Consider the following 60243-nt stretch of genomic DNA (forward strand, 5'->3'; position numbering starts at 1 on the left):
CAAAAGAAAAAATGTGGATGGGTGGAATATGGTTATATTCTGATGGGACATTCTGGATGTGGCTGGAATAGGAGAAGTTACGGTCCATTCTTACAAAGAAAAGAAGGGGGGAAAGTACACAAGAACAGTTTCAAATGATTAGTTTTTCTCTTATTACAGTGCAAAGAACCAGAGATACTGTTTCCTGTCTGTTTTATTTTCCTGACGGAACCAAAAGGAAGGTGCCTGATTGACACACTTGATTCCAAGGGGTAGACCACTTATGACCATTAATAGTGTAAGCAGTGCTGAGAGATGATATAATATCCTCTGCACTTCTGCACCAAAATATTCTGTACTTGGTACTTTTTTCGTGTGCAAGGACTGGTATCTGGATTAATATGAGAAGCAAGGACTTTGCAAATTGAGGGTGTTGAGGATGTAACAAATGTAACAAATCACTAAGACAAAATGTATAGATGCACAGCCATACTGATGTAAAGAAACAGATATAAAAGCCATGCACATGATAATAGACTATATCCCAAATGCCTTCAGTATTTTTCACTTAATACAAATTTTCACATGAATTCAAATTCAAAAAGTCACCTATCAAACCAACAGGTGTTCCTCACTAAAGCATTTGATAAACCCTTGTAGATAAATAGCATCAAACCTTAAGCCAAGACAGGTACAGACATTGAACAAGCAGCGACCAAGTTAAGACCCCAAACATTTCTTATTAAAGCATCGTGAATCCCTTTGTCCTTAGATCATAGTGGAACATACGGCAAACATGAGAACTTGAGGTTTTGACCTGTTCTTGTATACAAGGATGACATTCAAGAGAGACGGAGCAGAGATGTTAAAATAAAGAGGTTGGAGGGAAAGGCTAATCTTGGACCTCGCTCTCGCAGGTCAGGGATGATGAGCAAAGTTTACCCTTTACCCTGAGAAATATGCAGAGGGTCCTACCCCATCTTCTGAGAATTACATTTCAACCCAGAGAAGCAGACGAAGAATGCAAAGAAAAGGAAGTTTAGGGAAGCAGTAGGCATGAGGAAAGAGAAGGAAGAGGAAAGAAACAGTAGGTTGGATGGAAAAGAAGAAGAAGAGAATGATGGAAAGAATGATAAAAAAAATCTCTGCCGCTCACTACGTTTAGGGTGAGAATGGAGACTGTAAAAGTCCCTCCAATGTGACAAAAGTATTTTCTTCAGCATCTTTAAGAACACTGGCAAGCTGGCTAATCAGAGGTGCTCTGGCCGTTGGTAAGAAGATACCTAACTTCTCTTTCAGGACTGTCCATTCTCTGCTGCCTCCCTTGGTGTCTGTTTTTTCAGCCTACTTTCAGAAAAGTTTCTTCCTAACTTGAATTTTTCTACTGCCATGAAATGCTATTATATTCACAGTCCTGCATTTTTCAGAAAGAATAGGAATTTTTAAATACTAAATCAATCTCCACATTTCCTATCACTGACTAACAGGTAGTGACTATGTCAGAAATAGCCGTTGAAGACCCCACTCTTGGTTGGTGGTCTGTAGAGCAGCATCATGGGGGCTGCACTGTACTCCTGTAAGAAAATCATTTCAACTTCTCCCTTACCTCTGCGCAGAGATTCTGCCTAAGGCTCCCCTAGATTCCTTGGTCAGTATATAACCTGTCTCCAGCAGGGATGGGAACGAGAGCGTCTCTGTTACACCTACCCCTGCGAATAGAGTCTGTACCTTCTGGCCCACAGTCTCCGAAGGGACCATTCTGAAGATAGTTCCATGTTCCCATGGGCCGTAAGTTTTAAGACTATGATCTCAAAGTCTTTTTGGAGCGGGTTGGAGTTCTGCTGCAGAAAACAGGAAGTGGAAGAGAAGCAGACATATGGGAAGCAAAAGGCAGGAGAGATAGACATTACTACCAAATATAAATACAGAATACGCACACAAAATGTATGCAGGGCAGTCAAATGAGTGCAATTCTTTAGGGTGGTCTTCTTAGATATTATTCTATACAACCAGGCTAAGGTATTTCTGATGCATATGTTTCCCTTTCATATACTCATGCCCAGAGGTGAAAAATATAAATAAATCAAGATACTCTCCTTCATAGATCCAAGGACAGTTAATCATAAAAGTACCCTGAAAGTTCTTGAGACAGCATCTCATTTGGTGGAATATAGACTATTACGTACTTTTTTTAAAATCATCTTTGTGTAGTAAAAGAAACCTGGTTTCCCAACTTATTAAATCCTTGTTATTTTTCTTAAAAAATTCTCTTGCCTTGTTTGCCCACTACTTCTATTTGCACTTCCAAGGTCTTGGATGGTTTAATGTACTTTCTGGGTCGTGATATTTTCAAAACATCCTGTCCCTTCCCTGTGATCCCCATCCACGTCAACGCACTTCTTGGATTTCCCGCATCTACTTGCTGCTTCACAGAATGTTTCTGTGAATGATATTTCTTTTTTTCTTTTTTGTAGTTATTTCTCAATTTTAACTTTTGTGTTTTCCTATTGGCATCTTCTCCTTTCTTTTTTTGTATTTTTATTTTTTAGGTATTTTTTAATAGTTATTTCCCCAATACAATTTTTTTTTCTGTTGTACGGCATGGTGACCCAGTTACAGACACATGTACACATTCTATTTTCACACATTATCAGGCTCCATCATAAGTGACTGGACATGGTTCCCAGTGCTAGATCTCACTGCTGATCCATTCCAAAGACAATAGTTTGTATCTATTAACCCCAAGCTCCCCCACCATCCCACTCCCTCCCTCTTCCCTTGACAACCACAAGTCTATTCTGTAAGTCCATGATTTTATTTTCTGTGGAAAGGTTCATTTGTGCCTTATATTAGATTCCAGATAGAAGTGATATCATATGGTATTTGTCTTTCTCTTTCTGACTTACTTCACTCAGCATGAGAGTCTCTAGTTCCATCCATGTTGCTGCAAATGGCATTATTTCATTCTTCTTTATAGCTGAGTAGTATTGCATTGTGTATACATACCACCAGCTTCCTAATCCAATCATCTGTTGATGGACATTTAGGTTGTTTCCATGTCTCAGCTATTGTGAATAGTGCTGCAATGAACATGCGGGTGCATGTGTCTTTTTTAAGGAAAGTTTTGTCTGGATATATGCCCAAGAGTGGGATGGAAGGGTCGTAGTTCTATGTATAGATTTCTAAGGTATCTCCATAGTGGCTGTACCAGCTCACATTCCTACCAACAGTGCAGGAGGGTTCCCTTTTCTCCACATCCTCTCCAGTATTTGTTCTTTGTGGACTTATTAATGATGGCCATTCTGACTGGTGTGAGGTGGTATCTTATGGTAGTTTTGATTTGCGTTTCTCTAATAATTAGGGATGTTGAGCATTTTTTCCTGTGCTTGTTGGCCATCTGTACATCTTCCTTGGAAAAATGTCTGTTCAGGTCTTTCGCTCATTTTTCCATTGGGTGGTTGGCTTTTTTGCTGTTGAGTTGTGTAAGTTGCTTATATGTTCTAGCGATTAAGCCCTTATCAGTTGGCATCATTTGAAACTATTTTCTCCCATTCTGTAAGTTGTCTTTTTGTTTTCTTTTTGGTTTCCTTTGCTGTGCAAATGCTTGTCAGTTTGATTAGGTCCCATCGGGTTTTTTTTGCTCTTATTTCTGTTGCTTTGGGAGAGATATTTCTTCATTCCAGATGTTTCACACCAACTACATACGTTTGTTAAACTCCTAGTCTTTTCAGGCTGTTTAGTTTTCACAGTAAAATAAACATAGCACCAAGCTTAGCATTTTAACCACTTTTAAATGCATAGTTACTGGCTCTAAATATATAACAATTATTGTCCAATCATCACCACCATCCGTCTCGGAGGGTTTTTTTTTTCCCATGGTCCTAAACTGAAATTCTGTATCTATCTTTCTGTCCCTGTAGCCCCCAGCCGCCGTCATTGTATTTACTGTCTCTATGAATTTGACTAAGTTATGCATAGTATGTGGAATCATAAAATATTTGTCCTTTTGTGATGAGCTTATTTCACTTAACATGTTGTAATATGTGTCAGAATTCCTCTTTAAGGTCGAATAATGTTCCACTGAAGGTGGAGAGTCGCATTTTGTTTAACTGCCCATTCATGGATGGGCCCCTGGTGTGCTCCCACCTTTGGGGTTTTGCTATGGAGAAAGATTTACCTGTATTTGTTCTAGACCCTACTTTCAATTGTTTGAGTCTAAACCCAGAAGTGGAATTTCTAGGTCATATGGTAACTCCTTTTTTGTGTGTGTGTGTATTTTTGCCATTTCTTGGGCCACTCCTGCGGCATATGGTGGTTCCCAGGCTAGGGGTCCAATCGGAGCTGTAGCCCCCGGCCTACACCACAGCCACAGCAATGCGGGATCCGAGCCACATCTGCAACCTACACTACAGCTCACAGCAGCGCCGGATCCTTAACCCATTGAGCAAGCCAGGGATCGAACCTGCAACGTCATGGTTCCTAGTCGGATGCAATAACCACGGAGCCATGACGGGAACTCTGGTCATATGGTAATTCTACGTTTAATTTTTGAGCAACTGCCACGCTGTTGCCATAACAGCTGAATAATTTTATTTTGCCATTAGCAGTCCATAGGGTTCCAAATTCTCCAGTTCTTACTCAACATTTGCCCTACCCCCTGTTTTTTCTTTTATTGGCTGCACCCTGGGCCAGGGATCAAACCAGCGCTGCATTTGCAGCCTGCAGCAACACCAGATCCTTAACCTGCTGTGCCACAAGGGAACTTCCTCTTGTGTTTTTCCTGTTGTTCATAAAAATTTGATTTTTCCTTTCTATTCTTTTTAAATTTTCTTTCTCCTCTCCCCCCTTTCTTTTTTTATAATAGCCAATGTAGTGGGTGTGCAGTTGTATCTCACTGTGATTTTGATTTCTGCTTCCCTAATGATTAAGAACGCTGAGCGTTTTTTAATGCGGTCATCCTGTTACATCTTCGGGTTACACCTTCCTGTTCGGCCCAGTTGTCCTCCCGCCAGCCGAGAGGGCTCTTCCCCCTGCCGAGGACACAGAAGGAGCCACCCAATCTGTGACGCTCGCTGCTCAGCCCCTTGGCAGCTGTCTACCTTGCAGCTATTCTCCCCTCTCTGTGTCTCTTCCCAGGGACGTAGGTCCTGGCCTGATGGCTTTTCTTCTCCTGTGCAGTTACTTGCAGCTCTTTCTTACAGCCTTGGTTGTACAGGAGTCCTGCCAGGTTCCAGTTGGTTTTCAGTGAGCACTGTTCCACGTGTTGATGTATTTTTGACGTGTTTGTTCAGAGACGTGAACCCCACGTCCTCTTACTTTGCCGATTGAGTCCATCTCTGGATCCTGTTACTTAAATCCATTCTGCTGCTCATGTGCTTTGACTAAGGAGTTTAAAACAGTACCATTTGTCATGGACTTGGAGAACAGACGGGTGGTTGCCAAGGGGGAGGGGGAGGGAGTGGGATGGACGGGGAGCTTGGGGTTAAGAGATGCAGACTCTTGCCTTTGGAATGGATGAGCAAGAGATCCTGCTGTGTAGCACTGGGAACTCTGTCTAGTCACTTGCGATGGAGCATGATCATGTGAGAAAACAGAGTGTGTCCATGTAGGTGCAACTGAGTCACCATGCTGTACAGTAGAAAAAAAATAATAAAATTAAATGAAACATTAACATTCAAGGTAACCTGTTCATGGAGAAGGACTTACTATGGCCATTTTTGCTTTTTGTGTTTCTTGTCACTGTCTTGTCCCTATTTCCTCCCTTTCTCCCGCCTTTGTGTTTAGTTGATGTTGAAAGTGACACCTTTTGATTCCTCATCATCTCCTTCTCTTTCCTTTTTTTCTTTCTTCTTCTGTTTTGGCCTCCCCCTGACCTACGGAGTTCCTGGGCTAGGGATTCGAGTTGAGTTGCTGTCGCAATCTGAGCCGCAGCTGCAGCAAAGCTGGATTCCTAACCCACCATGTTGGGCCCGGGGTTGAACTTGCATCCCAGTGCTCCCAAGATGCTGCCAATTCTCCCAGGCCACAGTGGGAACTCCCACAAATTACATCTTTATATACTGTGTAGCCTGTAAGGTAGATTTATCATTATGTTTATGCTTTTGGCTTTTAAATCCTTTCAAATCATAAAATTAAAACTATAACCTAGAGTGGTGATGCTACTGGTTTTTATGTTTGTGTATTTATTTATCTTTACTGAAGAATTTTATGCTTTTTATAGGTTTCAGTTATTTGCCAGTTTCCTCTCATTTGAACATAAAGGATGTTTCTAATAGAGCAGGTCCAGTGGTAATGAGCTTCTTCAGCTTTTGTTTTTCCTCATTTTTTGAAAGATAGTTTTGCCAGATATAGAATTCTCTATTTTGTTTTTTCACTCAGCTTTAAATATATTATCCCACTCTGTTCTAGCCTGCAAAATTTATGTTTCAAATTGGCCTTGGAACGAAGCTTCTATATTTAATGAGTGTAGACTATGTTCTGAATTTTTTCCATTTCTCTCAGGACTGATCCTATTAAGTGGTTGATAATTATGTTAAAATACTGAGGGATGGCTACATCTACCCCTATAACCTAAGGGAGTACACAGATAAATTGCTGTCCCTGAAATTAGGAAGATTATCTATCCTCATCAACAATACAAACATTCTGCCTTCTCCCACCGATTCCCCAAGGACCTGTTTGTGTCGGAGGTCGTTTCTGCACATCCGCTGAGATTACTATGCTCAAAGTGCTTCATATAGAAGGTGCGTGTTTAGGTTGCTTCTTGGCCCTGAGTCAGCTTCTTCATGAAGTAGTTAAGGGTATAGAGAGACAGTCCAGTCTCAGTGATCGTCGGAAAACTTTAAAAATCACAGGACTTCATCAAACAGCATCTTGTTATTTTCCAAAGGACCTAGATCCAAGGGAGCAGGTAGCCTTTGAGTCAGAGGGAATGCACGTTTTTCATTCTCTGTGGACGAAATGAATAAGAAAGTAGATTCGAGGAAGCACAGGGTTTTTTAAGGACAGTGTAGAAGGGAGGGATCTCTCTCATTTTCATATTCCTGTGACATGAATCTGTTGAAGGGTCAACACAATGGACACCTCGTGGACTTTGCGCTCAACAACAGGTGGGCGTTTTGGAGGGAAATGATATCACCGAGATAGTACTGTGTGTACAAAAAAAAGCACTTTGAAGACTAGCGTGTGTATTTGGGAGTCTGTGCATTTTCCAGGTCTGCTCTTCAATGCTCTGTATTGTGTGAAACCTGCAGTATTTACTGTTGAGCACCCAGGGGGCGATTGCCATTGGTCTAGAGATCGGATTATAAAATTTCCTCTGTCTTGTGATTACACGTGAATGAATGTGTGGGGACCCTCATTTATTCATAGACTCGCATCTCGCTTGCATCTCTTCTCTAATCTTTGATTCCAGCCACTCTGGTCACTGCGTCATTGTCGTTAACTCCCTACGTCACTGTCCTTCCTGATGGAACTTTTTGCTCCTTTCCTCTGTCCACGTGTGTGCATCTAACGTAGAGAGTTGGATGGATAATCTATGCATTGTCTATGTCTGTACCTACATATTTATATTTCGTTCCTGTGGGTTCAAATCATATATTCTTCCCATTCCAACCTAAGTGTCGTTTACTCGAGAAGACGTTTCTTGTCTCACTAAACGTCATTGGATTCCTTGCTTTCGTTTTTACCTTTCCCCCGGTATACTTTTTGACACATAAATCACCCCTTTAAAGCTAAATAATAAAAGCCATATTTGCATTTTCACATGTTTTTCACTGTAATAAAGCTCAAGACGTGTAAATGTAAAAACCTAGAAAATATTTCTTTAAATAACGATATTGGAAGAACTAAGTGTATTGCATGATCCTGGAAAGCATATGCAAGAGGTAACTCTGTTAGTTCTCCTTGGCACTTAGTATATTCACATGAATTTGTGTGAGGCAGGGCAAGTAGATTCTCCTTAAGAGCTGATGATGGTACCACCAAGTACCAGTTACTCTTTTCTGGGAAATGGGAAAAAAAGAAAGGAACTCCCGGTTTTCTCTGAAACGCTTTGTGGTGACTAAGAGTCCTTTTCTTCTTTCACCCTCTCACCCTCTGCCTGGTGCGCAAGCACTTTATCCCAGGGATTCTCTGTCGAGGATGTTTGACTGTCCATTGGAACCGTGGAAAGGAGTAGGAGGAAACACGCTTTGGTCAGCAGCTGATACTTCAGACGTGATTCGGTCTGTTTACCCGTCCAGTAGGAAAGCCGCTGAGTGCTTTAGCCTGTGGGCTTCTGGATCTCATCACATGGAAGAGCACAGTTGGGGTCCATCTGTAAACTGAAATAATCGAAATCTTAGAGCAAGGGAGGAAGACAAGGGAGTGACTGGGGTTAATGTTAAGAAACACGTTATCCTTAACTATAGATTGTTTCTAAAGAACATAGCATGTGCTTCCTTAAAGGGTACATCCTAGAAGGAAATAAACGATAGGAAAACTTCAAAATGTCTTTGGTTAGGTTAGTCACACGTGCACAGTGGCAAATGAAAGGCTGGAGCTATAAACTGACTTAAACCTATTCCAAAAGCTGTGCCCAAGGCTTCAATATCATGCCAGACAGTGAGGGCAGAGAGCATTTAGTCTATTCTTCAATTAAGAATTGAATTGTAAATAACTCCCTGAATTTTCCATATGGCCTCTGCTTGATCACTTTCAGTTATCAAAAACTCAGGCATATGAGAAGACTACTGAAAGAGCTCGAAGAAACACACAACTGCTCAGCAAATATTTGTTCAATTAAGTACAGATATGACTACATATGAAAATGTTACTGAAAACAAAGGGACAAAGTGATCTATAGGTCCTTGAAATAATATGAAATGATATAAATATTACCTTTCTGTACCTCTAAACACAATAATTTTGTATGTGCTTATTAATTTTATGTATCTAATTCTAGTGAATTTAAACATGCTTGATTATAAATTTCCAACTATTTTTATTTTTAAAAAAATTTTTTATTACTCAAATGAATTTATCACATCTGTAGTTGTATAATGATCATAACAATCTGATTTCACAGGATTTCCATCCCACAGCCCAAGCACATCCCCCACCCCCCCAAACTGTCTCCTCCGGAGACCATAAGTTTTTCAATGTCTGTGAGTCAGCATGTGTTCTGCAAAGAAGTTCAGTCTATCCTTTTTTCAGATTCCACATGTCAGTGAAAGCATTTGATATTGGTGTCTCATTGTATGGCTGACTTCACTTAGCATGATAGTTTCTAGGTCCATCCATGTTGCTAAAAATGCTGGTATTTCGTTCTTTTTGATGGCTGAGTAATATTCCATTGTGTATATGTACCATATCTTCTTGAGCCACTCCTCTGTCAATGGACATTTAGGTTGTTTCCATGTCTTGGCTATCGCAAATAGTGCTGCAATGAACATTGGAGTACATGTGTCTTTATGAGTTGTGGTTTTCTCTGGATAGATGCCCAGGAGTGGGATTGCTGGATCAAATGGTAGTTCTATGTTTAGTTTTCTGAGGAATCTCCATACTGCTTTCCACAGTGGTTGCACCAATTTACAATCCCACTAAGAATGTACTAGGGTTCCTTTTCCTCCACACCCTCTCAAGCACTTATTGTTTGTAGACTTTTGGATGATGGCCATTCTGGCTGGTGTAAGGTGGTACCTCAGAGTGGTTTTGATTTGCGTTTCTCTAATAATGAGTGATGTTGAACGTTTTTTCATGTGTTTCTCAGCCATCCGTATGTCTTCTTTGGAGAACTGTCTGTATAGATCTTCTGCCCATTCTTTGATGGGGGTGTTTGTTTTTTTGGTGTGGAGCTGCAGAAGGTGTTTATAATAAATTTCAACTGTTTTTAACAGCAGATCACTAGGGGTCTTCCTGAACCGAATCTCCGCGTTATCAGCTTCTGGTTGCGGTCATCTTGGCATAACACCCTTATCTTCCGAAGGACTGATGGAGAGCAAAGGAGAAACCATGATGCCTCCTCTCAACACTTCGTGTCCCTCTCCTGTCCCCTTCCTGCTGGTGGGCATCCCGGGACTAGAGCACCTGCACGTCTGGATCGGGATCCCCTTCTGCTCCATGTACGTGGTGGCCGTGGTGGGAAACGTGACCATTCTGGCTGTGGTGCGGGCAGAGCGCAGCCTCCACGAGCCCATGTTCCTCTTTCTGTGCATGCTCTCAGCCACCGACCTGGTCCTCTCCACAGCCACCCTGCCCCGCATGCTCTGTCTCTTCTGGCTTGGAGCCCGCGCCATCGCCTTGGATGCCTGCCTGGCCCAAATGTTCTTCATCCATAGTTTTACTGCTCTGGAATCGGGCTTCTTTCTGGCCATGGCCGTTGACCGTTACGTGGCCATTTGTCACCCACTGCGCCACACGACCATGCTCACCCCCGCTCGCGTCGCTCTCATGGGTGTGGTTGTGGTGGTTCGAGGCGTGGCCTTCTTTTCCCCACACCCCATTCTGCTCAAACAGCTGCCCTACTGTGGGACTCGCATCATCGCCCACACCTACTGTGAGTTCATGGCTGTCGTGAAGCTGGCGTGTGTGGACACAGGGGCCACCAAGCGTTACAGCCTCAGCATGGCTACTATCATTGGCTCATGCGATGCGGTTCTCATTGCTGTGTCCTATGTCTTCATCCTCCGCTCTGTGTTCCACCTGCCATCCCAAGAAGCTCGCTTTAAGGCGTTGGGTACCTGTGGGTCTCATGTCTGTGTTATTCTTGTCTTCTACTCCACAGCTGGCTTTTCCATTTTCACCCACCGTTTTGGGAAAAATATACCTGCACATATCCATATTTTTATTGCAAATATGTACCTTTTGGTGCCTCCTTTTCTCAACCCTATTGTTTATGGAGTAAGGACCAAGAAAATACGGGAGCTTGTTCTGAAGACATTAATGGTCAAAGGTGTCTGATTGTAGTTCAGCCAGTGAAAGAGGTAGTTCAGGAAGAAAGGGAAGTAAAAGAGAGAACGTAAGAAAAGAACTCACAGTCCCTGCTCCCACAACTGAATTACATGTGCTGCTTGAAATTTCCTTTATTTACTACGTGTCTGTAAATTCCAAAAATTCCAATTCAAAAATCATTTTAGCTTTATCACTTATTAAAACTGGAAACCAGATTAATCTCTTCCTGTGTCTTTTGGAGCATAATTACAAATAGTGAACAGTAAAGAAAGGGAACAGAGATAATGTCCAATTTATATATTAAATAAAAGATTCTTCTTGAGAACAAAATGATGGAAAATATATACCTGGTAACCTGAAACAATTTGATCCGTGTATATGACTGAGATTTCATAGAATAGATGTTGAATGCTCTACCTGTTCTTTAACGGAATCCAATGGAAGAAGTACTGTTTATTCAGATTAGAGTAGAACTAATAATATATAAATATTAAAAATTAATATTAAGTGAATTAGTATTCACTTAATTAGTGAATAATTAAATATTATTATTAAAATATCATTAAAAATGAGTATTAAGTGAATCGCTCTGGAAAAAGAAACATGAATTTTTGTTAAAATAAGAATTTTATTATTTTAAATTTTATGGCTTATTTTAATGTTATTTGAATGTTACGGCTACTCCATTTTCTAGAGAGATTTTGACAGAGGTGTAGTGTATTTCAAAAAATGCAGTATTCTTAAGTCTACTGACTGTTAAAAATTGAGGTCATTAATTTCCATTTTCAGTTAGTAGTCAGTGCTGCCACGTTACCAAGCTCCCATGTGCAAGACTCAGCCTCATCCATTTGGGTGATGGAGCCCAGTATCAGGACATAAGATCTGAAATTTCTTATTAGCAATAGTGTTTAAATAATCCTATTTATTGTCTCAGAACCAAGGACTTAACTTTCCTTTTTAGTTCACTGTTATGGCTTTCCAAACTCTGCCATCCATTTCTCATTTTTTAAACATATATACATACATATATGTGCACACGCACGCACACACGCACGCACACACGCACATATATATATAACCTAAGATCTGTGGGACATTTTTATGCTTAGGATCTTGCTCTGAAATTTTTTACCTCTCTTTTTGCTTATTAGCGTTAAGTAAACACACAAAGGCTAACATCTCTGGGTTCACCAGTACAAAGTTTATAATTGAAATATGGGGAAAGTATCAAGTTTAAGTTTTCCACCTAAAATTATTTGGTCTTTTTTTTTTTTTTTTTTTTTGCTTTTTAGGGCTACACCTGCGGCACATGGAAGTTCCCAGGGTAGGGGTTGAGTCAGAGCTGCAGTTCCAGACCTACACCACAGCTCACAGCAACATCGGATCCTTAACCCACTGAGCGAGGCCAGGGATTGAACCTGCATCCTCATGGATACCAGATGGGTTCGTAACCCGCTGAGCCACAACGGGGACTCCCTGGTCCAATCTTTCTCTTGACTTCACAACAGATGCCCAAACTGGACATTTTTCTTACTTTGGTAGAATTTAGACTTAATGACCTTTTTCCGGTGAGTCTGATCACTTACTGGTTAAGGATCAGGCGAGCTCTAGGCTTTGAGGTTAGAAAGCCAAGGTTCGGGTTTAGTATCTTGGGCCTGGCTAATTGTACTGCAGTTTTACTCCTCTTTACCTCAGTTTCCTCAGTTCATCAAAAGGAATAAGATAGACCCTTCCTCATGTAATTGTATGACGATTAACTAGACGTGTACAAGAGATCGTTTCCGTGGCGCGGAGGAAACACACTGAGCGCCATTTATTCTTCCGTGGTTAAAATTTCCTGTGTTCTTCACCTTTTGTTTAAAATGCTTTAGTAAATACATATTATGTCTTACGTAATATCTCTATAACTGCGTAATAGTTGTATTTTTGATATTTATGTAATGAATACATTTGATTCTGTTCCCTTTTAGCTACATATTTGCTGGATCTGCCAACATCTTAAGAAAAAACTTGTTCTTCCTTTTTCTGTAGAGTATGTCAGTTATTATTATATCATACATAGCTGAATTTATGGAAGCTCCTGGAAAGTAATATAATGTTATTGGAAGGCAATAGAATAGTTTTAAGAATGTAGAAGTCAACTTTCATTTCTTCTGTTGGTACAATCATTTAATCATCCATTTATGCATGTGTAATGTGTATTCAATTTTTAAATTGGATTAGATTGATTTGAAGTAATTTTAATAACCCTCAAATGTAGTCTTCCATTATTATTAATTCTTTTTTCTCTCTTGGAAGAAATGTGCATGAAAAACCGATAATTACTTAGCATCCTTTGGTACCAGGTGTATCTGGCAGACTGTACTCCCTTCTGTGGGTCCCTGTGGCTTTCTCTTGTTTAACACGCGAATCCTGGTGACGGGATTCGATGGACTAAATCGTAAAGACAATGGCTGTATCACGTTTGGTGGCTCCCGCCTGTTGTCATGTACGCTATTCTTTCCTCCTCAAGTACCTTTCCTGTCATACATCACTGTTTAACCGGCTCACGCCTATTTATGGAACAGCTCAGTGTACAACTGAAAGAAGCCTGCTGATGTTTTTGTTGTTGTTAATTTATATGTATATGTTAATTATAAGGACATTATGTAAATATTGATCTCTTTATCTACATAGATCACCACTCATGTTTTTAGCCTTTGCATGGAATGAACTAAAGGGCAATCCACTGGTAGCTTGTGTGTGTCTGTGTCTGTTAAAATGCACTTAAAATACAATGCATCATTTTAACTATTTTCAGGTGTAGCGTTCAGTGGAACTGAATGTTCCTATTGGTGTGTATCCACCTCCATCCTCCTAGTCCGGAGCGCTTTTACCTTCCCCCCGTTCAGACTCCACATCCCTGAACCTTAAGCCCCCACTCCCCCTTCCCCACATTCTCTGACAGCTGTCATTCTGCAGCTGTCTCTATGAATTTGGCTCTTCTCCCTGCCTTATAAAGTGGAGCCATTCAGTGTTTGTTTGTCCTTTTGTGCCTGGCTCTTGCACTTATTAACATGCTGTCTTCAAGGTTTGCCTAGTCGTAGCATGTGTTTGAATTTCCTTCCTTTTTAATGTGAGATATAGTTTATCCATTCCTTCCTCTGTGAGTGGACACTTGGGTTCACTATTGAATTTGGCTATTTTGAATAATGCTGCTATGAACACGTGTGTGTAGATGTATGAGTCCTTGTTTTCACTTCCTTGGGGTATAGACTCGGAAGTGGGAATGTGGAGTCACTGGATCATATGGCAGTTCTGCTGCCACACCTCTTCCCATAGCAGATGCATCACTTTCCGTCTCTTCGAGATGGTACAGGATTTCCACTTTTCTACATCCACACCAGTGGTTATGTCCTTTCCTTTCTTCTTTCTTTCCTCCCTCCCTTCCTCCCTTCTCACTTTGCAGTCTTCCTTCCTTCCTTATTTTGTGTTTTACTCTTTCTTTTTTATAAGAGCCCTCTTAATGGATGTGAAGTAGTATCTCATTATGGTTCTCATTTGCATTTCCCTAATAATTAGTGATTTTTTGCATATATTTTTATGTGCTTATTGACCACTTGAAAATATTCTTTGGATGATGTCTATTCAAGTCTTTGTCCATTTTTTTTTTTTTTTTTTTTTTTTTTGTCTTTTGCCATTTGTTGGGCCGCTCCCGCGGCATATGGAGGTTCCCAGGCTAGGGGTCTAATCGGAGCTGTTGACACCAGCCTACGCCAGAGCCACAGCAACGCGGGATCCGAGCCGCGTCTATGACCTACACCACAGCTCACGGCAATGCCGGAACCTTGACCCACTGAGCAAGGGCAGGGATCGAACCCGCAACCTCATGGTTCCTAGTCGGATTCGTTAACCACTGCACCACGACGGGAACTCCGTCTTTGTCCATTTTTCACATAGTTATTTTTTGTGGTTGAGTTTTAAGAGTTCTCTCTCTGTTTTGGAAATTAATTGTTTATCAGAGAGATGGTTTGTAGGTATTTTCTCTGATTTTCTGGTTGCCTATTTCCTCCGGTGATAATTTCCTCTGATGCATAATTTTTAAAAAATTTTTGGTGAGGACAAGTTTCTTTATTTTCACTTCTGTTGCTTTTGTTTTGGTGCCGTATCCAAGAAATCGTTGTCAGGTCCAGAGATACGAATCTCCTGGTGGAAGCTAAGATCATGGACATTCCCTTCTGGTAGAATCTGCAGCCATAGAGTAGACGCAGTTGAGGAAGGTGAGAAATAGGTAGAAATATTTTGTCTTTCCCTTCCTGTTCCCTAATATTTTCCTGCTGGTGAACCCACTGAACAAACTTAGAATAAATATGGACGATCTGTGATCCTGGGAAACGTAGCTGGTAAAGTCCACCCCTCGTGAAATACAGAGCAGAAAGCAAGGATGCAGAGGGGCATATCCGGGAAACATTTGTGTAACATCCCAAACAAAACAGAAATGATGATGTCCTCATACATGGAGATAATGGACCCTTTACTTGATCAAACAGGTAAGTTCGGGAAGATACAGGAGTAGAGTCACGACTAAGTAATGTCCTGGCGCTTTCACTGTTTTTCAGAGGTACATCTGATTCAGGTGAATTACTGAAGAATATCTGGAGTCATGTGGGGATATAAGTGGGATGACTCAAATTCATTCATAAAATTGCTCCTCCGTGATATCCTGCACTTTTCCTAGCTCTCATTGCATACAGATTGTAGGAAAGCATTTAGTTCACCGCACTTGCATGTGCTTCAGGAACAATAAGTTAGGTATCTCACTTGACCGGTAGCAGAGACCGTCTTCCACTGATTTCAGAGTTCAGAGTTTGGGCGCCATGGAAACCACAAGCCCGAGTCCCTCTTAGAGACCAAATTGTGCTTGGAAATACTGGGAGAGATGAGTGAAACTGCCCGCTACCCGACAGCATTCTCATGAGAGGCTCTACGTTGGGTATTCCTTGTAAGCCTCTGCTCCCCCAGGATAGGAAGTACCATGGTGCCTGCTGTAAACATAGTCAATATTATGCTGAGACTCGGACTGAGAAGTGAGACTGTCTCTGTCGCAGAGGTGAGATACTCAGGTTATAGGCTGGAGAGCTGTAGCTGAGATGGGAAGTGTGAGTTTAGTGCTTCTACCTGCACAGAGTGCTGGAACCTAGGATGAAGGTTCTAGGTCCAGTCCTAAGCAGTGAATTCACGACTTCACCCATGTGATTGTCTGAAAGATGGCCCAACCTCTTACTGACAAAAAATAGTGGAGAAGGAGATTAACTTAAATATTTAACCTGAGATAATTTTTGTTAACCTAGCCCTAGAATTTAGTCCTGAACTCTGTTGGTCAAAACCTTATTTTTTTTTAAGTGAAACTTCCTTTTTTTTCCCCTTTTTTTGGGGGGGCCACGCCTACAGCACATGCAAGTTCCCAGGCTAGGGTCTAATTGGAGCTGCAGCTGCCAACCTACAGCACAGCCACAGGAACGCCAGATCTGAGACACGTCTGTGACCTACACCACAGCTCATGGCCATGCCGGATTCTTAACCTACTGAGCAAGGCCAGGGAATGAATCCACATCCTCATGGATACTAGTTGGGTTCATAATGGGAACTCTCTTAATGAAATTTTCTTTTATTCAGACTAAGCAGGTGTACCATATTATATGAGTTTACCATAAACTGCTATTTGAACAGAAATAATGACTTAGTTTAAAATTCAATCTTGTTAGAATACTCTTCCAAGATAATTGTTTAAGCTTCCAAGAGGCATGCTTTCTGGTAAGCTGGTATCTGGGAACCCAAATTTGCATCTGAAAGTTTATTTATTCAGGAAGCCAAATTAGCGTCAGATGTATTGTATGACGGAAGAATATATTATCCACCTTCTGGAAGAGTTTGATTTGATCACTTACAGTAGAGCACAGCTAGCTAGTAATCCGAACACCCATGTTTTCCGGACTGAGTCATCTTGCCTTTTGGCTTATCTTTGCAAAGTGATTTCTCATCATTCAGTTTGGAAGATTTCATGAAGACGAGAGTCCTTTCTTTATTAACTCAGTGACACACCTTTCATATAAGACGAGTTTTATTCACACTTCTTCATTGCTCCAGTTGTTCTTTAGTATTTCTGGAGTCTCCTTTTCTTTATATCTGTAAGCCTCCTCACTGGCAATGGGGCAAGAGGAGTTAAATATACAAATGGCTGATCTCGTCCATGATGGTTGGACTTTTTTGACTGTTTCAGAAGATATAAAATGATATACTCATATTTAGCAGTTTATCAACTACTGTCTCTGTAATGCTACATTACTAAAATATATCTAGCCAACTGGACAGTGCTTCCTAGAAAAAAAGGCAAGGTGAGAGGGAAAAGGTAAAGAGAGAGAATACTTTTGTTCATTTTTTCCTCACCCAGTAAAGCATCGTCCCATGTATCTGACAAATTGAAAGGCTGTCTTACTGAAGAAGTCATTCGATAGCCAGTTGTGTGTTACTGGATGTCAGCATCTTTCCCATGCGCACATGTGTTTGTAACCTCTGTGATGTTTAATTTGGATAGGACCATGGAACATCCATTGTTTGGATAATGCTGGGCTACAACAGGACCCATTTCCAGCTTACCACCTTCCTACTGCTTGGCATTCCAGGATTGGAGGCTGCCCACATATGGATTTCCATTCCTTTCTGTCTGGTCTACCTGCTGTCACTGATGGGAAATGTTGCCCTTTTATTGATTGTCAAGACAGATCACAAACTGCATGAACCCATGTACCTCTTTCTATGCATGCTTTCAGTTGCCGATTTGATGCTTACTTCTGCCACACTTCCCAAGATACTCAGTCTCTTCTGGTTCAATGACAGAGAGATCTACTTTGAAGCCTGCCTTACTCAAATGTATTTTATCCATTCTCTATCTACTATGGAGTCTGGATTTATCTTGGCCATGGCTTTTGACCGCTATGTAGCCATCTGCCACCCACTGAGACATTCCGCTATCTTAACACCTGCTGTCCTTATAGGCTTGGGGTTGTTCATCGTCTTCAGAGGCGCTGTTCTTCTCAGTCCACATCCCTTCCTACTGAGGTGGCTTTCCTACTGCAAAACTAATGTCATCTCCCACACTTACTGCGAGTTTATGGCCCTGATAAAGCTGGTTTGCACTGAGACCAAGGTTCGTAGAGCCTACAGCCTCATTGTGGCATTCTTGACCGGGGGACTGGACTTCATACTGATCATCTGTTCCTATGTCCTTATTCTTCTCACTGTTTTCAATCTCCCATCCAAAGCTGCCCGTCTCAAGACCTTAAGTACCTGTGTCTCCCATGTATGGGTCATCTTGGTGTTTTATACCCCAGCTTTTTTCTCTTTTCTCACGCATAGGTTTGGTCACCACATCGCTCCGCATATCCACATTTTTATAGCCAATATATACCTTCTCATTCCACCGATGATGAACCCTATTATTTATGGTGTCAAAACCAAAAGAATCAGGGAGAGAGTCTTTAAATTTATAACAATGAAAGGTGCTTGACTTTGCAAGGCTTGTGAGGCCCCAGATCATCAACAAAGGTAAGGGTTTATTTAACAGGGAATGTTGAAGATGAATTAGAATTACCTTGAAGTGGAAAACTTTTCAGCTCAGTCGTGGAATCCTGTAGGTTAGACGTGGTAAAGTAAATTGGTTTCAGTGAATGGTGACACATACAGGAGATACATAGGAAGTAGGAAAAAACACAGCAAAACTTTTAATTCTTATTGTCTATCTTTCTAAGCTAGGATTCAGTATAGTCTTTGGGACGTTCTAAGCCATAAGTAATTTATATCAAAATAATTTTAATGTTAGTGAATCTGATTTATCTTGTGTGCTTGTGTGTATGAGGTATGAGTTTTAAGTTGGGGTTCATCTGTGATACAGGGATAATAATCCGTAATTCATGATTGTGACTTTCGGTTTCACATCAAGTAATGTACATCACTACATTAATAATTTTGAACATAATTGAATCTAATTTTCCTTTTATGTAACAGAGTTTTCTAATGTCTACTTTACCGTTCTGAATCAAATATAGTAAGGTTTTTTAAAAACAACATAATACCCAAATAGTAATACATACATAAAATAGCAACATATGTACTTGTGCATAAAAATACTAGATGACACAATAGTTAGATCCTGTACCTATGCATAGAGTAACTTTGAATATGCAAGTTATAAATAACAATGCATCCTGGTATATTCTTTAATTTCTTAAATTGCATGAGAAATATCATTGTTGCTGTTGATAAAGTAATTTTCAAAAATGTTGAATAATTTCAGGTAAGAGTCTTAACACGATGTAAATATTCTCTTGAACAGTTCCATTTCCAAAATATCCAGTGCACGCTTGCACGTTAAAACCAGACATAAATAATTTCTGATTATTAGTAATGCAGATTGAAAAGTCTATATTCAGAACAGCATATATAAAGGAAGGTGAAATTTTACATTCAAAACATCGTAGTTGGTTTTCTTTTTAATTACACAATGTCCAGTTTCATATCTGAAATTCCTCTTATACACAGAGCATTTTGTGAGAGGTTTCTTTCTGTTTATCGTCAGTAAACCCACAACGAAAACACAACAAGAAACTTCCAAAATGCCCCTTAAAGGTCCGCATGACCCCCGCTGAGCATCGCTGATTGAATTATAGCGCGAATCATGTCTTACTCATAGTAAACACATCGTGAGTGCTGACTGCTCGCATTGTTTTCACGATGATTAAAAATACAGGGGGCAGAATGCAATAAGAGAATGCCAAATGCCACGCGTTTCTGCTATCTTGTTTACTATTAGCCTTGCAATAAAACATTCTCTCTTTTTAAATAACGGGGGAAAAATCCACATCCTCTAACACGTCGTCCTCATGTAGGGAGCTTATGATGTGACGGAAAACGTGATGGATTAAATTTCACATGTGAATCGGAATCATTCAGCCCCCAACTGAAGAATAGACTCGCGGGACTGACTGACTCGGTTGAAATGCCATGTTCTCTGTGCTGCCAGACACTTGGCTTCTCTCTGCTCCTGCCTGTGTTTTCATGCTGCTGCGGTGAGCGGTCTTCAGGGCTTGAGAAGAGCTGGGGTTTGGGGGTGTAATTATTCATAAAGCACATTAGACTGAGACGAAAAGGGATCTTATACACCACATCCCCCTGTTTGCATAGGCGAGAGTTAAATTTCCTAACTGCCCCATTCCTGTGTGTAATCAAAAACCTTTGAGACTCAGGCACCAAAGGTCAGAACTACTAGACCGGTCCATATGCCATTCTAGTCAGAGATCCAGTTTTCCGTTATTAAAAGTAAAACAAAACCAAGAGTTCCCATTGTGGCTCAGTGGAAATGAACCCAACTTGTATCCATGAGGATGCAGGTCCGATCCCTGGCCTCGCTCAGAGGGTTGACGATCCAGTGTTGCCCTGAGCTGTGGTGTAGGTCACAGACACAGCTCGGATCCCGTGTTGCTGTGGCTGTGGTATAGGCCAGTAGCTGCAGGTTCAGTTCAACCTGGAAACTTCCATATGCTGTACTTGCAGTGCCCCCCCCCCCACCCCCGCAAAAAAAGGAAAACAAAACCAAAAATGGAAGCTAAAAACAAAAAAGTAACAAGCAGAAATCCCCGTTGTATTGAATTTTCATTCTTCTGGCTAAACATGTCAGTTAACTGTCATCCTTCCCTAAAAGCTAAGAGTGTTAGGACCACCACTAGCCATCATCATTAACCCCCACTACCACTTACCAGCACAGTTAGTAAGTTACTCATTTGATTTAATTGATAACCATATGAATTTGTTGCCTATAGACATTGTAATATATGTACTCTTAGTATCCCTGTTTTAGAGTTTGGAGTTTAGGAACTGCCAGATTTTAAAGATTAAATTATATTTTAAAAGTGGCGCTATCAGTAAGTAACAGAGCCAAGCCTGAAACCTCCACAGTATGAGTTTCTTCATATACCTAAGGATTCTCTTGCCACAGTTCACAGCAAAAGGAAAAAAAAATTTCTATCCATGTAGAAATTTTAGCCATTGGGTTTCCCCCTCAGGGCAACAGAAGAAGATGCAGCGTTTTTTGTGGTTTTGTTTTTTAGATTTTTTAAAACTTTTTACTTTTTTATTTTTTATAATGATTGATTTACCGTGTTTATCAGTTTCTGTTGTACAGCAAAGCGACCCAGCTGTATATATATATATACATTCTATATACGCCTTCTTTTTCTCATATTCTCCTCCATCATTTCTGTCAGGAGCGGTTAGATGGATAGTTCACGGTGCTGCACAGCAGGATCTCACTGCCCATCTGCGCCAGATGCAAGAGTTTGCATCTATAAAACATTCCAGGTTGTTGTAGTGATCTCAAAAATTTATCAATATTTGTGTGCCTATCTATCTACCTATCAACGTATCTATTTATTTAGATATTTAGAACAGAAGAAAAGTAATAGGATATGGAATTTCCGATACTTAATATATTTGTCTTAGAATTTGCCTTCTATGGATCCAACTCCTGACATCAATAAGACTACACTTTACACATCACATAAGGGCCATTTAAATTATAACTGAAGAGAAGCAAACGAGGGCATTTGTCTTTGAGAAGGAAAGTCAGATCCTGGGATAAAATATATTATGTAGCTTTGTTGATTTTTCTTTTCTGCCATTCAGCTAGACATGCTAAACCCCTCGATTCCTAAATGTTGTATTTGGAGACGGCCTCAATTACCCTTTGTTTGATTTGGGCAAATCACTTAGCTGTCAGCATTAGTGAAGATACATTGATGGGTTCATGTTACCAGCACGTGCTAAACACGGGATACGTTGAAGGTCCGGGAAAGTCTGTCGCTGGAGATTGGTCAGAAAACACTAGGGATAGGGTGTGTGCAGAAAGGAGAAGAAAGGCTTCCTTATACTTCCTGTCCTTCCTGCTGTGACTCACGTCCCTTAGAGCATCTCCTTCGTTGCTCAGCAGTGATTGTCGGTGCTAATTTCACAGATTCTTTCCAAGGCCCTCAATTAATTAAAGAGGAATAGGGGATTTAATTACTCTGCCTGGCTTTGCATTTTAATCCTTTGTGTCTGTTTGGAAATGGAAATCCCAGGCATGCATTTGAAAGGCAATAGTTACATAATAAACATAATGCTAAATATAAAATCACTTTTAAAACTTGACCCATAGAGTGTGGGAGATTTCATTCTACATTTTATTAATTTTAATATTGTAAAATTCCTGAAGAGGATATGATTACACTCCTTTTCAAGATAAGGAAGTAACATCAGATAAACTGGTGCAGCTTAGGCAATACCTGGAAATGCAAGATTTTAGGGACTATCTGGGGAAATGGGATTCAGGTGATTCTGAGGCAAGGATTGCATGGGTAGTATTTTCTTAGAATTGCTGTAAACCTTACTAGCACATAATTCTAGTGTTGAAGAATGGGGAGCTAGGAAAATGTAATCCGCTTCAACTAGGAAGACACGTGTTTTCCCTGTATAATCTGTGGGTTTAGCCCCACAGACATGCAACTAAACAATAACCGTTACGATCCCATCAGCCACAGGCTCTGTAATTATTCGTTCCTAGGGTTAGTCCTCTAGTGACGGCAAAACTTTCTGGGTGACGTCATCTGCTGCTGAGAATCCTCTAGAGGAGAGAGAGGCTCTCCTTCACAATCCCTGACAGCCCTTCGCAGGAGGCATCACTTTGTATGACCCTCCTGAAGCACCTGCGGCAGCAGCACAGGAAGTAGGAGGCACCTAGTTGGGCTTCGAGCCTTCTCGATGAAGGGTGCAGCACAGGCAAAAAAAGACCAGGCTGATGAGGAAGTAGGATGGTGGGGGTAGGGGCATTTCCACTGGAGAGGAAAGCAGGAGAGGAATTAAAAATGTGAACAGGAGTTCCCGTCGTGGCGCAGTGGTTAACGAATCCAACTAGGAACCATGAGGTTGCGGGTTCGGTCCCTGCCCTTGCTCAGTGGGTTAACGATCTGGCGTTGCCGTGAGCTGTGGTGTAGGTTGCAGACGCGGCTCGGATCCCACGTTGCTGTGGCTCTGGCGTAGGCCAGTGGCTACAGCTCCGATTAGACCCCTAGCCTGGGAACCTCCATATGCCGTGGGAGCGGCCCAAAGAAATAGCAAAAAGACAAAAAAAATAAATAAATAAAAATGCGAACAATCTGTGTAGCACACAGAGAATGAGCAGCAAAAGGACTCGAGCATTTCGGCTGCAGCAGAGCCAGGAAAGAAATTTAAATTTAAAAAATTTGAACAATATGCATAAGGTAAAAGGAAAAAATAAGTGTAAATCTGGTGTACTGACAAAACACAAACACAAACAAAACACAGTAAGCATTTCGTAGGTCTTCCTTTCATGAAACGCTGTGAATTACCTAATTTCCCATAATGGGAGCATTCCATGCTTACTTTGAAGGTAGACCTTTGCATCCTTTTCACTCTCTTCCACCATTCCATGTGTGTTCTTAAATTTTCACTCAGGTCACCCAGTGTGACCAAATTGTCTATCCTCCTGTACTTTGCATCACTTTCTAAACTGTAGTTGAAAGAAAATATTAGGATAAAGAGGATATAGGTGGTTTTAAAAATTGCGGGAAACGGAATATGCGTTTAAATGACTTGACGTATTCTAACTTACTTTTCAAACTTGACTTTTTGACTTTGAATAAATGTTGAGGAAATGCCAGTGTAAACATCCAACCTTCATGATTTCCACAAAATACCCCTTGATATGGAAATACCAGAACTTACTCAACTCATTGTCTGTTCTTAGGCATTAAACTTATGTATCATTTTGTTTCCATTTATCATCTATCTGTAAACCTACCTAAACCCTATTGTTTAGGACAGTTTTAGGTATTAGCACAATTGATAGGAAGGTACAGAGAATTCCAGTTTCCCATATGGCCCCACATATGCACAGCCTCCCCTGATATCGGCGTCCCACAGGAAGGCGGTGTGTTTGTTACAGTAAATTAACCTACGTATCACTATCACTCAAAGTCCATCATTTACATTAGGGTCAATAACTCTTGATATTTTTTACATTCTGTAGTTTTGAAAAAATATATATGTATCCATCATTATAATATCACAGAAAATCATTCATTGCTGTAAAAAAGGATTCCATTTATTCATCTTCCTCTTCCCCCAGCTCCTGAAACTGCTTCTATTTCTCCAGTCTCTGTAGTTTTGCCTTTGCAAAAATATCAGTGATTTGGAAGCATAGAGCATGTGGCCTTTTCAGATTGGCTTCTTTCACTTGCTGATGTGCATTTAAGATTCCTCTATGTCTTTTCAAGGCTGGATAGCTCACTCATTTTTAGAGCTGAGTACAGTTTTATTATCTGGATGTAGCACAGTCTATTTATCTAGTAACCTACTGAAGGACATCTTGGTTGCCTCAATATTTTGGCAATTAGGAATAAAATTTCTAAAAACACCCATGTGCAGGTTTTTGTGGGAGCATAAATTTTCAAACCTTTTGGGCAAATACCAAGGAATTCAATTACTAGATCGTATGATAAGAGTAAGGTACAAATTGAGGTGCACGTTTTTACATGTGATTACCCAGTTGTTCCAAATGTATCCATTCTTCATTGAATCACCTCAGCATTTTCTTGAAAACCAATGAATCATATTTATTTGTGTGGAGTATATTTGTGCTTCTTCTCCTGGGATCTTGATTAATTCGAGTATTTTATGCCCTAGCACAGTGTGATATAAATCCTCCAAATGTGTTAGGTTTGTTCTGAAGTTATTTTGCTTATTCTAGTTTCTTTACATTTCATATAAATTTAGCGTTAGCTCTTCAGTTTCTACAATAAAAAGGTCACAAGAATTTTGATTGTAGTATGGCATGTATATGTGTTCCTAAATATTTTATATATACTTAAGCAATTTAAAACATTTTACTTTAATTTCTAATAGGATGCCACTAGTTTAAGAATGCCAGCTATTCGCATAGTGACCCTGTATCTTCTAAACTTGCTAAATTCATATATTAGTTCTAATAGCTTTTTCTAGGGTTACACAAGATTTTTCTGCAGCGATAATCCATGTCATCAGTAAGTATAGTATAATTTTGTCTTTCACATATCAGTGATTTTTATTTGCCTTTGCTTACCTGGTGCATTGGGTCGAATCACCAGTACTGAAGTGAATATGTGATAAGAGCAGAGACCCTTTCATTTTTCTGGCAATAGAGACATATATTCAGCCTTTCTTCATGCTGTGGAAGAGTTCCTTTGTCTTCCTAGTTTTCTGAAGTTCTTAACAGGAGTTCATGGTGGATTTTCAGAACTATGTTTCTATATTTAGTAACATGCGCATATGTTATTTCTGTTGTTTGTTGAAAGCATGGTGAAATATGTTGATGGATTTTCAGATGCAGAAAATATCCTTGTGTTTTTGAGATGAGGTCAATACAGTCATTTTAAAATATATACATGTAAATACATTATATAATTGAGTTCAAATTTTATAATATTTGTTAACTTTTACAACTGAGTTTGTGAAATAATTTGTTAACTAATTTTATTTTCATAAATGCCTTTCTTTGGTTTTAGTGTCATTGTAGAGCTGCTGAAAAAGAGTGAGTTGGATACTTTTGGAGACAGAATTGAATGATAGATAACACACAGATTACCCTTTGAGTGGAATTAAGATGTGTCATCTAGATGCAGGTAATCCTGGCAAACAAGGAGGTTGTTGAAGGACAGATTCAAAAATATTGATGCTAGAGCCAAATTTTGAAACATTACCTGTCATCAGAATGTTCATTTTTATCAAATCTGTACATAAATTTTCCTGTTGGCCTGGAGAACAACATTGTCCTCACATATTCGAGAGTTTAATTACATTCTTTTCTTGGTCCCACAATTGTCTCTCACCTTCACTGAAAAAAGGATACTCTATGGAAAGTCAAAGTGAACATTACATAAAGGGACCCCACTGAGTGTGAGCTTAGGAGACTAATTACGGCCCAGCACATGCCTTGGCGGCCTCTACATCATCACAATTTGGGGCCCAATGAAAGACGTACAAGCTGAAGGGTAGCCTGCAAGAGTTTCTCAACTTCTGAATGTACCGGGTCCCTCTTTCTTGACAAATACTCTCACAACGCGGTCACGGATTTGCTTTGTCCTGACCCCGTAAATGACTGGGTTTAAACCGGGAGGAACAACCACGTAGAGATTGGCCAGGAGGATGTGAACATAGCGAGGAATGTTTCCACCAAACCGGTGGGTCATAAAGGAGAAAAATGCTGGGGTGTAAAAGGCTAAGAGGACACAGACATGGGAACCACATGTGCTAAGGGCTTTGTGCCTGGCGTCTTTGGAAGGAAGGTGGAAGACAGCTCGTAGGATGCGAGCATAGGAGAGGGCGATAAGGATCAAATCAAAGACCAGGGTCGCGATGGTGAATAAGCCGTAGATGATGTTGACTCTTATGTTCGCACAGGCCAGCCGGGCAATGCCCATATGCTCACAGTACGTGTGCGGAATAATGTAGTGTCCACAGAAGGGCAGTCTTTTGAGAAGAGGGCAGAACAGGATGGCGAGGAAGACTGGCTTCCCTACTGAAACAGAGGCCATGATGGCTACCGCTCTGTTGGTGAGAACAGTGGTATATCTCAGTGGATAACAGATGGCAACGAAGCGGTCAATCGCCATGGCCGTGAGTACATCAGATTCCATACCGGTGCAGGAGTGAATAAAGAACATTTGGGTGAGGCAGCCTTCAAAGCTTATCTCCCGAATGTTGAACCAAAAGATGGCCAGCATTTTGGGTATGGTAGAAGTGGAGAGACCTAGATCAATAAAGGAGAGAAGAGCCAGAAAATAGAACATGGGTTGATGAAGACTCTGCTCAGTCCTGATCACAAACAGGATTGTGACGTTCCCCACAAGGGCTACCAGATAAACCACACAGAAAGGGAAGGCCACCCAGCTATGGAGAGCTTGCAGACCAGGAATACCCAGCAGGAGGAAGACAGGAGGATGTGAGGCCGTGTCGTTGACAGAGGACATTCTGCTGAGGACTTTTGGAGGGTGCTCTTCTGTCTTCTTCGGTATTTCTGGGGAGGGAACATGTGGTGGTTGGATGTCACTGTATATATATATGTAGTAGGACAACAATACGATTCTTAGGAACGTCGCAGAAGGGGATTTGTGCCCAGGTGACTCTCAGAGACCCTCAAAGTACTGCCTATCCTATTTAATGTTCCACATGGATTTTGGGCGTTAGACTTTTCTGGTGGTCGTGTGGTGTGGTGGTCCATGGTCATCGTTGAGCTCATTCTTTTGAGACAGTCTCACCTGTGTGTGCTGGTACCACCTGCAAACCCTTTCAGTAACTGGAACCTGTTCCACATTTTCAAGTAACCTTTGTTACCTAGGTGAGCATATACTTACATGAAAATTTGCAAAATATTAAAAAATGGTTCAGATTGAAATAGGGAAACTTTGAATGTGATCTTCAAGAATATATACACTTATGAGGCTCATCACCCTGTCTTAGTTCCCTCTGTCTAGGTGTCACCTTTTCGTCTATTTGCTTTAATGAAACTGTGCTTTTTAATCTGTGTTTGATCAATTGAATATTAGCACTTTTCTACATTTCAGACAGTAAGTTGTTCTTTATCATATAGAAGTAATACAAAAGTGTAGTTGTGGAGGTAGAAAAATTAGTCATTAAATTCAGCTTTCATGTATGATAATTTTAAAAAATTCTTTCAGCAAACTAGGCGAAACGTAAAACTTGTTGCATTAGCTGAAAGGAATCTGTGCAAACCAACCAGCTGATACCATGCTGAGCGGTGAAACACTGAGAAGTTTGCCCCTAGGATTTATATGTAGGCAAGACTGTCAACTAGCCTAGCAAATACTTCACTGGAGTTTTTCGTTCGTTTGTTTATTTGGGGGGTGCCGCACCCACAGCAGAAGAAGGTTCCCAAGGCTAGGGGTTGAATCAGAGCTGCAGCTGCCAGCCTACACCACAGCAACCCCAGATCCAAGCCACACATGTGACCTACACCCCAGCTCAGGGCAGTGCCAGATCCTTTAACCCACTGATTGGGGCCGGGTATCAAACCCCCATCCTCAGGGATACCAGTTGGGTTCATTACTGCTGAGGCACCATGTGAATTCCCTTTACCGGAGATTTAAATGAGGTCCATATGTCAAGAAAAATAATTTAAGACGTCCAGACAGGAATGAAAGAAGCAAACTTTCCTGTTTATAAATTACATGAACATTGACATAAAAAAAAAATACAACCAGTCATTTGTGCCAACAATTGCTCAGTATAAGAATCACTGCTTTTTAATTTGCTATCAGCAAACAATTGGAAATTAAGAATCTAAATTAATTTTTTAAATTCATAATACCACTTACACTCGAAATCAGGGAGAACTTAGCAATAAGCACAGAAGTATAAATATGACAGGAATATTTTCTCCCATTCAGTGGGTTGTCTTCATTTTGTCAATGTTTTCCTTTGCTGTGCAAAATCTTCAATTTAATTAAATCCATTTGTTTCTTTTTACTTGGATGTCCTTTACCCTAGGAGACAGATCAAAAAAATATTGCTGTGGTTCATGTCAAAGGCTGTTTTGCCTTTGTTTTCATTGAGGGATTTTATTGTTTCGGGTTGTATATTTAGGTCTTTAATCTATTTTGCATTTACTATGTATATGATGTGAGGAAGTACTGTAATCTCATCCTTTCATCAGTAGCTATGCAGTTAGCGAAATGCAGATTGAAATCACAGATATCCCCTCATACCTGTCATAAATGGCTATAATCAAAAAGTCTGCAAACAGCAAATGTTAGCCAAGACGGGGAGAAAACGGAACTCTCATACACTGTGGGGATGGGTGTGAAAGGTGGTGGAGTCGTTCTGAAAAGAGTATGGAAGTTCCTAAAAATTGAACTACCTTATACTCCGGCGATTTCATTTCCATTCCGTTCCAGTGGGGGGAGGGAAGCGGGGAAAGGCAACCTAAGGGTGTGAGGTTAAGAAACATATGTTACTGTAGATAAAGTAGATAAGCAGTTAGGATATAATGTATCGTACAGGGAGATATAGCTCTTGTTTTGTCATGACTTGGAGTATAATCTGAAAATATTGAATCACCGTTTTGTACACCTGAAACCAGTGTAATATTCTAGATCAACTGTAATTTTACAAAATGTCAGAAATTAAGAAGACAAAAATTTAAGCCATATCCATGGTTTAAAAGACCAAACTATGTTAAGATGTCAGTTCTTCCTTTATCGGTCAATAAATTGAAAACGGCTTCAAGGTATACCAATAAATTGAGCTTATTCTAAAATGATTACAGGACTATCCTCAGTTCCTTGGATAAAGAATAGCTCAGCCAGAGACTTATGTTATGGAACTTCAAACTTATGAAACTATTGCAATTAAGGCTTAGTGTATTTGAACAATGATAAACGTATAAATGTGGCCTGATAGAAAGGCAGGAACAGGCACAGATCAAAGCACTATTAAATTTTACCAACTGACTAATGGAGAAATTCGACAAAAGAGGAGGGCTGTTCACTATGCATGTGAACACAGTTATATATTAAAAAAAACCCTGTGATATGTAGTTATATATATTTGAAAAAAACCTTGATGTCAACTTCACAACATCTACAAATACTAATTACACTTCTAAAAACACCTTGATGTGTTTTTAAAGCTGAAATCATAACATCTATAGAATTAAGGGAAAAAGGAATATCTTTGTAACCCAGTGGAAAGTCATGATTTTTAAGACAAGACATAAAAAGCAAAAATCAAGTCATCTGATACCTCTTATTGAATTGTTAAGCTGACTGTTAAGAAAGTGAATTTAGACAGCAAAGATGGGGAACATATATCCACAATCCCTTAGTTTTCAAAATTAATTAGTGTCAGGAACATATAGAAATGCTTACAGCTGAAAAATAATAAGAAAAACAGTAATAGAAAAAGAAGGAAAGAGACCTAACACTAACACGTGGCAATGGAGAACATACAAGTGACTTTAAATTTTTGAAAATCATTAAGCAATAGTAATTTGACATTAAAGCCAAAAAGACATATTAATGTACATCCATTAAAATGGCCAAAATTTTAGAAAAAAACACAACACAAAAAACATGACAATACCAAGTTTTGGCCATGATGTAGAACAGCAGATTCAGGTCCACTTCAATTACCCACAACAATGGACTCCTGCCTGCTTATTTAAGACAGATGAAATCATGCGTTTACCAAAAAACTTGCTTCATCACCGCTTTATTCGTAATTACCCCCATGAGGAAAGATCACAGCTACTCATCACCAAGTGAATAGACAAGTCTATTTTGGAATGCTTCACAATGGTGTTTTGAATATTCAGCAGCAAAGATGAATTGCTATGTATGTGTCTAACAGCAGAGACAAACCTAAAATCATCCTAGTTACTGCTTATTACTATGCATCGATAATGCATTATGATATGGTTTTTATTTTCTATTAGGCCTGGATAGTTTCAGTGCCAGTACGTCTCAGTGTGCTCCTGATGCAGACTGTCGACTGAGAGACAGCCATACAGGTGCACCCGTCATCCCCACTGCCACCTGCCCCCAAACGTTATAAAGATGTGGGTTTATTTGAAAGTCCCATTATTTCTATGGTGTTAGATCTTGAATAACGGATCCTCTTACTAGATTATTCTTGACAACTGGTGTCCACTCAGTGTCAGATTTGACCATGGATAGACATACCGTGTCTGTATGACAACCCAACAGCCTACATTGGCCAAGTAAGAATCAGTTGGTGTGGTGCTCAGGGAGCCTCTCTTTCAACCCAGGCAAACAAAGCTTTGTGTCTTCAAATGATCTTAGGAAAATCATTCCCTGAGTCTTTTTTGTATTTATCTGCAGAGTTTGAGATAATCATAGCATGAACTTCATATGGCTCTAGTACTAATAAAATAGAACATGCGTGTGTGGTACCCGAACATGCCTTCACACGGGATCCTTAGTGACATTAGCGGGAATAGCTTGTCCTTATGGTTATTATCCACAGATATGACCGTTAGTGCTAATGGGTGATTTTCCAAAAAAGCACAATAGCTTACAAATGATAGAAACTTGGCCCCCTTTGAAGGACTGTGTGAACCGAGGCCCACTGTTCATTTTAAGAGGAAAGTTAATTCTCAAATGGAATTACGCAAGGAGTTACATTTTAAAGCATCTTCATAGTATTCCAGATATGTATCACACTTAGAGAACAAACGATAAAACTTCAGGACTTCTTCATTGACAACCATTTATGAAAGACTTTTTTCTTAGAATACATTTATAAATATTTGCTTTTCATTCTGAAACATGGACTATGTAAATCAGGTTCAACTCAATTTCAACTCATTTTAAACTATGAAAGACCTGTCAGCTTTACAGAATCTGATTCCTGGACGCAGGTTAATGCACAGAGAGAGCACGTATTAACATCCGTGTTTTGCAGCTCAGAGTCCAAAGTCATCCCCAAGGCCTCACAGCCCCTGAGGTATAGCAGCTCTTGCAAAGAGGTCACTGTGCTGACAACCGCTTTGATTTCCGTGGTTCGGGACTCGGGTCGCTCTCCCAGGCTCCTGTGTGCAGTGAACGTGCACGCTCCAGTGTCTGGGGGCTCCCTTTCTGTAGAGTTAGCTGAAATAAAGGGAGTCTGGTGTTTCATCTGGGATATGCCTGCAAGCGGTCCTACCTGATGTGGCTTCCAGAAACTGCCCTCCGTGTCCACTGTGCTGAGCTGCCCCAGCCGTCTGAGACTTTTCATGGGAGGCTCCCCACCAGGTATAAATTAGGACCTGGGCCACCTTCCCAAGGACGGCGCTCTTCCTCTTCTTGCCTGCCCAGGATCTCTTAAAAGGCACATTTTATGCAAAGGTTGTTATCGCCCCTGAGAAGGACACCCTGGACTAATCTCTTTAGGGACTGAAAGCCACCTGAGAAGTTGACTCAGGCACTGAGACTGAAGCTTCTTGATTCCACCTGCACCTAGGGAGTCAGGAATCCCTTTTATATTTTGTCTCTTAGGGATAACATCTTTTCATGTAGTTTAATCTTCATTTCTATATTTTATTTTGATTAATTTTCTCTAATTAATCATCTCTTTATATTTATAAAAGATTGCTTTATTTAAGACTTAAGAGCTATGCTCATTATTTTATACATATTAAATTAAATTAACTATATTTAATATATTAAATATTATATTTTATATACTCAATACATTATTTATATAATTTCATTTTAAGTTGTATAACATATTGACATCTAAATATTTTCTTAACCTTTGTTTGTCTGTTTTCACAGTCTGTTTCTATATTAAACTATGTAGAAGAGTAAGGAAACTACACTGAAACTAAGGCATTTAAAGTTTTGTACATAATAGTTGTGTATGTCACTTAACTTCTGAATCTTTACTCATTAAAGATATAAACTACATAAAGAATCACATGTAGTTCCTAGAACATTATAAAGTGTCAGGAAATATTAGACATTACCTCTTGTTTCAAAGTGTTTCTATAATTCTTAAATCATATGAAATTGTGGGCTGCTTTTTCCTGCATGTATCCTATATAAGAAGCCAATTATTCTTACTAGTGGTGTCTTGTAACCTATTTACATATAAAATCTATATACTTATTTTTTCTCTAGTTCTTGAATGTTCATGTTACATATATGTATATTTTACACACATGTATTTTACACACACACACACACACACACACACACATATATATATAGTTAGCTGAGAAATAAAGCAGTTTCTATTCTAACAGTATTGTACTCAGGCAATTGCCACTTGCCTCAATATAATATTAAGATCAAATACAATATTATTATTGCATATGCTCTTTTCCTGGACACTTGTTGAATGACTTGTCCATAGACCAATTCTACCAACTGAGAGATCTATAATATCACGTGGTTGACTTTTATAGATTCATTGAATATTTTGATGAAAACATTAGTAAGGAAAAGTCTAAGGGGGGTTCTCTTGTAGTGCATTGGGTTAAAAATCTGGTGTGTATTGCAACAGAACAAGGGTGGGGAAAAATGTATACATGTAAGAGGAACTTGGTCCCTATGCTGTACAGCGGAAAAAAAAAAAAATTCTGGTGTGGTCACTGCAGCAGCTTGGGTCACTGCCGAGGCGCAGGTTTGATCCCCAGCCCAAGAATTTCTAGTTGCTGTGCGCAAAGGACCCCTGTGGAAAAAAAAAAAAAAGAAAGGAAAAGAAAAATCTTAGGGCATATATGCTTTTTGTTTGGTAAGTACATAAATATTTTGCTTAATATTGTGTTATGTTTCATTAGCTGAAAACTAGCTTTATGAGTGTTTCACTGTCCCCTACCACTGTTTAAAACACAGCCACTTTCCCATGCTGAAAGGTTCTGTCTCTTCAGATGGATGAATTTCTCCTGTGACCTCCTTAAATACTTTTTCATACCATGTTGTTACCCCAGTTTTCTGGGCTATAGAAAAGGAATAATAAGAACTGGCTACTTATTTTGTAGTTATAAGAATTCAACAAGTTAAAACTTGAAAAGTTATGAAAACTGTTTGGCTCATCGTGTGTGTTTATAAATGAGTATTATATTAGTTTTTATCAACTTTGTGCATTTTTTATATAGATGTTATTTTTTTATCATGTTGCTGACATTCATGATATGTGGGTAGACATACACATATTAAATATTTATTATTGTCTCATGGATTCTTGTTTCTAAGATGAATGACTTTCTGAATCTACCCATCATAGAATATAATCTTCCCCAGACATTTATGTAATGTTCAATCTTGAGAGGAGAGAAGAGGTTGCATTTACTCTTACTCAAGCCTCTTAATCTCTGAAGACCAAATTTCATAATTTATTTCTGAAAATTCTAATTACCCTTTCTCTTATCTGCTTGGTTCTGATCCCGTAAATAACAGGGTTGAGAGCAGGTGGGATGCCAACGTAGATGTTGGCAAGGAGAATGTGGATGTATTGAGGAATGTTTCGGCCGAAACGGTGGGTCGTGAAGGAGAAAAATGCCGGGGTGTAGAAAGCCAACATGACACAGACGTGAGAGCCACATGTACTGAGTGCCTTTAGCCGGGCATCCCTGGATGGTAGGCAATAGACAGCACGGAGGATCTGGACATAGGAGGTGACAATGGCTATGATGTCAAACACCAAATTAGAGATGGCACATAAGCCACAGACGATGTTGGCCCTGATGCTGGCACAGGACAGACGGGCAGTGCCCATGTGCTCCCAGTAAGTGTGAGCGATAATTCGGAGTCCACAGAAGGGTAACCTTAGGATGAGTAGAACAAAGGGGATTGCAGAGGACAAAGGTCTGAGGAGGACGGTCAATACCATGGCTGATAGCACCTTGTCTGTCAGCACCTGTGTGTAGCGAAGACGGTGACAGATGGCCACGTGGCGATCATAGGCCATGGCCATGAGCACAGCCGACTCCATGCCCGTACAGAGGGGGATGCAGACCATCTGGGTAAGGTAGCCCTCAAAGCCTCTTTCTCTCAGATGGACCCAGAATATGCCAAGCTTCTTGGGGATGGTGGATGTGGATAGGCCCGGGTCCATAGATGACAGAATGGCCAGGAAGGAAACATGGGCTGATAGAGGTTACGTTCTGCCTCAATCACAGAAAGAATTGCGACATTTCCCAGTAAGAGAGTCACATACACAACACACAATGGAATAGCAACCCACAGGTGCACAGCTTCTAGCCCTGGAATTCCCAACAGGAGAAAAAAGTAGGGCTGGAACTGTGTCCCATTAGAAGGGGACAGGCTTCTGTGGCACTTCTACAGCCATACATGTCATAGACCAGGTGCTTCATTCCCTGAGAGGCTGAAGCTCTTCTTGTCCAGTTTTATTGATTTCCTACAGGATTATACAAAAATATGTATAAAATATGTATAATCTTTTCTTATCACCAATCCCATCATGACGTAACTATGTGACTTTTATAAAAACTGAAGTACATGCCATTCTTGTTTAATTTCCATCAAGCTAATTAGACTCATTCTACTTGTTTCCATTTGTTCATTTAATATAATTAAATCAAACTTTTATCAAGGATCTAATGGTTGCCTGATTATCAGGCAAATAGTCAGATAATGGGTTTGTAGAGATAAAATGCTTTACTGCTCTTAAGGAAATTCCATTATAGCTTAAGATTTAAAATAAGAATAAAATGTCTGTTTTTTTCTGGATTTTAACAGGTACGTTTTTCTTTATATCTTAGGGATCCACCATCTCATAGTCAATTGCCATGTCCTGTGATGGTAGAATTTGCCCAAAACCCTTTTAAGACTACTAAACCCAGTGGAGAAAGCCACTCAATCAATTCCTGGACCTCTTTCATCAGAAACATAATTACAATTAGGGTTAGACAGTGTTAAATGCAGGAAATCCAGACTCATGGTGGATGCGGTTGATATAGTTGAAGTTTACAATTGACTGTTGGAAATTGCAGAAGAGGGAACACTGACATTCTAAGAGTCTGGCTCATGGTAGCATGCTGCTTCCTAAATACTTAAATTTATTCAAAAGGACACGTAAGAAATAGTCCGGAAAAGGTAACAGTAGGACATATGAAACCCACTTGGAGAAAGAGTCAAGGTGATAGAATTATGAGTACAGGAGAGGGAAGGTCCGGATAGTGAAGACTCGTGGTTGGGAAGAGCAAACACACTTTTCTGGGTTACACGGAAATCCGATTTCCGTGTTCTTCAGCCTTTCCCTCCTCTTTCATACCCATATTTTACCTCATTTCTCTGTCAGATTGTGACCATCCTTCAAAAATACCTGTCACATTTCATTGGCCCACAGCACTATCCTTCTTGTCACATTTTCTAGCAGATACTGTCTTAGCACTGGGCTTGGAAATTGAGAAGAGGAGACTTCGAGGAGGTATTGTCCCCTCATGCTTGGCTGCATGCTGCCAGGCAGTTATTTGTGCAATTGAGCTGCTCCTTAAAGCTCTCACGCGTTCATGAAGTCGGGACGTGAACCAGAGGTCTCCACGTGGTTCCTATAAAGACACTCTGAGAGGTTTCACAGCAGTGGAGTCAAGCCTTTAAAAAAAAATTATGTGACAATATCTTTGAAACTCTAAGTGTTCTTTTTTTATATAGTAATTTTTATTTTTTTTTCCATTATAGCTGGTTTACAGTGTTCTGTCAATTTTCTACTGTACCGCATGGTGACCCAGTGACACATACATGTACACATTCTTTTTTCTCACATTATCATGCTCCATCATAAGTGATTAAAGGGGTCTTGATACGGTATTTTTTACTACCGTGTTACGCAAAGCCATGAATTGTGAAATATTTGTCTTGAGAGCTGAATGGAGGACAGAAGGGTACACAGAGTTAACCTCTGTAAGATACAGAATGGTGACAGCTAAGAAAAGGCAAGAGAGTCAAGATTGAAAATTAAGATACCAAACGGGCAAAGGGAAAAGTGAGGCAAATGATAAATAAACACTCAGAGAAAGACAATTCAGAAAGTTATAAAGGTATTTGCATATGCATACGCACACATCACTTATCCACATATGTTAAAATGAGACTTAAAGTCTTTGTTGGAGCACTTGCCTCAATTTATGTAAATTATCATCTTGTTACAGTCTGGGCTCACGGATACCTTCCCTAGTCAGTTCGCTTTTTTTTGTTTGTTTTACATTGCTGTCATTATTTTATCACTTCAACCTAAATCTCAGTAACATAGCCGCGTGAAAATGTTTTCTGCCTTCGTGGATCCTTTCTGGCCCCACAGCCAGACTCAGCAGCGTTCGGAGGTAACGAGCTCAGCTGCCCCAGGACGTTTCCACTGCAGGCCCTCCGACTACAGTGGGAGGTTTACACGGTGAACTCGGTCCTTAAAAGGAAGAGTCTCCACACAGCGGTGCCCTCTGGAGAACAGAGGTGTCCCGAGGCGCCGAACCATATGCATCATCAGTGTGAGGCAAACCATCACTGGTGGTTTCTTTTCTGAAAGTCCCGAGTCCGGATGCTGAGTCCCAGGCTTGGGGCAACTACGGACGCCTGAGCTCTCGGGAGGGGAGGCTGTGAGGAGGGCTCACCTTCCACTCTGTCTCCTCAAGATTCCTCTAGTTCTAGATATGCTTTCTTGGGCTACTCGTACGAGTCCAGGTCACAGAGACTCAGAAGTGATTTGATAGAAGGGTTTGGCATGTCATTCTGGCTTCATGTAACTTTCTTTTTGTGCCATATTTTTTACCTTGCTTTTGGTCTGGTCAGTTTTTCTAAAACTGATCTGTCTCTCACATCCGAGTCCTAAACACAATTCAACCTTAAATTCTATTTTGAAAAAACTGAAGCCCAACTAGGATCCATCACTCCATAGAATGGAATGTTTGCTAGAACTTAGCTGGGGGAGATGATATAAAGAAACAATGACCAGTTGTTTTGAACACAAATCCTCTTTTTTTATTATTCTTATTAACATTAAAATAAGATAGGGTTAAATTTAATTATAAAAATCCAGAGGTCTAAGGGAAAGAAATACGAGATATAGGAAATTGACTAAATGGATGGAATTCGAGTCAGATTGTATGGATTTGAAGCATCTCTCCAACATAACGGACATTTGAGTTTGGGCAAGAAATTTAAACTCTGTGTCTCCAACTTTTCCTCTATAATGAGCAGAATAATAACCAGTACAAAGTATTCTTGTGATTTTTTTTTCTTTTTCTTCTTTTAATTTTTTTTTGTTTTATTTATTTTTTAATTTTGTTGTTATGGAGATTTAAAAAGCTAATTCTTGTATGGCTCCTAAAACATTTCCTGCTGTGTCATAAGAAATTTGTAACTGTGTGCTGATAACAATCTGAGCTCCTTAGCTAATGCTTAACCCTCTAAGGCTGCGATGGTCTGTGGAAGCTCATATTGATTAGAGTTGCCATGAAGACATCTCCTGGAAGTTTTCCTGGAGTTAATGGGGTGTTGATAAATGACACCATCTTCCTCACCTAAATTTATTGCCACAGTGAACAACACACGAATCAAACAAATGGCTTCTAGAAGAACATCAGCATTCATACTGAGTAAAACCTGTGTGTTGTTTCTTGGCTTAGTTATGCATCGAAACAGGTAAAATCGCCTTTCTAACAAGTTTTGCCTGCCTTGTTTAGGGCAACTTCTTGAAATTCTTGAATTTTGCTGTGTGACTCTGGAATCTGCAATATCAGCGCTATTACCGTACGACAGGTAAATAAATCTGTGTGTTTCTAGGTTCTCTATTCAGTACATTCATCTTTTTTATTTATTCCTTCATCAATTCTCTTCTCTCGTAACTTCAGCAGCATATTAAAATTATTTCTATCTCATGAATCGTGCATTCTGTTTCTCTCTCCTTTATTTTTTAAATAAAGCTTTAAAAAGTTTAAAAAATAGACCACCTGTAGACTTAAGAAAAATACAAATGTAGTAAAGAGAGTTCTCCTATGGCTCATGCATAATTTCCCCCATCGTTGTGCAGTAGTGTGGTCATTTGTTACAGGTCATAAATCAATGTTAATATTCCTCTCTTATTGCAGTTCATCTGTTATTCCGATCCCCTTAGTTGACCCGATGTTCATTTTCTGCCAAAGGATCCCATCTGGGATACCAAATGACATTCACTGATTATGTGCAGTTAGATCTCTTCTCTTGGCTCAGACTTTTCTTGGTTTTGATGACTTGGTAGGGTTTTAGGAGTCCTGGTCAGGTTTTTTAAAGATGTTTGTTGAATGAAATCAGTCAGGTTATTTTTCCCATGATTAGACTGAGTTATGTATTTGGGGAGGAAGCTCCGTGAGGTAAAATACCACTTATATTGAAACAGTCAAAGGTACCTGCTGTCCAAATGGCTCTATTAGCTGGCTGAGAGAGTGTTGTCAGGATCCTCCGTCTTCCCCATTTCCAGGTTTACTCTCTGGAAGTACGCTGTGATGTTCAGCCCCCAAGTTAAACTGTTAGATGTCATGCTCACTCCCTTAAGGGTGGAGCATCCTCATAAATTGTTTGGATTTTTTTGCAGGAGCGATATATCTACCTCCCGCATTTGCTTATGAATCCAGTTGTTTATTTATGTCAGTATAGACTCATAAGCATTTATTTTACACTCTAGATTATAATCCAGTATTACTTTATTTTGTCACCTTTTCCAGCCTTGGCTATTGGGAGCTCTTTCGTTGGCTCCTATGTCCCTTTGACAGACCTTCGTAATTGGATGTTTTTATTTTGGATGGCGGGTAGCTTCCTTACTTTCTAGTACTACAAGGCGAATCCTGCATATGACGTGCCCCAGGCTTGGAATGTGCTATTTCTAAGAGTCATTGGTTTCTTTAATTGGATCATGGAATTAGAAACAAAGTTCTCGGTGCTGAGTGAGATTTTCTCTTGGGGTGTCATTGCTTTAAGGCCATCTCCACTTTCAGAGCAAAGGAATACATGTGTGCATACTAACCTGTGTATGTTATATGTATATAACCTACCAATCAATCATCTGTTTAAAGACATCATTGCGAGGTCTCTGACTCTAATCCATTAGCAATGACTTGTTCTTGTACCCTCTTATGCTTATCTGTAAAATACCATCCAACAATGAGAAACCTGGCCCCCCACCCTTTGCCATCCATCTAAATAATTGCTTAATAGCAGTATGCAAATAAATGTAGCTGTATTGAATTGTTAACCTATATGGGGGGAAAACGTATCTGCTAGAGTACAGTGCTTATGTGTATAGTTATTTTTGCCTTTATTCTCACAGCCTCTACTCATACCCAGAGTTACATAGCTTGATACATTTTCCCCTGCCAACTTGAGTGAAGTGTTTTCCATTTCTTGTACATTATATTTGTCAGGTTTTGAATTTTATCCTGGGATCTCCTGAACTCACATACATTTAAGTCACCTTTGGTGTTGTAAAATTGTATGGGCTTTGTCAAATGTGTAGTATCATACATCTACCACCGCAGTATCATATAGGATAATTCCTTAACTTAAAACTTCCATGTTCTTCAAATAGTCAGCGTCTCCCACTCTTCCTCCCCTGGCAGCCATGGATGGTTGACTTCTCTATAGTTTTTTTTAAATTGCTTTTTAATTATTTTTATTGCTTTTTTATTACTCAAATGAATTTATCACATCTGTAGTTGTATAATGATCATATACAGGATGTTGTTTCTCTAGAGTCACGCAATAGCAAACTTTCTCAGATTAGCTTCTTTCACTTAGGGATATGCGTTTAAAATAATCTGTCTCTTTATGACTTGATATCTCAATTTGTATTAATACTCGATAATATCAGTTGTAATTGTGTACAGTGGATGCACCAAAGTTTGGATATTCATTTATGTATTAAAAGGTATCTCGACTGCTTCTAATTCTTGGCAATTAGGAGTAAGGTTGGTATAAATATCTATGTGTAGGTTTTTTTTGGACATAGTTTTCAAACCATTTGGGTAAATTCCTTGGCATATAATTGATGGACCATATGGCCAAACTATGTTTACCTTGTAAGAAAGTTCCAAACTTTTTTTCAAGAACTGTGCTATTTTTCTCATTCCCACCAAAAATGAAAGCGCCCATTGATAGATGAGTGGATAAAGAAGATGCAGTGTATGTATACAAAGGAATGCTATTTGGTCATTAAAAAGGTAAAATTTTGCCATTGGTGATAACAGGGATGTACCTTGAGGGTGTATTATGTTCAGTGAAATAAGCAGGTGGAGAAAGACAATTGCCATGTGATTTCACTTATATGTAAAATATTAAAAAAAAACTAATAAAATAAAATAAATGAAAAAAAAAAGCCAAACAGAAACAAACATGTACATACAGAGAACAGAGCAGTGGTTCCAGGGGATGTGTGTGGGGGTAAAATGGGTGAATGCGAATCAGATGTATGGCGATGGATGGAAATAAAGTTTTGGTGGTGAGCACACTGTAGAGTATACAGAGTAGAAACACAGTGTTTTACATATGGGGAAAAAATGAATGAAAGGTGTTATTGCCTTGTACTTTACCTGCCCTTGGTATTGCTCTCTTAATTTTTAAATTTTAGCAGTTTTTGAGGTGTATAATGGAATCATTTTTTTCCTTTTTAGGGCCACAGCTACGGCATATGTCTGTTCCCAGGTTAGGGGTTGAGTCAGAGCTGCAGGTGCCAGCCTACACCACCCAGCCACAGCAATGTGGGATCCAAGCCACCTCTGCGACCTATGCCATAGCTTGTGGCAACACCAGATCCTTAACCTACTGAGCAAGGCCAGGGATCGAATCTGCATCCTCGTGGATACTAGAAGGGTTCTTAACCTGCTGAACCACAATGGAAACTCCTTGTAGTAGAATCTTACTGCATTTTTTAATTTGTTCAATTTCATTATTTTTATGTGCAGGTCAATTTCTGCTAACATCAATTTCAATAATAATAATAATAATAATAGAACACATTTGATACCTAGGAGTCATGCTGGAGATATGAAATTATAAGATTACCCAAAATATTTTAATAAGAATATCTAGGAAATTCCTGTGAAAGTTGGTGACTTTGAAAATGTATTTTCTACCTTAACTTGTCTGAGATTTACCTATCTTGGCAAAGCATCAAATCCCAAAGAATGTGTATTTATTGCATTTCACAAACAAAGATGCCTTTGAAGAGGAAGAAGTGGCCCATATAGACAGTAGCTTGTCTAAATATATTTAACCTGTGTCAATACACACACAGTCACCCATGACTCAGAATTCCACTGTTAGAATTCTGTATATCAAAGCTTATTTTATAAAGAAGATTTTCATTCTTTAGCACAAATACTGATTTAAATACTTTCATTCCACGCATCTCCAGAAAGGAAGGTGGTTGCAAAGTTAGGGTAGTGTCTATAGGTTTTCACGAGCAGTAAGGAAAAAGGTGCTAAAATCAAAGCGAAGGACTGTAAATGTTTTAAAAACTTTACTCAGTAACCTAGTGATGTCCTCAGAAAATCAAGTAGATTAAAATTTATGATTCAGAAATCAATCAAGATTGTTCTTATTTTAAGTTCAAATTTAGTCCTCTTTTAAGAGAAAACATGGCAATTTATGTAGACTAATGATGCCCAGCTGGAATATTGTCCTATTTTTAAATACAGAGGCATGGATGCTTGCTAAATTTCCATAGTTAAAAACGAAAGGACTTCCAGCAGGATGTTTTCCCTACTGCAGTGGAACCCTACAGTCAATAAAAATAAATACTCAACATCAACATGGAAAGGAGATGCTGGAATTTAAGACCAGGAGCCCCTCCTTTAGGATCTGCAGGATCTTTTGATATGAGAACTATTTTCAGATGATCTAGAGTAGAGGTAAAGTTGACTGCTGAACTCTTAAGTTTAACACGTCCCCAAGAACTACCCTACTTTGACGTGAAAACACGGATCGCGTGCTCTCGAATCTGCTTTGTCCTAACACCATAGATGATGGGATTCAGAGCAGGTGGGATGACCACATAGAGACTGGCAACAAGAATGTGGACATAGCGGGCAATTCTTTGGCCAAACCGATGGGTGAGAAAAGAGAATAGAGAGGGTATATAGAAAACATACATGACGCCTACATGTGACCCACAGGTGCTCAGAGCTTTGAGACGAGCATCTTGAGATGGGAGGCGGAAAACTGCTCAAAGGATATGGGCATAAGAGATTCCAACCAGTGCCACATCCAGAATGAGAAAAGAAGCCACAAAGAGACCGTAAATAGCATTAATCCGAATGCTGGCACAGGCCAACTTGGCAATGCCCATGTGCTCACAGTAGGAGTGGGCAATAATGTGAGCCCCACAGAAGGGCAGACGATGGGTTAGGTAGAGAATGGGCAACATGAGCAGAACCGGGCGCATTATAATACCAACACCAATGCCTGCTAGCACACGGGGTGTCAGGATGGTGGTGTAGCGGAGTGGTGCACAGATGGCCACGTAGCGGTCAAAGGCCATGGCCAGCAGGACAGCAGACTCCATTCCTGTGAAGGTGTGAATCAGGAACATCTGGGCCACACAGGCTGAGAAACCAATTTCATGTGCATCAAACCAGAATATCCCCAGCATCCGGGGCACTGAGGATGTGGAGAGGGCCAAATCTATCGTGGATAAGATAGCTAGAAAGTAGAACATGGGATCCCGCAGTGTGCGGTCAAACCAGATGATCAGCAAAATGGTAGCGTTGCCCAGGAGAGCCATTAGGTAAATGGAGCAAAAAGGCAGGGAGATCCAGACATGGGCATCCTCAAGCCCTGGGATCCCCATCAGAGAGAAGGTGTCTGGGTGGAAAGCGGAAGCGTTGGTGCGAGACATGTTGCCGTTGATGAGAAGACACACAGATGACCACCTCTAGAAGGGAAAATAAGAAGGATAGAAGCTTATCTCTAGCTTTCTCCTATAGGCTTAAATTTCAGTCGGTATTTTCTTTATTATGAAAGCTGATGCTAAAACCTGAGTTCAGAGGCAGATGTAGGCACAGACTGAGCGCTCTTCAGGTAGAAGGAACCCTAACTTTATGAATGGTCTCCCTCTGGAGGATCAGACACTAATGACCCAAAACAAAACCAGGAGTGAATTAAAAAAACAGGAAGGGTTATATGTTTATATTGAAACCTGAGTCTACCTTGGAGACAAAATACACCCAACTTAAACATATCAACATGAAATAACAAGACAGCAAGTACAGAATCCTGCACATGGAACTTGACAAAACATATAAAAACATAGGTGCACCTAGACATATAGAGTGATAGGATTTCAGCAGGATTTCTCAGACTGGTTTGTTCAATCCCACTTGTTCTAATGGCACAGATTTCAAAAATCAGATCCAAAGGAAGAGCTCTGCTTCCTTACTGCATCATTTTACATTTATTCGTATATCCCCATAGAAACGTTGTACTATTTCTCAGATGCAGAGAGTTCCACAAAGATAGGCATATTATACTGTGCATCAGATATAAAAATAGAGTTATATTCAGAGTTGGGAATATTATAGTTGGAGACTTTCAAGAGAGAAAGCTCTCCCTTTGCTCATAGTATTTTGATGGAAATTAATAAAAGTGCTTCAAACTTTCTACTGGTTGCCAAATTCCCCAAAATATCCCAATATACCCAATATATCATTCCTTGTGTTGGGAGTGTTTAATTTGGGGGGGGGGGAAGAATGAAAAAAAATATGTTGAAAGAAGATTTGAGAGAGTAAAGACATGTTTCCCAGTGTCTTTATTGACCATCCATTGATGGTCAACACAGGCTGAAAAACCCACAATTCTGATTTACACACTGATGTTATGGTTTAGATTGAGCTTCCTTCTTTCCTTCCTTCCTTTCTTCTTTGCTTCCTTCCACCCTCCTCCTGTCTCTCCCTGCTCGCTTGCTTTCTCCTTCTTCTTTCTTTCTTTTTCGCTTACAAAAAAAGAGATACGACAATATTATGGGGCAAATAATGGAGAAACAGAGGCATATAGGAGGAGAGGAAAGGGAGGAATGAAAAGAGAAACAGAAGAAAGGGAAGAAAAAGAGAAGAAAACAAACAGAAAGGGGGGCTAGAAGGAAGAAAGGAAAGAAAGCCTCAGCTGTACCTATGAGAAGCATGATGGCAATAAGTCTAAATTTTGTGAAGTATTTTATTAATGGCTCTAAACAATAGGTTCCCCAGCCAATAAGCTCCTATAAGACTGTGTGTAGTGTCTATCTGCAGGCTTTTTAATTCTTTGATTCTCACATGGTAAACAACTCGATAAACCAGCGCATCGGGCCTCTGATGACCTTTTTAAAATTATTCTTACGAACCTTGCTTTCATACATAGTTATCACTAGGAGAGAAAATCATCATTTACACACAACTTTTAGTTGCCGCTATTGATAGTTAATTTAAAAATCTGTCTCAGCATGATCTAGGAAATACCCTTTTTATCAAGAAGTCTTCCTGCAGTAGTCAGCTGTACACTAGTTTAATAAGTTCAGTTGTGGCCTGTTCCTTAACTTTTAGAGAATAATCCCTGGTCACTATCTGTCTCCAACCCACACTTAGTAGGCAACTCACCTCCAGCAGGAGTAGAGTTGGAGAGCTCTGGAGTGTCTACTAAGGAGAATAAAGTCTTATACTACCTCTGCTTAGACTCCTTGGGGGCGTGTCTGAAAACAAAGCCACCTCAAATCCCCTACGGGAACCAGGGCTAACACCTCAGAGTCTTCCGAGAAAGATCCCGTTGTCTGCACTTGGGGCAGAGGGGCTGATGTGGAGGCAGACATGCCCCCCGACACCCACCACCCAACACACATTTGTATGGTCAGTAGGAGTCAGAGATACAAAACTAATATGAAGTGAGCAGCATCTCCTATTGGGTGAAGTTTGTGTCCTGATGTTATTAGATATAAAAATGCAATTTAGGACATTGGTCACCAATATGTGCATCTTCTCTTCCACAGTCATGTCTTAGCACTCAATAATTTGTTAACATATCATTATAATCATCTAAGACAAAGCCTCTGATTTTTTTTCCCATGCGTGCTAGTCTTACTTCTATATATATATAGAAGTATATATGGATATATATACACACACATATATATAAAATTTAAATAAACATAAAAATTAAAAGAAGTATATTTAGGTATATGAAATAAATGGAAATCAAAGAAAGATGTGTTATCCTAATATTCCCAAATCCCAAATCAAAATGTATCTTTTAACGTAATGAATAAAACATAGAAGTAAAATTATAATATTTAATCATAGAAAAATTCACTAGCGTAGCTGGACATTCTGTCATGAAGGAAGACTTCATTATTCCTGTTAAGAGATTTTTTTTTTTTCTTTTTAGCTCTTAAAAGGCTGCAGAGGGAGTTCCCAACATGGCTCAGTGGAAATGAACCCTGCTAGTATCCATGAAGATGCGGGTTGGATCCCTGCCCCACTCAGTGGGTTAAGGGCCCGGCATTGCCATGAGCTGTGGTGTTCGTCACAGACATGGCTCGGTTCTGGCTTGGCTGTAGCTGTGGTGTAGCCACGCCTATGGCCCTTAAAAAAAAAAAAAAGAAAAAGGGAAAGTGCTGTAGAGAAACTGAAACTGTTATTACATTTGGGGCAATTGAGACAGTCAACTTTGGATCCTGTCTTTCTGAGCTTATTTGTTATATGAAATGATGCATTTTATCATACCGAAGTATATTTATACTCTGGTTTTCTCTTATTTGCCACCTGAGACATCCTAACCAGGATGATAATTGTGAACATGTTTAAGGCTATTATTATGCAATGCTAAAAGTCGCCTGTCACAAGTAATTTTTTGATTTATATTCCACTTTTCATGAATAAATTAAGTGGGTCGGAAAGACATGTTCACCCACTCACTCACTCGCTATTTTTAAAATTAAGTCATTTACTTCCTTCTCAGTACGGGATGCCTTCCTTTCAGACTGTTTCAATACAATTTTTGGCGTGATAACTTACACTAATATGTGCTATTACACATTGAACATCAAGTTTCCAGTATTAGACTATGACTAATAAGCACAGGAGTTCTTTCATTCTTTTTTTTTTTTTTTTTGTCTTTTGTCTTTTGTCTTCTTAGGGCCACACCCGCAGCATATGCAGGTTCCCAGACTAAGGGTCGAATCAGAGCTGTAGCCGCTGGTCTACACCACAGCCACGGCAATGCCAGATCTGAGCCACGTCTGCGACCTACACCACAGCTCATGGCAACACCGGGTCCTTAACCCACCGAGCGAGTCCACGGATCGAACATGCAACCTCATGGTTCCTAGTCAGATTCGTTTCTGCTGAGCCACAACGGGAACCCCGAGTCCTTTCATTCTTTATTGATTGATTCATTCAGCAGACATTTATTGAATAGCTTGCAAATCCCACTTAAAAGAAATGCATCATATCAAATTCCTTATGGTCTGTCAGGAGAGAGAGGAATGGAAGACAGTCAATGCAAGTTATTATACTATGAAGTTGTAAAACAACTGTGAATAAATGAACAGTAAACAAAGAAAAGTAAGCCTTGTTCTACTTTCAGTGGTGTGAGGAAAATTGCCCTAAAATTTGCCGACTTATAGAAATTCACTCCCATGTGAATTAGTGTTTTTCTTTTTCTGAAATAAGGTTTTATTTGAGTCAAAACATTGTTGTCAAAGGTGAGAATAAATAACAAAACATGGTAATACAAACAATAATAATATTAATGGCTAGCAATTCTTTTGTATTTATTATGAACAATATATAGGGCACTATACTGATTTCTTTCTCCTTTTTTTTTTGTCTTTTTTTTTTTTTTTTTTTTGGTCTTTTTAGGGCCGCACCTGTGGCATATGGAGGTTCCCATGCTAGGGGTGGAATCGGAACTGCAGCTGCCAGCTTATACCACAGCAACGCGGGATCCGAGCCATGTCTGCCGCCTACACCACAGCTCACGGCATCACTGGATCCTTAACCCACTGAGCAAGGCCAGGGATCGAACCCACAACCTCATGGTTCCTAATCGGATTTGTTAACCACTGAGCCACAACGGGAACTCCATATACTGATGTCTTTAGAGACATTATATAATTTTCTTCATGCTGAATCTTTTAAATAAAACTATAATTGTAAAATAGGGATCATTGATATATATGTTAAAGACAGAACTAAGACAAAACATAAGTTATGTTTGTTAAAGACAAAGAAAACAACAACTGCAAAATTAGTCTAAGAGTAAGTGTGCAAACAAATAGAACCAGGAATGTCAAAGCAGGCAGCCTCCCTAGGCTCTAAGTGGTTTCTTTATTTACATTTTTGCCATCGTTTGATTTATGGGACCTAAATGTATTTGAGACCAACTCTACATGGAAATTTATAATGCAGCTTTTTATAATCCCATTAATTCCCTTACTTCCATTTCATGTACGAAATCAGTACCTAATCTATTTGGGTGAATATTATAAACATTTGGATGTTTATAATATTTATGGTGAAATCACAAGATATCATATCATTGTCCTCATACTGGAAGGAAGATGATTGCTTTCTGAAGATAGAGGGAAAAAAAAGGAAAAATGCTGAAGAGATAAGAGGAAGATGCAGTGTAGGGAGAGAGAAATAGATACAGGAAGGCTTGGAGAGAAAAAGGGAGTGAGAATCATCAAAAATCCACATGAAAGATATAGTGTAAAAAATGTGGTGTGTTCTATAAATTCTGCTTTGAATCTACCAATACTAGTGAGCAAAAATCACATTATTATAAAGACTGTGATGGGCCATGACTTACCATATGAATTGGATTTTTAAAAAAAGCTTAGATGTTTCACCCTCTGAACTCATTAAAATAGGTACAGAAGGGAACCAAAATAAATACATATTCTTGTCAACCACACTTAAATGTACACAATTTAATATAACAAGGTGTTTCTCTGCTCAGAAGTTCCACCTCATACATCATAGATGTTCCTTTTCAGTTCCTTATTTTTGTAATAATATTTTCTTCACACGATCAAAGATCTGCTTGGTTCTGACTCCGTATATGACAGGGTTGAGCATCGGTGGCATGACAACATAAAGATTGGCCAGGAGGATGTGAATGTAACGGGGAATGTTGGGTCCAAAGCGATGGGTCATGAAGGAAAAGAGGGCTGGTGTGTAGAAGGCGAGGATCACAAAAACGTGAGAACCACAGGTGCTGAGGGACTTGAGTCGGGCTTCACGGGAAGGAAGACGAAAAACCGCCCGGAGTATCTGAACATAAGAAAGGGCAATGGCTGTGATGTCAAACAGCAGGTTACAAATTGCACATAAGCCGTAAATAACGTTGACCTTGATGCTGGCACAAGACAGACGAGCAAGTCCCATGTGTTCACAGTAGGTATGAGGGATGACGTGATTCCCACAGAAGGGGAGTCGTAAAATGAGAAACACAAATGGAAGCACAAAACCAAATGCCCTCACTAACACACCAAGACCAATCACCGAAACAGCCGTGTTGGTGAGGATGGCCGTGTATCGCAGTGGGTTGCAGATGGCCACATAGCGGTCGTAAGCCATGGCCAAGAGGACTGCTGACTCCATTCCAGTGAAGCTGTGGATGAAGAACATCTGGGTGAGGCAGGCTTCAAAGTCGATCTCTCGGAGACCAAACCAGAAGATCCCGAGCATCTTCGGGAAGGTAGCTGTGGAAAGACCCAGGTCGATGGAAGCCAACATGGCCAGGAAGTAGAACATGGGCTGGTGCAGGCTGCTGTCCGCCTGGATCACAAACAGAATAGTGACATTCCCTAAGAGGGCAGTCACATACACAGCACAGAAGGGGAAGCCAATCCAGACATGGAGCGTTTCTAGTCCCGGGATTCCCAGCAACAAGAAGGAGGAGGGATGTAACCGGGTATCATTGAGAAGGGACATCCTGCTTGGCGGTGCATAAATCCATGTCCCTTAGGAAATTGTGTTCTTCACTTTGCAGAGTACCAGGCAAGCTCTGCCATGCAGTCAACCTAAGGAAGAATAAGAGCACCATACAATTATGTACACTCTCTTCCTCAGTTGATTCCCATGGTGGCGCAGTGGTTAACGAATCCAACTAGGAACCATGAGGTTGCAGGTTCGGTCCCTGGCCTTGCTTAGTGGGTTAAGGATCTGGCATTGCCATGAACTATGGTGTAGTTTGCAGACACGGCTCAGATCCTGCATTGGTGTGGCTGTGGCGTAGGCCGGTGGTTACAGCTCGATTAGACCCCTAGCCTGGGCACCTCCATATGCCGTGGGAGCGGCCCTAGAAAAGGCAAAAAGACAAAAAAAAAAAAAAAAAAAAAAAAAAAAAGAAAAAGAAAAGAAAAAGAAAGAAAGAAAGAAAAGAAAAAGAAATGTAGTACATAAAGAGCAATGTGACAGAGTGAATTCTCCAGGAGGCTTTAGGAGTTATGCTGTGGATTGCAATACAGAATTCTGCATAACACGTTTGTATTTGTTAGCCTCTTTCTTCTCTGCTAATTTGCAATGGTTTCATCTTTGGTATTATGCTAAGATTTTGTGTTAATACCTACTTCATTGGTTACTTTCTCTCACCATCATCAACATAATTTATTTTCAATTTTGGCATATGTGGGGCTTTGCCAGCCTCTAAAGTTGTGTCTGTGGTTTCATTTGATTGGATGGTAACACATGGTTGTTAATACATAAAATTTGTAATAAAGTGTTAATGAACACATATTCATTAAGTTGTAATCTAAAAGAAAAAATAATTCTAAAGGATTAAAATCATCCCATTTTAAAATGTTTATTCATTGTTGTTACAAAATAAGTAAATGTAATTAAAATGGCAGCATCAACTACCATTCGCTAAGATACTTGCATGCTGGTTTCAGTCCTATAGAACTTGTGCAAATAACTTTCTAATCTTTATAAATACACAGAGCAGAATTGTTTCACCCTACTTTTACATGTGGATCTGAACCTCAAATAGTTTAAAAGAATTCCAAGTGCTGGCAATGCTTAGCTATAGAGCTGTAGAAAGAAAATAGAGGAGAAATTAGTAAATTGCGGTGGAAAGAGGATGGTAGTAAGAAAAGACAGTTCATGCCTCACCCACATCGTGCACACCCAGCTCCCTCTCCCCCACATGAATCCACACAAACACATCATCTCTTTTAAACCCATGTCCAGCTGAACACGAGGTGTCAGTGTCTTCACTATAGGTCTAAGAGGATCATAATTCTAAATTTAGGATACGTGGCAAATACATTGACGAAAATCTAGACAGAAAGCACATCTGGAGAAAACGGAATCTATCATTTTCAAAATTACCAACGCTGCTCTTACACATTTGAACTACTTTACTTACAGCACTTGCGAGATGCATATTTTCAAAGAATTTGATCATTTATGACTTACAACTGTTTTATAGTCAGTGTCTTTTCATCATTTTGTGTTATTGGAAGATGTCAGAAGAGCAGTGGAAGTTATGCTCCTGGTTTCACTAGGACAAGCAGGTGTCATCTAGACTTTCATACATGGGAGGCAAAGCCAAGCAGAGTGTGGCGTCCTTGCTAAAAAGGTCATAGAAGGAGCAGTCATAAAACACATGGGAGGAATCAGGGAACTCCTAGGGAGAAATGGTAAACTCCTAGGAAGAATTTGAAACGAAGGGAAACTAAAAGCAGTGGATGCTGTTTGTAGGCGACACTGTGAATATCCTTATGAAAAAAGTCTTCCTTCTCTCATGTTCTGGCCTCCTAACAGAAAAGTGAATATTCTCCAAGGTGTGCTATGAACAGCGCAAGGAGTCAAAGTAGGATGTAATTATGGAAGCAAGTTTTTCTGTGATTTATTAGCAAAAGTTAACAACAGATTCTCTTATTAAGTATTTTCCTGTATTTCAAAATAGTACCTCTGAAGATCAAGAATGTAGGCAGTAGTCTCAGAAAGTTATTAAAACTCTTTTTCCTTTTCCTTACACCCATGTGCAGTAGATTCTCAGTAAATAAGAAAATCACTTTAGCTAAGAGGTAGATCGCCATTAAAAAAAAGACACTACATTTCTGGGTTTTGTTGCTGTTAGAGGGAGAGATGGTATATTCTGTGTTTAAATACAAAATCATAGGGAAGTTACATGGCTGAACGCAGATAATCATACCCTACAATGGGGCCTCAGTAGTTGGTTCAATGGTCAGGGATATGAATGCCCAAGCAGAAATGACTGAAAGACATGTACAGAAGAAGAAAATTTTATTCTTGTCCGTCTTAAGGTCACTACCACCCTGTGAACTGGATAGGTCCCAGATCCGATTGTAACCATGCGTGGTGATGAGTGTTGCCTTTCTTATCGTGGTGGTCATTTCTCAATATATACGTTACATTGTACACCTGAAACAAATATAACATGTGTGCCAATTGCACTGAAAATTTTTTTAAAAAGAAAAAAGAAAAATAGCTGAGTCTCATCCTCCTTTCCCCTCACACGTTAAAAAAATACACCTAATTTTACCTCTCTCGGCATCTTTATAATCAGTACATTTATCGTCATCCTAATGGAACTAGTTAAAATCATCATCATTTCTTGGGGTTATTACCACACAGTAGTTTACAGTCCTCAAAAGTATGAGCTCTGCAGCCAATTGTGTTGAAACCCAGCTGAGTAACTTATTTCCTCTGTAATCAAAGGAACATCAACAAGCGTTTTTTATCTATAAAAGATAATACAGATAAAAACATTAACTATGTTGTTCGTTTTAAACCGACCTTGAACACTTTGAGCCTATTCCGGAGATGCTGTGTTATCCGTAACTCTTTAGATATTAGGAGAGTGGTCTTTCTAAAATGGCTGAAATCCGCATGTTTATTCCAGGATCATACGGCCCTTCTTAAGTGTGATCTTACTCATTCGCTAAGCTTTCGTCTTAGCCTTCTTTCTCTCCAACTGATCTTGTCTTTCCCGTCCTCCTCTTCTGTTCCTCTTCTTTCCCCGTTTCCCTCCGCTGTGTCCTGTGGATGCCCTGGGAGCTGGGAGAGGGAGAAGACTCACCAGACGGAGCGCTGGGATGGACCCTGACTCTCTTTTGTCTCCATCTCTTGGTCTTTATGCGGGTGCTGCTCTTTGCTGGGAGATGCTTTCAGTAGAAACCCCCAGAGCCAGTTTTGTGAAAGACAAAAGGTCTCTGAGGGTCCTTGTTTCTAATCTGGTTCTGAGTCAAAAAGAGAGAGAGAGCCACTGGGGAGCCCTGGCTTCTAAGCAAAAGAAAGTGAAAAAATGAGGGTTTTGGAGTTCCCATCATGGTGCAGCAGAAACGAATCTGACTAGGAACCGTGAGGTTGCGGGTTTGATCCCTGGCCTCGCTCAGTGGGTTAAGGATCCCGTGTGGCTGTGGCTGTGGTGTAGGCTGGTGGCTGCAGCTCCGATTAGACCCCTAGCCTGGGAACCTCCATATGCCATAGGTGCACCCCTAAAAAAAAGACCAAAAAATGAAGTTTATGTTAGCAAGGTGACAGAATAGGAAGTTCTGATGCTCTTCCCCCACCATTAATGGATAAAAATACATTTATAAGAGTTCCCAGATCTAAATGGGAAGTTACAGGACCCTGGTGGAGCACAGAACAAGAAAAGGCAGATTGCAAGGAATACAAAGAAAAATCTCAGCTTTCCCACGTCACCCCTCTCCCCGACTGGCACTGCTCTGCACCCATAGACTCTTTCAGCCCATGAGGAAGGATAAGAGAGCAAGCCCGCCCCTGGACATGTGTGTCTGTGTGTGTGTGTCTGTGTGCACACCTGTGAGTACACACACATATCGTATGTATCACACACACAGTCCATTCTCATTCTTCTCTATTATTTTCTATAGAGTCAGCATGGACCCCATGGGATTTGAAAATACGGAACTACTGTTCCTATGGAAAGCACAGAGGTTAAGTTCCTACAAGCCTCTTGGCATAACGTTTTCATCAGTCGATGAAGAGTTGGTCAATAAATAACCTTATTTTATGTATTTCGATTTAAGGACACAATTTTTAATACATGGTTCTCACTAGCAATTAACTGCATAATCTTTAAGTAATTAAAAGCCAGAAGCTTCGGGAGGCCACTTGTTTTCTATACATTCATACGCCAACATCCTTATACTAAGCCAGTCTCAACAGTGTTAAAAACTCGTTCTTCCAAATAATCACTTTCCTGTACACATAACAGACATTTAAAAATTCTTCTGTAGCTTCCTGATGAGCAGAACCTGCGTCCGCTGTAAGATCAATACCGTTCATGCCTCTTTGCTTTTTGAAACATACAGGCCAGCCAGCACCTAATCAAGAAGCGTTTGACATTTTTTTCAGCCTGGGTGAGCTGATTCATTTTTTTGTCCTCACAACAGTATTGGAGGACAAACAATTAGTTGTCATCTCATCAATCCAACAATTTACTATCTTCTCCATCTTTTCCCCCTCTTCATTACACACTGTAGGTGTCACTGGTACTTTTCAGATGGTTTCGTATACAGGTAGGCAAATTTCCTCTTCCTTTGTCTGGATGTGCTATGTTTTTGATCCACAGCCAATAGTTAGCACAATACTTGATGGTAACCAAGTCATCTTCTCCATAAGACACATCACAACGTTCCTGCACTTAGGAACACTAGATAAATATTATTCTGTGCTTGTGTACTTCATAAATAAATTTTAAAATTTTTATTTATTGCAGTGCACTCCAGCACTACACTTGGAAGCTGTTAGAAACAATGAGGTCATCAACAGAAATCAGCAAAATAAGAAAAATATAGCACTGAGTATAATGCAAAATGACTCTTGTTTACAATGTGAGAACTGAAATTTAACGTCAGCATCTCACGTTGTGCAGCCTCAGCTAGGAATGTGCATGTCAGGCAACTTCATTTGTCCCAGCTCGCTGCGTGTCTTCGGATGACTGGGAAAGTGTAATAATATTTATTTGGAGCTACAAATAAATTTTTGAGAGAAGGCAAATTTGCAAGTATAGAATCTCCAAATAAAGGGGGTGTGATATATGTATGTCATTTATATGACGCATACTGAAGACAAACATAAAACAATAACTAAATTTAAAATTCAGTGATAAAATTCCAAGGTGTACAATTGAAAAAAATAGTGATTTTGACACAGAAAAAGATTCAAGAGATTTTTTAGAGGTCTTAAAGAAGCCTGGAATACATACAGGTAAAGTCAAGCCGTAAACCTCAATGGCTGAGAACTACCTGTTCAAAGATGTCAGTTTCCACAGTGTTGTTTACATGCAATTCCGTTTTCTTTTTTCTTTTTAGATTTATTATTATTATTATTATTATTATTATTATTATTATTAAAGTATAGTTGATTTACGATGTTCTGTCAAGTTCTGTTGTACAACAAAGGGATACGGTTCAATTTTCAACGAAGTTGCATTTTTACGTTTCATATAATTGAGTGAGTTTTCTGTGTTAGAAACAACAGAGGAAAGGAGTTGCCAAGGGCGGTTTTAGGGGAAGAAACGGGAAGAGGCTGGTAAAAGGATACAAACTTTCAACCGTAGGATGAATAAGGTCTGAGGATTTAGCATGTGACATGGGCACTATAGTTAATAACCCTCTGTTATCGAATCAAAGTTTGCTAAAGAGCAGAACTTAAATGTTCTCTTCCTCTCTCTCTCTCTCTCTCTCTCACACTCACACACACACACATGTTCTCACACACAGACAAATATGTGAGTTGACAGACATGTTAATTAACCAGATGAAGGGGTCGTACTTCTGCACCGTATGCACATATAAAACTACTCTGACATGCATTGAAAAAAATTCAGCGGACTTTATTCTGATTCATTACGAAAGGAAAAAGTATATCTCATGACTTGAAATGGGTTATAGTATAAAATGTTAAAGTCTACTATGACTTAAATACTTAAAATCATATGAATATGAAAATTATGACATAAAAGTAAACCAAATATCAATCAAGTTGACATTAGGATGGATGCTAGTTTTTTCTTTATGTTTTCTTCTAGTAAAAATAGAAGGCATTGTTTAAAACCAAGGGAGTAAATACTATCTTTATTTTTTAAATTTATATATATGGTAGTATTCAAAACAAACTATTCGAACATTCCAGCCATCCTGCCGAAAGGCCGGCTCCGGACAACTGAGGAAGACTCAGCTCTTTCCCTCTCCCTTTTCTGGGATTTTCCTGTTATTAACCTGTCAGCTCTAAACACTGAGAACCTGAGTTCTGAACTCAAATCTTTAACTCCCAAATGTTTCTTTCACTGACGCTGTAGGGTGACCCTTCCCCACCAGGGCCCATGGGAGCCTCCGAAACGGGCAAACATGTTTATAACTGAGCTCACTGGGAAGAGGTGGAAGCCGTGGAGCTTCTCTCAAGCGAGACAGGTGCGGTAAGGCTGCGCAGCTGCCCTCATTTCTGTCGTGGGCTAAGTGGGCAGTAGCCAGATGGGAGGTGTTTCAGCGCTCGTGTCAGAGCCAAGAGGCTCTGAAAAACATGCTTGGATGAGATTTCTTGGGGCACCTGAGCCCATGTAGGTTTGTGGCCCCTGATGAGATGGCCTCAATTTTACTCAGTTGATGTGGCTTCCACTTTCCTGGAGAATAAATGTGTGCATGGGCGTCTCTGCTTCGTTCAGTCCTTCGGAGAAGAAAGCCAACAAGGGGAAGGATGGGACTGCAGCCCTATGTTCTGAACAAACCTTAGAAATCAATGATAGTTGAGCCGCGTTTCTTGCTGCCCAATTCTGTCTTAAATGCATTATGCCATTTTCCTTTTATAAAATCCTTGCCTCAAGAGCACTTGCCTCCTAGTGGTTCATGTAAACTTTGTAAAGCCTTACATAACTGTAGTGTAAATGATATAAAAATGGTATAAGTAGTATAAACTGTTCACGCACTATAGTGTTTGGGGATTAGTGTTGACACTAATCAATTTATGGTGATTCCGTGGCTCATCTTAAATTTACATAGAACTCATTTACCAGAAAAATAATAATACTCCCTTACCTTGACCTTTGCTCATTTTCTTCATTCCATTCCCTAGAGCAAAAAGCAAATACGTGAAAGGATATGATCTCTGCCAAGTAACAATTTGTAATGGAATAAAAGGGAATGATGTAGAAAAATAAAAATATAACATCTCAAAACTACCACTTGTAATTTGGCATATGCCCAAACTATTATAACTAAAATCTAAAAAAAAGTATATTTTTTATTCAAAATCTTCTATCATCCTGCATCTTTTACTCTATTTTGTATTTTAAAATAGCACTTTTGTTACTGAGTTATTCAAACCAATGGCTCTTACATACTCTTCGGCTTTCAATTGATAGTCCTTTCTTATCAGTGGAGGATTTTAGATTTCTATGTACTTCACTCCAATTTTCGATACCTAGATATGTTCGCTTATTTAGCATCTATAGAATAACCACATTGCAAATTACAACTCTGAAATAGCATTTCACACTCCAGCAGACGATAAAATAATTTCCGTCTAAATATTTACAGACTTTGCCTTGATTCCATGGGCTGCAGTCCCCTGCGTTCTGGCTTAACTTCTCAGAGGCTTCAAAATGTATGTTATTTGTTTGCTTCAGAGGAAAATCCATGAAGGAAAAATTAAAACATCTGAGACCGGTTATGCCAGCATACAATAAGACGGATGTCCATCCGTCCACCTTCATTCTCATCGGCATTCCTGGGTTGGAGGCTGCTCACATCTGGATCTCCATCCCCTTTTGTGTGGGCTACCTTTTGGCTCTCCTGGGAAACTGCTCTCTTCTCTTTATCATCAAGACAGACTCCAGCCTCCACGAGCCAATGTACCTCTTCCTCTGCATGCTGGCTGTGGCTGACCTCATTGTGTGCACCACAGCCGTACCCAAACTTCTCAGTATCTTCTGGTTCCATGACAGAGAGATTCACTTTGAAGCATGCCTCATCCAAGTGTTCCTAATTCACTCCTGCTCCACCATGGAGTCTGGCTTCTTCCTGGCCATGGCCTTTGACCGCTATGTAGCCATTTGTAATCCGCTAAGACACTCCGCTATTCTGACCCATGCTGTGACTTGGGGGATGGGTCTAGCTGTTGTGCTCCGGGGCACAGCCCTCCTTAGTCCTCACCCCTTTCTGCTTCGGTGGCTGCCCTACTGCAGAACCAATGTCCTTTCCCACACCTACTGTGAGTTTATGGCCCTCATCAAGATCGCCTGTGCGGAGACGAGAGTCCTCAGAGCCTACAGCCTCGCTGTTGCCTTCCTTACAGGAGGAGTGGACTTCCTATTGATCATCTGTTCCTATGTCCTCATCCTCCACACTGTCTTCCACCTCCCGTCCAAGGATGCCCGCCTCAAGACCTTGGGCACCTGTGGCTCCCATGTGTGTGTGATCCTGGTGTCCTATACCCCAGCCTTCTTCTCTTTTCTCACCCACAGGTTTGGGCACCACGTGGCAGCCCATGTCCACATATTTGTGGCCAACATCTACCTTCTGGTCCCACCCATGGTGAACCCTGTCATCTATGGGGTGAGGACCAAGAAGATCCGGGACAGGTTCCTTAAATTTTTCAGTGCTTCAAAACCTCTGAACTAAATCATTTATTTTGGGTTGAGTAATGTCTAAACAAAAGTTATATTATCTATCTTTGAATGTGTGGTTTTTCATCAAGATTTTCTTTTAATTGTTCAAGAGTTAAGGTTTTTCTATGGAAAGTAACTTATCCAAAAAGAGTTATCAGTTATTATCTCTATGTTGTAATAATGATTAAATTAAGGAAGATATATTATCAAGTAAGACCCTTTGTCAATGAAATAATGGTCCAAAAATGGAGATGTATCTGAGGCTAAAAACAAGAGAAATTTAAAATCGGCATGACATGTAAACATATACTTATGGTTTATGGTATAAGACTTACTGTCAGATTTTCTATCAGAGCCTTACTATCAGAAATTTCCCTCCTTTTTTGCTATAGTTCTTCCTTCTTGACTAAATGGTCTTCTTTCTCAAACACATGCTTTAAAACTTTCTTTTTTTAATCATTTATTTATATATTTTTTTATACTGAACAGCATGGTGACCCAGTTACACAAATATGTACACATTCTTTTTTCTCTCATTATGTGTTCCATCATAAGTGACTAGACAGAGTTCCCAGTGCTACACAGCGGGATCCCATTGCTAATCCATCCCGAAGGCAACTTTCTGCATCTATTTACCCCAAGTTCCCAGTCCTTCCACTCCTTCCCCTTCCCCCTTGGCAACCACAAGTCTATTCACCATTTTCTTTTCTGTGGAAAGGTTCATTTGTGCCCTATATTGGATTCCAGATATAAGTGATATCGTATGGTATTTGTCTTACTCTTTCTGACTTACTTCACTCAGGATGAAAATCTCTAGTTCCATCCATGTTGCTGCAAATGGCAGTATTTTGTTCTTTTTGTGGCTGAGTAGTATTCCGTTGTGTATATACACCACATCTTCCTAATCCAGTCATCTGTCAGTGGACATTTGGGTTGATTCTATGTCTTGGCTGTTATGAATAGAGCTGCAATGAGCATGCAGGTGCATGTGTCTTTTTTTTGTTTGTTTGTTTTTGTCTTTTTATCTTTTCTATGGCTGTACCTGTGGCATGTGGAGATTCTTAGGCTGGGGATCTAATTGGAGTTGTAGTTGCTGGCCTACACCAGAGCCATAGCAATGCCAGATCCAAGCCATGTCTGCAACCTACACCACAGCTCATGGCAATGCTGGATCCTTCAGCCACTGAGCGAGGCCAGGGAATGAAGCCTCAACCTCATGGTTCCTAGTCGGATTCATTAACCACTGAACCATGACGGGAACCCTGCATGTGTTTTTTTTTTTAAGTAGAGATTTATTTATTTATTTATTGTCTTTTTGAGGGTCACACCCGCAGCATATGGAGGTTCCCTGGCTAGGGGTCTAATCAAAGCTATAGCCGCTGGCCTATGCCACAACCACAGCAACACCAGATCCCAGCTGCATCTGCGACCTACACCACAGCTCACGGCAATGCCGGATCCTATATAACTTTTCTGTTACATATTCATGTAAGGTTTTCTCCATTTCACCCTCCTCTTGAATGGTACTTTTCTACACAGTCCCATTCTCCAGTTGCTAACATTTCATTATCCTTTTCTACAGTCTTACGGAATCTCTTATGACTTTGCAGAGGTTCGTTGTTGACCAAATTGTCGTTAACGTGCTGTCCTTCTGCTTTGTCGTTGAATCCTTTTGCTCTTTTGGATGTTGTACGTGTTCACATGGGTGAATCTCATAGGCATCAAGCCAACTGATGAAAGTCAGACGCATGAGATGACACTCTTACTATTCTGTTTAGATGAAACTTTATAGAAGGAAAAACTATAGAAGTAGTGTCTAGGCATCCAGGTTTTAAAATTCTAAAGGTTAGTCTTAGATTCGGCTAAAGTTGAGCTGCAGTTGTGCAAACTGAAGTGTCGAGAAATTAGTGGACCAATGGGAAAATGTTTTTTTTCAGTCGAGTGTACTTCACCTCTCAGGCTAAAACTGTGAAGAGAATCAGCATTTATTAAACGTATGCTAGATCCCAAAGCACATCATTATCTTTTGTTTATTTGTTTGTTTTGGTTTGGGTTTTTTTTGGTCTTTTTGTCTTTTTAGGGCCGAACCCCACAGCCTTTGGAGGTTCCCAGGCTAGGGGTCTAATCAGAG

The 60243-nt window shown here is 39.9% G+C and overlaps 7 protein-coding genes and 1 pseudogene across 7 annotated transcripts in view; 3 read left to right on the forward strand and 5 right to left on the reverse strand.

The window, feature by feature from the left end:
* The window catches only part of LOC100624701 (olfactory receptor 52J3-like), a 5571-nt gene extending 3056 nt beyond the window's left edge, over positions 1-2515 (reverse strand). The window contains exon 1 of the mRNA XM_021062383.1: positions 1-2515. This exon is cut by the window's left edge and continues 3056 nt beyond it. Coding sequence (XP_020918042.1) covers positions 1-51 — 51 coding nt within the window. The 5' untranslated portion in view covers positions 52-2515.
* On the forward strand, positions 9744-11495 carry LOC110262271 (olfactory receptor 52M1-like). Its single transcript, XM_021102674.1, has one exon. It carries the CDS (start codon positions 9952-9954, stop codon positions 10918-10920), a length of 969 nt encoding a protein of 322 aa, XP_020958333.1. The 5' UTR covers positions 9744-9951; the 3' UTR covers positions 10921-11495.
* LOC110255378 (olfactory receptor 52K2-like) lies at positions 16525-18590 on the forward strand. Its single transcript, XM_021062384.1, has one exon. It carries the CDS (start codon positions 17513-17515, stop codon positions 18455-18457), a length of 945 nt encoding a protein of 314 aa, XP_020918043.1. The 5' UTR covers positions 16525-17512; the 3' UTR covers positions 18458-18590.
* Positions 23056-29121, reverse strand: LOC100524384 (olfactory receptor 52E4-like). The gene has a single exon (XM_021062385.1). It carries the CDS (start codon positions 27003-27005, stop codon positions 26046-26048), a length of 960 nt encoding a protein of 319 aa, XP_020918044.1. The 5' UTR covers positions 27006-29121; the 3' UTR covers positions 23056-26045.
* LOC100524207 (olfactory receptor 52E1-like) lies at positions 32143-34775 on the reverse strand. Its single transcript, XM_021062387.1, has one exon. The coding sequence runs from the start codon at positions 34609-34611 to the stop codon at positions 33883-33885; it is 729 nt and encodes a 242-aa protein (XP_020918046.1). The 5' UTR covers positions 34612-34775; the 3' UTR covers positions 32143-33882.
* LOC110255379 lies at positions 42137-43532 on the reverse strand (annotated as a pseudogene).
* On the reverse strand, positions 47630-49651 carry LOC110255380 (olfactory receptor 52E2-like). The gene has a single exon (XM_021062388.1). The coding sequence runs from the start codon at positions 49442-49444 to the stop codon at positions 48509-48511; it is 936 nt and encodes a 311-aa protein (XP_020918047.1). The 5' UTR covers positions 49445-49651; the 3' UTR covers positions 47630-48508.
* On the forward strand, positions 52918-58577 carry LOC110255381 (olfactory receptor 52D1-like). The gene has a single exon (XM_021062389.1). The coding sequence runs from the start codon at positions 57112-57114 to the stop codon at positions 58123-58125; it is 1014 nt and encodes a 337-aa protein (XP_020918048.1). The 5' UTR covers positions 52918-57111; the 3' UTR covers positions 58126-58577.

This window comes from Sus scrofa, chromosome 9 (genome assembly GCF_000003025.6).
Source record: "Sus scrofa isolate TJ Tabasco breed Duroc chromosome 9, Sscrofa11.1, whole genome shotgun sequence".
NCBI classification, from domain to species: Eukaryota; Metazoa; Chordata; class Mammalia; order Artiodactyla; family Suidae; genus Sus; species Sus scrofa.

Bases quoted from the DNA above. Each gene is read 5' to 3' on its own strand.
- LOC110262271 (XM_021102674.1), top strand. From the start codon at position 9,952: ATGGAGAGCAAAGGAGAAACCATGATGCCTCCTCTCAACACTTCGTGT.
- LOC110255378 (XM_021062384.1), top strand. From the start codon at position 17,513: ATGCTGGGCTACAACAGGACCCATTTCCAGCTTACCACCTTCCTACTG.
- LOC100524384 (XM_021062385.1), bottom strand. From the start codon at position 27,005: ATGTCCTCTGTCAACGACACGGCCTCACATCCTCCTGTCTTCCTCCTG.
- LOC100524207 (XM_021062387.1), bottom strand. From the start codon at position 34,611: ATGGACCCGGGCCTATCCACATCCACCATCCCCAAGAAGCTTGGCATA.
- LOC110255380 (XM_021062388.1), bottom strand. From the start codon at position 49,444: ATGTCCCTTCTCAATGATACCCGGTTACATCCCTCCTCCTTCTTGTTG.
- LOC110255381 (XM_021062389.1), top strand. From the start codon at position 57,112: ATGTTATTTGTTTGCTTCAGAGGAAAATCCATGAAGGAAAAATTAAAA.